Raw genomic sequence first — 60,948 nt, 5'->3', positions numbered from 1 at the left:
AACGTGCAGGGCCGTTTCATTCAGGCGGCTATCTCTGCTCACAGTCCAGGTGGGCAGCCCTGCCCCCGGCGCTGCCAAGCCCCGGGCTTCCCTCACGCGCCACCTGCGTAACAGGAATCTCCATCGGCGTGTCAGTGCGCTCCCACGCCCGGGTCTTCCAAACTGCAGCGCTGCCCTGAGCAGCCGTGGGGGAGAGCTGACTGTTCCAGTCAAAGCTGCGGAATTGTCATTCCCCATCTGCAAGAGAAATTTAGAACTACAAAATACAAACCAAGTGAATACCTTTTTCTGACAATATTTATTGGAATACGAAGCAAATTTTCAGGTAACTCCGATCAGCCGTCTTCAGTGGTCACTCTGCAGATACTCGAGTACTTGAATTTCACAAGTTTTTTAATATTTACAGAAAGTGACTTTGGAGCTTGACAAATATTCACTGAATGCATCTGGGTATTGAACCGCCGTTATTAGTTACCTCCGTTATTAGTTACAGGTGCCCCCTAAGTAGAGCGAGACCAGCTACAATGGGATTTAGTTTTCATGGGCATTCCCAGCATAACCTTTCCAATCAATTTGAAGACCAAACTTTTATCACAAGAAAAAATCTTCCCATCACCTTTAGTCCCTAGGACATTTGCACATTTCCCAGTCCGCTCCCAGACGCACTGCTGACAGAATAAACCAGATGAAATGCAGTGAATACATAATTCCTTGCGCGCTGCTGATCCAGTACTATTTGGATGTCAACTCTTGCAGAGTCGCTGTGCGAGTTTCCACCCTCACCAAAGCAAGAGCAGCGCGCCTGCTCACTGCTGAGACGAGTTCACGAAGGCTCTTTATGGTTGGATGTGGCTTCTCTCTTTTGTAAAAGGAATTTCATATGCTAAGACTCTTTGTACATATTTATAATGACTTTATTAAAAAAAAGAAAAACAACTGTTCAATGGTGAAAAAACGCTCCAGTTTTTATTTCCTCTCCAAAATTTGAGAGAATAATTTCTTTCCACAACCCTAACTGTTTCCCATGGAAATCAACAGAAGCTTCTCATCAGTTGTCATTAGAACTGAAGTTTCCCCTGTGTGTTTTCTGGCCCAAATGCTGTGTTCTAGGAGAGGGGAGAATCGTCCTGCCTCACAAAACCATCACTGTAACGTACCTGAGGAGGGAGGGTTTGACAGACTGCTAACAGCACAGAGCTGTTCCTTCCACAGTGCCCAGGCCAAAAGAATGCAGGCTAAAGGATGTTGTTTTAATTCCACAACTATATAATAGCGGTCTGTAGTAAATTCTTTACCTTGCAGGAATTAATCATAGAATCATTAAGGATGGAAAAGACCTCTCGGCTCATCACGTCCAACCGCCAACCCAACACCCCCAGGCCTCCCAAACCACGTCCCCAGGTGCCACGTGTGCGCGTTTTTTGGGGACACGTGACGGTGACTCCCCCACCTCTCCGGGCAGCCTGTGCGTGACCACTCTTGCAGTAAAGTCATTGTTCCCAATATCCAACCTAAACCTCCCCAGATGCAGCTTGAGGCCATTCCCTCTCGTCCCATCGCTGGTGACTTGGGAGCAGAGACCAGCCCCCCCCCTCACTCCAGCCCCTCTCAGGCAGCTGCAGAGAGCGAGAAGGGCTCCCCTCAGCCTCCCCTTCTCCAGGCTAAACCCCCCCAGCTCCCCCAGCCGCCCCCCAGCACACTTGTGCTCCAGACCCTGCCCCAGCCCCGCTGCCCTTCTCTGGACACGCTTCAGCCCCTCCAGGCCCTTCTTGTCCCGAGGGGCCCAAACCTGAGCCCAGCATTCGAGGTGGGGCCTCACCGGGGCCGAGCACAGGGGCCCCATCCCTGCCCGGCTCCTGCTGGCCACACCAGGGCTGACACAAGCCCGGGGGCTGGTGGCCTCCTTGGCCACCCGGGCACTGCTGGCTCATGCCCAGCCGGCTGTCAGCCAGCACCCCCAGGGCCTTCTCTACCAGGCAGCTTTCCATTAAGCTGATCTTTGTAATGCTTCCAGTAGAACAAATATCAACAGCATAAAATTTCACTTTCTATTTAGCACTAATTAATTTTAACAGAGAGGTGGAGCACTGGATGGCCCACCAAGTCTGAGGCACCCATGTCCCCTCAGATACAGGCTCCTCCCGTAACGAAGGTGTCACACACACACATCGCAGCGCTGCATTTTGTCACTGAGGTATCTGAATAGCAACAGAAGCCTTCTGGCTCAAAGGTTACCCAAACAACAACTTTCCTGGGTTTCTGTTAAGCCAAAGGAGAATTGCCATGGGTTACCTGCACGCAGGTGTTGGATACCGCTGAGGCGCATCACCAGGAGCCAGACTGCTGTACCAGAATGCTGCCTTGCAAGAGTGAGGGAAAGCAAAGATCCAGAAGGGAGCAGTGACATGAAGCAAAAGAAAAATGAATCATTAGAAGTTCTTTCTAAAATGACGGTGCTGGTGCAGGGGTTCATACGTGGGCACCAAACCATCCGCGGTCTGTGGCAATTCTTGCACTGTGTGCTGGTTTGAAGTCCTACTCTGTGATCTTTCAGTCCTTGGGCTGTAGCAAAGTGTTTCAAGTATATGATGATGATAGTCCCCTCTTTCTTACACTGACAACTGGGAAAGGTCATTCAATAATGAAAAAAGAAAGTAAAGAAAATAAAGGACTATTAGAATGGCAGAAAACACTCCCCGTACTTTCCCTCTTCCTTTCTTATCACCAAAGGAAAAATAGTCATTCCGAAGCAGTGTATCGGATGCTCCCTGTAGTGCTAGGCTCGTATTGCCCTTGCCATACACTTGTCCAAATACATTTTCCAGGAGCATTTAGAAAAAAAAAATCAGAATTAGAAGTGGCTTTTCAAACATTTTGAAAGCAGATGCCACCAACCCTTTAATTAATTGGCATTGCACTGAAAACTGGCACCGAAGCCTTTCCTGAACTGCCTGCCCGCAGAACCAGTAACGTTCCCTTTTCTGGGTCTTACCAGACTATCGAGCATAACGATGTTTTTATGCCCACTGAGAACCTTGCTTCCTTCCTTCCCAGACTCTCTTCCCCCATCCCCAAAAGGCTATTCCCATTGGAGACAGCCACTGGATTCCGTGGCTTAGTTCTCTGATTTCATGGATCCATTTGACAAGAATCAAATCACTTTGTTTTGGAAAGTAAGGCTTTTCCTCCTCTACTTCCCTGTACCTCTCACGCCGGATTTGGACTGTCTTCCCTGCTCAGGCTCTGGCTCTGACCATTTCTCCTCTAGCCATACTGAACTACTATTTCCAAAGAAGTGTTGAGCCGTAATCCTGTTACCATTAGCTCCCGTTTGCTTTAATTCTTCTCCCTGTGGAGTTTCCCAGCAGGAGGAAGGCGCAGTCAGTACTACACCTAGGCTCATTTCCCCCAGGTACAGTTCTTCCTGATTACCCGCTCAAGTGGGATTGTAACCTTACGGCCATTTCCATAGCAATGAGCGAGGAAGATGCCACAGCTGCCTGATGAGGCACTTCCTCTGGGCATGCAGCAAAAAGCAGAGGTTGTTTAGTGGAAGAGAAAGCTCCAGCGAACAAACAGCAACTCCATTTGCGTGCAAGAGCCACCGCAGCGCCCGCAGCAGAGATGGAAATTGCACCAATATGAAGTGTTTAATTCTCCCGTTAATGACACAAGGTATCTCCTCGAAGAGCTTTTCCTGGAGCGGAGGTGTTAAAATCAAGTCTCCACCATCACAGGTGGATTATCCAGCTTGTGTAAATCAGGCCGGCTCCTGAAGCCATGCAGCTGCTTCTGTTAATTCTGCCCTCCAGCTAGTGAGTCTCAGTAAATCCAGCCTCTCCAGGGGACCCTGTATCCTGATGCCCCAACACTTCTTCTGCTGTCAACAGTGTTGCATGAGCACGTTTTTTCTGGTTTTGGACCCAGGCAGGTTCTGGATGCTGAGTGGCGCTGGCTTTTAAAGCCAGTAAGCCTTGCCTCAGGTGGCTGCGCTGAGGAGCGTATTGCAGAGATACGTTAATTTGTGAGATGCTCTTGGTTAGGACCTTAACTTTTCACGTAGACAAATCAAACTTGACTTTAATCTCTCTCCGCCTCCCACCGTTCTCTTCCCACCGTTCTCATTCCCACTGTATGCTAGGAAATCAGAAAGCCTGACTATGAAAATTAAAGAGAAAAAACATTCCCAAGAAAAGCAAGCGTCATTTCCAGCTTCACTAGGATGCTCCTTCCCAAGTTCCTTGACATTTCATTAAGACGGCTTCACGTGCAATTTGTGGAATTGATTGCAAAAACCAGCTGCTGGGAAATGACGTTTCTCCAACCCCAAATCAACTTCGCGCACGTGGTTCTGAAGCACTGTTTTGGAAGCGTTCTCAAAAGTAGTATAACAGCAACAGTGTAATTCTATGAAGTTACAGATTCAGGGAAGCCAGGGCCATTTACTGTGAAAAATCTCACCTGTGGTCTGAGCCAGAGGAGAACAGCTCTTTGCCAGTATACCGGGTTACACACATGCAAGTCACAGTACGTTTCCTTTATACACGCAATATTTATCTATACTAAAAGGACAGAAAAAAGGAAACATACCAGGTAGTTTATAACCATGTAATTTCAAGAAAAAAATCTTGCCTGTAGCTTAGCCATGGAGTTTGCCATAACATAAAACACATCTTTCTTGCCTTTGAGGATGAAGTTTCTGGCGAGTAACAATTGTTGTTCTGTTTGCTCCCGCAGAAACAGAGCTGGAAGAAAGACTAACACAACAAATCCACAGGAAACTAAATTGGGGCTGGGATCTCCAGATTTTCCAGCCTTTTCTTCTCTCCACACCTGTTATTCCATGTGTCAGTATGTACTGGTGTTAATACACCTGGAAATGAGCAGAGGTGGTGCCATCCTTCCAGCAACGCAGGGTTTCTACTGTGACAGAACGACAAAGAGGACAGGTCTTCTCCCTGTCAAACCAGAGGCAGAGGCATTCTTCACAGAACACGTGCTGTGGAGACAAAAGGGCATCATCTCAGTGAGGGCAGGAGGTGCAACCTTGTCACTAAGCGTGCAGGCTCAGTAGGACGGCCACGGGAGCAAGTCGCGGTTCGAGTTCAGGTGGACCCTGCAGCTGATCAGCAGTACTCACACGATATGAAAAATAAATCCCAGCATTACTAGTACGCCAGTCTGCCAAAGTTAATGATGTATTACACTGTTTCTTAATATAGCAATAGAAAGACACATTAAAAAGGCCTACGACATTGGGCTAACAACGTAGTTGAGAGGGTTTTCTCTACCATGTTTCCATCCTCAATTTCCTGTGTTATTTTACAAATCTTTACTTAGCTCAGACTTCTTCTTTCCCCTTCTTCTTTCCCCTACCCCTTGTTGCATTTCTTTTCTTCTGCTCGCATCACCCAGTTCTGGTCAGTAGCTTCGCAGTCCGTTTCCCTGTGGCGGTTTAGCCGGCAACTCAGCCCCACACAGCCGCTAGCCCACGTGGCAGAGCACGGGAAGCTGGAAAGGTCCCTGACTACTACAGGCACTACCGTGAAGAGAATTAACTCTGGCCCAGCCAAAACCAGCACATTCCCCTTCTCTATAAATGTCAGTTTTCACCCTTTGTGTTCTCTCATTCCTACACTGAGCCACAACAGGATTCTCCCTCCAGCCTGCCTTGGGTACAAAGAGGGATCAGGAGGGATGGCTGTCCAGCACACACTACCATCTAGCCCCAGACTGGAAGAGCAGGAATAGGGCAAGAATGGAGTTTTAGGAGCTGTAAGAAGCTGAGGCCTCCTCAACACATGTGGAGTCAGCAAAAGTGTTGCTCTTCAAAGTCTCAACTCTGATAAGCACATACAAAGATTGCTTCTCTGGGGCTTTCAGCTTGATAACCTCTGCACAGATGTTGATGGGAATAGTAGGAAGCACTTCTGACGCACAGGTGAGCTACTTGCTTTCATTTGATAACCCTGTTACAAAGCTCTGCAGCAAAAGGCTGTTGAACTTCATTTGGATATCACAAGAGAGCGTATATCCCACCAACTCCATCCCCAGAAATGGCTGAATCATTCTGCCTACGGTTTTCCTGCATGCACCCACGCATCAGCCAGAGACAGCCTCCAGGATGCCGATTTTCAACCCCAACAGACAAAGCTTGATTGAGTCACAAGCAACTGAAGAGAAAATCCTAGGGAAGCATCAGCAGTCTTGCCACGGCTGGCCTCTGATACGTTAACAGAGCCCGTGGCAGTGTGGTGTGTTCAAAGGGTTAGGACTACTGCATTACTCAGAGCGTGCCACTCGTAAGCTCTAGGTTTTGCCAGTGTTTACCAAACGAGAAACAGGACAATTCCCACATACTGGCAGCAGTGCCCAACTTCTATAGGCAGAACTGCTTTTATTCCTGGCCAGGTGTTCAGGGGCCAGACCACGATTACATGGTGCTGCACCAGTCTTCATGCACCCTATCAGGCTCTTTCTGGATCTACGCCTCTCTTATAGCACTTGCTTGTCATTTGGTTGGCCTGTTGACTAGCCAGTCTCCCCAAGGGTCAGATAAAAAACGTCTTGCATTCCAACTCCAAGGTGTGGACTGCCAACTGGCAGTCCCAGACTACAAGGCTGGTCTTTTCCATCTCAATAGCGATGATCAGCCCCCAATGAGTGGCTCAGCTATCACAAATCACTGACTATCTGGAAGAGGGCAAGAAGTATCCACTAGGACCTAGATCAAGACCTAGCAAATGATTTTAGAAGGCTAGCTGTGCCTCTCCCCAGCTGCAGAACTTAACCAAATGAATGTAAACAGGGGAGCCTGACATGGGAAGCTTGGAGGCTTACCTGGCACATAAGGATCAAAGGTTCCCTGAATTCTGCTTGGCAAATGGCACAGATGTCACCTGCCTCACTGCACTGCTGGCTGGTAGCACGAACTCCATAGGTCTGTTAGGGAGAGGTGGAAAAAAATCCCAGTGTCAAAGGGTTTGAAGACAATCTGGTTTGTGGCTAAGCATATTTATAGACACTGGTTCTCACATCCAGATTCCCTGTGTGACCTGGGAAGGACACCGGTGTTACGTCGCTGTGTATGGGGAAGGGAGATTTGGGCACCAGCACACACAACACAGGGAGGCTGGAGCTCTGTGTTGTTTTCCCCTCGAGCTGACTCCACCTTTTAGTGCCTCCACTTGTGGAGAATGATAATGAAATTTAATGAGCTCAACAGGGAACTGAAGGGATTAATTCAGCATCATTTGCAGAGGTGCTTAGATAGTGGGAGGTATTATTATTAGCAAGTCAGACAATAGAAGAAAGAATAACAGCAGCAGTACCCACTGGCTTCCCACTTTTCTTTTTAAACATGTGGAAAGTAAATGTTGCTTCTCCTATTGTAACAGTAATAGGTGAAATGGAAACATGCTGAGGAAAAATGACCAGCCCAAGCCCACAGAATAAGCAGGGCGAGCTCTAACAAACTTCTGTGACGTTACGTTCCTTTTCCCCACAGTCTTTGATTTCACCATTTTAAAATATAAGCCACAATATTTCACTGCAACAGATCTAAACATCAGTAGTGTATAACGCTATGCCTGGGATGACTCCTGTGTACTGTAGGATCTCTTTTAATGCCACTGCACAGCACTACCTACCCCTGTCTAAAGCCTTTCTCACACTCTCCACTACAACCTTTTGTCAGCTTCTTGCAGTTTTGGCCTCAGTGGATTAATCCATATTAGACAGTGCTTCCAATCAGGCAAAACAGGCCAGACCAGCAACAGTCTCTTACCATAGCTGGGACGGCAGACGTGAGAAAAGGTTCCTAACTTCTCTGACAACAGAGACCAGCTTATCCAGCCATGAGAAAACAATTCATTTTACTCTATGATCCTGATACACTGAGCAATTTTCAACTCCATCATTCAACAGTAACAAGGTTCCACCTATGAAACTGGTCTAATACATAAGACTACTTACCTGTGGGGTGCAAAGGACCTTCAGTGCCTTCCGGACACTTCCCACACGACCACAGATGTCAAAAGACTGCAATGAAGACATTCCATTTTAGATACTTTTCACAAAATGCGTGTGTATGTGTGCGCACGCGCGCACACGTGTACGTACAGTCCACAAACACAGGAAACGTAGCACAGCTTCTTCAAATGAATACTTGGAGGGAACAAAAATCCAAGTAACAATGGTGCCAAAAAAGGTTTCATAGTGATCATGAAATAGATAATAAATGTGAATTGGCAGTGCAGGAGCATAGCCAAAAAAGCTCTGGTAACAATGGACTGCAAATCAGGGACTTTACAAGGCAGAAAGAGGAGGAGACATCAGGCAGTTGTGGTAGGGTAAACTGCCCAGCCCCACTAAGTAGGAAAGGGCTAAAACGAGCCCATTCCCACACTGAGAATTGAGTACCTGAGAAACCCAGAAGTGAGGTTCGAAAGCACCGTGGCTAGCTTGAGAGAGAGGGAAGGAAGGGCAGCCTGTTCACACAGAAGAGGCAGTAAACTGCTTTCCTCAGCCTCTGGGGAGAAGGGTGATTTCCAGGGTTGTGTGGCTCTGCCACACATCTTGACACTTCAAGGCCCAGATGATGTTATGAAAGAAGGAGTGGGAATTGCCTGTCCTGCTGCAGAGAGTGATTTAGTGGTGTGCAGTGATTAAATGCTACCAAGAGAAGAATGGCCTGAGGAATGAGAAGCAGGACTGAGGCTGAGTTGCTCCCATCCACCTAAAGAGCAAGAAACTTCAAATGCCAGGAAGGGAGTGAGTTTCCAGCACCTTGGTACTTTGCAGAGGCCCAGAGATGACCAACAGCAGGGGCAACACCAGGTCCTTTTCTTCCCCCCTCCCTCCATTGCCCAGCAAACATGATGTAACTGCATCTGGAGAGCAGCGCTCATTCCGGGCTCCTCATTAAAGACTAAAAGCAGTTCAGAGAAGGGCAGAAAATGAGCCTGCAGAAAATGATTTCTGAAAAGAGACTAAAAGACATAAATATTTACAGCTTGACTGAGCAGTACAAAGGTGGGGGGAAAGATGATAAACTGCCTACAGATATCAAGGGGCTGAGCAAGGGAGGAGACACTCAGCATTCTTAAAGCAAGACACGGTACTACTAATAAAAGGGAAAACAGCTTGAAAACCTAATCCGGTATGCCAGGTTCATCTTCCCTATCTGGTGGCAGAACACAGGGAAAAAGACACTATGAACTAGACCATATATAAATAAATGATTGTGTAAAGACCAGCCCTACATTAGTTGGGAGAAGGGCCAGATGACATAACAGGACCTTTCCATTTCTAACCTGTCTGAGTGAGGAGTGCCTAGGAGGGCAGGGGACGACGGGGTGCAGAATACGCAGAGCTGTAGTGGACCAGCAATGCAAAGGCACCAGAGTGCCTGGAGTTGGCTTTTTATGCTTTTTTTTTTGGTTAGCATGATTAAGTGGGCTCACTGCAGGGAATGCCAATGAGATCATCATGCAATAGATGTGGAATCAAATGAAGGCACCAATAATGCTTCCAGTCAGCACGTAAAAAGGCTCCCAGGGTCCTTCCAGTAATGCTTCCAGTCAGCAGCTAGCACTTGGGGCTGCCGACTACTACAGACTTTGTATCTTCTAACAAGGATAGGGAACAGCTCTTTCCCACAGCCCAGTTCACAGCTTTTTCTGGTTGTCTTGCTTATAGTGTGACTTCTACTGTCTTTGCTCTGGCTCTGATGTCTCCTTCTCTGCCAGTCCATTTCCCCCTTTCCATTTTTTTCCCTCCGGAGTTTCCTGTACCCCCAAAAGATGCATGTTTCAGTGCTCTCTTTAACATCCATTTATCATCCCGTGCTCTGAAGTCTATGTTGCATCAGTCATCTTTCTAGCAATAGGATTGCAACAACTGGGTTCACAGATGGCGAAAGCTTCAATTCAGGAGAGGGAAAAAATAAGACCTGGGTGCTCTTACTGATGAACATCTGGGATTTCTTCACTGAAATCAGAGGTTCATGTTTACACAGTCCAGACAGTCACCAAGACAGCTCCCATCAGCTGCACTATATACAACCTTCTGAAAATCGAGCCTGCTCTTTGTGTAGGGAAAGGGGATGCAGCCCTAGCTGAATCCTGGATTTTTGCCAGGAGCACAGAAGGTCTGAGTGCCAAATTGGCTTCTGTGGTTTTTCTAATGTGGTTTGTGGCTTTGCTAATGTGGACTCCTTTGGGTATATTTTCAGTGTCTCAGGCAAGGAATTAGACCTGCAACTCTCGTGATTGTAAATGGGATATACGCACCTAGTATTTCATGATCTGCATTGGTAGAGTGTGCTCCCACTTTTCTCTCACTTTCAAGCAAAGTCTCTAACATGCAGAGGCCTAGGCCTAACCTGGACACATCTGTGGTAATAACTAGCTGTCACACAATGACCTAGGACACATTCCTGGACCTATCACCCTTCAACTGGCCTATCCACCCATGTACACCTCTGACAAACTAGATGAATTAAAGAAAGAAACATTAATGTTAAAGGCGTAGGCTGCAGCCAACACACGTTCACACAAGCGTGCCCCACAGTCCTGGTTCTAAGTTGTACTCAAGGCCAGTAGATAACTGTCCCTCTCTCCTTGTGGAGCTTCTAAATAACAGATCAACAGGACTTTTCAAAGTGAGGTTGCTTTTTCAATCTAGATTATCACAGCACTACCTATAATGGCTTCATAGTAGCGAAACATCAAGCTAGCCCATAAAGAACTGCTTGCACCTGTGTGTCAGGGCCCTGAGTGCATTAATAGGCCTTCATGTCCCTACTGAGCCCGGCCTGGGGTCTCCACCACAATCCCTGCCCAGGGGCCCTATTTACACTCAGCCCTGAAGGCCTCAGGTTATGCCTGAGCTGCACTGTGCACGTGCTAGTTTCCAGCTCAGCCATAGCCATGCCTGTGCTACACATCCCACTGATTTGGAGACCCCATCACATGGGGTGTCTTCTCACCTTGAGCCTGCCTCGTTGCTATAACTAAGCCCGGCAATTGCTGGTCTGTGTCTTGACACTGGCTGTCTCCACCAGACCTGATCCTGACCTGTAGCCTGATGTTCTGGCTTTATCTTGGACCTGCCTCACCACCTGAGGATCTTGACTTTGAACCTGGCTATCACCTCCAGGCCTGCCCTGCTTGCCTTGATTGGGTGCTGTGGGGCTGGGCCCTGTCTGGTGAGGCCCTTGCTCTGCCAGCTGGGCTATTGTGCTTGGTTCCTCTTCCTCCAAGGCGCAGAAAGCCCTCATTGCTTCTTCACACTATGATGACTTCTCCAGATGTAGGCAATGGCACGAGGAACTGCAGGTAAGCAGCCCTTCTCCAGGTGCTGAGTAACTTGCAAGAAGGGACACCAGAAAGATCACTTGAAACCTGTCCTTGTAATTGTGATCTGTTTGCCTGACCTCACAAGCCAGAAGGGCGTGGAAAGGTTGGTTGCTGTTGTGTAGAGGGGATCCAGACAATGACATCTCTGAGAGACAGCAATCCTCTCCCACAGCACAGAGTAAAGAGCAGGAAACATACAGCTGAGAGAAGGGATGGGTGTGCAGGGAACTACACTGGTCTCATGTATCTTCTTGCCTGGCATGTTTGATCACAGACCTGCTGTGATCAAGTCACTTCACTTCCCATGACCTTTGCTATCTTGCCTACAAAAAACTACAAACTGCTTGACAGCAGGGGTTGTGTTGCCCCATTCCTGTACAACATACAGCTGCAACTGCAGCCACACCTCACATAAGAGTTATAGCAATCCATTAGCCCCTTCGAGCTATTATCAGCTCAGATATATCCTCTCTTCTCTGTTCTTCAGTCTGCTTCTGCAAAGCCATAGCCCCTTTCTCCTAGGCAGAGACAAACATCAGGGCTGCAGCAAACTTGACCCTTGGCCTTTCTCAGAGGAATAGATAACACAGGTATGTCACAGTTTGCTTCAGCTCCTGCTCTGCCCTTAGGCAGGGTTCAATATGCCCAATTAGAGATGCATCTATTTCTAGACCTCAGGCTTGGGACTCTTCTAAATAAGTCACAGCTATTCATTTACAATTGTACAGGCAGGCTTTGTGCTCTTAACATTCGTTCTTGTTTTTGAAGAAACATTGCTCTTCTCCATCACTGAGATTCTGGACTTGTATTTGCCAGACTAGGACTTGGAATGGGGCCAGAACTACCTGTTTTATCTAGGCAGGACTTGGATGATCCCTTTTTTCCCTGCTGCATTCAGTACTGTGAGTGACAGAGTACCTACCCTGCCTTGAAAGACGGAGGATGGCTTAGAGAGAAACATTTAACTTACTTTCAGTGTTAAAGAGTTAAACCTAAGGTTAAACTTAAACCTTCCTTTCAGTGTTGCATCTAGAAGTCCGGAGACAGCTAACCTCTCTTCCAGTCCTGGTTCCCCAAGACTCCACTCCCATTCTCCTCTAGCCTTGCAGAAAGGTATTAGAAAGCAGCAATGACTTCATCAGCCTGATGCAACACTACAATGAGCAGTCGCAGATCTTCCTCTAGCTCACCACTGCCTACATACTGGTGAAGCAAAATGCTTTTGGCAACTAAAGCACATGCTGTCCCCAGCTGCTGCAGCTTCCCTTCCTGGCTAGTGATAGCAACAATCAGAAGGTATATTTGTTTCCCTCAGCTGTGCTTCCTGCTACAGCTCCCATAGAGTTTATTAATGAGGTGGTACTTGCCTTGCAGAGGCTATACAGGATGATCAGGATCCCACCTAGGAAGTAGCTGCTGGATGGATCGTCTCCCATGATGTATTTATACCATAGCTGGATGGGAACAAGGGAGCGGAACAGCTGGCTCAGCTCCTCAATAACCAGATAAAACTTTCCCTGTAAAACAAACAAACAGTGATACGTGATTCCTCTCAGAAAGTCAAAAGAAGAGCACTTAACAGGTGCAGGGCTTGAAGGTTATAGCACTTTTGTTCACTGTCCACCTACACACTGTTAAATGGTGCAAAGACTGGTATTCCTGAGACACAGCTTTCTCTGCTGCCATTTAACTCCGTGCCTAGAGAGAATAACCATCACTTTGTTGTTTCTTAATGTTCCTTTTGCTCTGTCACTTATCCAGCTGTTGTACACTTCTGAATCTTAAAATTTTAGAGCACGTTATGGATATACACCTTATTGCATATCTATACAGTGCCACAGAATGCCAGCAGCAGAGGTTAAGACTTAGAGGGGTGAATACGATGTAAATTGTAGATGCTATTAATAATGGGAAAATGAATACAAGGTAATTCTCTTTGATCCTATACCCCCTTCTGAAGGTACAGAGATTTAAATGTAAGATGACATTGGTCTTCCTGACAACTTTCTAGATCATCCCAAAGAATCAAATTAATTACCTATTTGCTAGCATCCTTCCCCTTCCACTCAGGTGTGTGTTGGATCTTGTACAGTACACAGATATAAAGACTGGCTCTGAAGAAAAACCCTCAAGACATTTTAAACTCAGAGATACCAAATCTTCCGGAGGACCTTAAGGAAGAAAAGGGGGGAGCAGGGAATCATGCTGGTCGAAACACTTCTCTCTCAAAACAGCCTTAAAGGATGGGCAACATCCTTGGTAAACCTTCACCAAAGCTGCCCTTGCCATTCTGGTGTTTACTCCAGTTAGGAAGCTCTCCTTCCTTGAAGGACACCTGCAAGATAACATAAACTCCCTCCTGGCTTACTACAACCATGAGGTGCAACAACTGAAATGTTTGGGGTTTTTTTCTTACCATGTAATTTTTTTTTTAAAGCAGTTAAGACTAGGGCTAAGAAGCTGGCTAAATAAGGCTATCTAATTTAGGGCCCCCCAGTCTTAATGAGGACCTGTTTATGTCCTGTCCACACTGTTTAAAAGGGAGAGCTAGGGGACTAGGTCAGGGCAAGCTGTGAGCCCAGAACGATGCTTGATCTGCAATGACATTATCTGGACTGAGGTTTGGGGTTTTTTTAACATGTCAAGATTCTTTTATTTGATAAGATCATGGAGAAGGGGAAAATCCCCTGGAACTTTGCTGTGTTGTCCCAGTTAGCTTTGTCATCAGTGATGTCATCGCGGGTCAATCGTTAATTGGTGAGATTTGGAGTGGGGATTAAGTCCGCCACAGTCCACGAGGCTAGCAGCAGCTAGCGCCCTTCCCTAGGGTCTCGGAGATGAGATCACTCGGCAGGCCATCCTGCTGTACCGAACAAATCGAATCCTTCAGAGAGCTCTGGCATTCTATGATCTCATATCCCCCCTGGGACAAGGAGTGAGGTCACACCAGCGGTTGCTAACGGACCTGAGCTGCTTTCTTCCTCTCCCCCCATACCCTCCTCCTTGTTAATCCCAGGTGGCATCACATAGCAAAAATGTAACAGCAACAATCTGGGGTCCTAAATGCAAGCAATTTATTAAATTAGCACAGAGGTCTCTATCCAGCCTCATGCTTCAATACAATCATCGTTTATTTCGGGAGCCCCTGTGACAGAGGGTCGCAGTCTGCTAATGACTCCACTGTCGCTTCCTTCCCTTCACACAGGCAGTTCTCCGCCTCCCCCTCCTCAGCCAGCTCTGATGAAAGCTACCAGCAAGCTAAAGGCAGCAAACTGCTTTCTCTGACTTGTTCCTCCCACCAGGCTCACACTCATCTTCTTTTATTTAGCCCTGTTTCCCTAGCATGCTGGGCTGGGAGAGGTCACTGCTTACTTTCTCATTGCATCAGACAGAACTTCTGGATTCAGCACTTGGGGCATCACAGCTGAAATTCTTCTACAACAGAAGCTTCTGAGGCACTAAAAACACTAGAGCCCACAGCAAGACACAAGGAAAGATAGGTCATAGGCAGCCCTAGAGGGCCTGACAGGCTGCGGAATTGGAAGCGGCAGAGCGTGGCTCTAAAATGAACATGCAGCACATGAAATATTCCTATTTTCTAACCACAAAATCTGCACCCGTTACAAAGCTTTCATAATTCCTTTATCTAATGCAGCTCTTCAGGTTTCAATGGTAACTGCAGGGTATCTTAGCAGCTAGATACTTGTTAACACCCTCACAAGAGTGCAGTTAAGTTTTAAATGAATGCATCTCTCCATCCAGCCCATGAACACCACCCACTTGACCATTTGAGAGGCTTGTTGATAAGCTTAAAGTGATTACTGCTAGGAGGAGGGAGGCAATACGAGGCAGCTGGGCATCATTTAGAAGAGAACTAGTGCTACAGTAAACGCTTACAGAAATATGTCTTGTCAGGCACCTCAGTGCAACACACCAGCCCTTTTTTAAACCAGGAAAAGCACCTAGGCAATCAGAAGTCATTCTACAATGGGCTGCAGTAGAACGGAGTCTTCCTTCTGAACCAGAAGCTTAGAAAACAAGGGTCATTCCCTCTAATTTCAGCAGCAAAAATTAGCCTTCTGATAGCAGTAACTTACTGCAGGCAGCACCCATCACTTGTAAGCACGCTCAGTATACCTTTCTGTCTTCTGCTTTTCAGCTTTGTTATATCTTGGCTATCTCAGCTGAAGTTTTCAAAGCCAAATCTTTGTCTCAAGCTGGATTTTTTTTCTGAAAACATCAGCTAAAGCATTCCAGCTATTTCTCATCAAGATTAGGAAGAACTGTGTATTATATTAAGCACAAATACACTTATTTCTGCTGTGCATCTGCATTGGAACAACAGCCTGAAATAAGGCAAGGCCTGCTTCTGTTAGGTGACTTTTCCCATTTCATGAAAATCCATGTTAAATTTGGGAATATTCTCCTGAACAGCTCTATGAGCTTAATTAGTAATTTTTGGTGAGCCTGTGAGCCAGCCCCAATGCATGACTGGACTGTGCAGATGCCAGCCTTCCGGAGCACATGTATCGCCTTGCTGGGCTGCAGAGATTAGGCAGGATATTACCTGGAATCACAGCTCCTGGTTAGGGAAGAGTCAGATACCTGAAAAGAGTCTCTGCTTTCATCAAGCCCTTGCAACAAGTTGGAGTTAAGCCTGACTAAAATGTCAGTACAGTGCTTACCCTGCTTCCTCCACAGGGTCACTTACTGTAAAAGCTGCTACTGTTATCAAACACTTCATTAGCACAAGTGGCAGAGGACTGTGCTGTGGATCTAATTACAGCAACTCTGCTGATGAGCCTTGTGATACCATGTGGTGCAATTTTGTTTTCTTTTTCCCCAGATGCTTTGTTAAAAACTAAGTCAATGACTCCACTACAACCCTCCGTTTTCCTCTACCTCCTTCACCACACAGAAAGACCATTTTTGTACTGTAAATCAAGCACTTATTTTGGAAGAGCAGAATTCAGGATTTTCACTCAATTGCAATTTTCCTTCTGCACATGCAATATTACACAGTGCGTAATGATGTGAACACATGCTATTTTTTCACAGAGGGTGAGTGGTAATTATTAAGCATGTGACTTTTAGTATTTTGTTCTACCCTCATTACTTGATGGCAGATCTGCATCCTGACACCTCGTGCTATTCGAGTTCTGCTCAGAGTAGAAAATTACTAAAACTTCTGCAGTCTTTCTATGACATCACCACTATAGTAAAAGATTTTAAAAAACCCAAAACAACTTTATTTTCACATTGCTGGCTGATGTAAGGGACAGCTATTCTCTGCATTTTCTAAATGAAAATTTGAGACACGGAAAGACTTGAGGTTAAGGTAAGGTTGTCTTGGGGTCCAAGCTGAGATGTCTGGGATTAGACTTTTTATAAAGCACTTAATTTTACAGATCACATTATCATTAAAAGCTACACCACTGACTTCAGTTTGCAGCTGTACACAGCCCTTCTGGAGTCACATAGGAATTATTTGGGAAAGAAAAGGATGGAATTTAATTCTCCGGGGTAGCATACAACTTCAACGTGTAGAACATTCTTCTTCCAATGGTGTCTCTGTTCGCTATTCACTTTCCAGTTTCTATAACAGCTTCTTTCAGTACCTCACCTTGCTTCATCTGTGGGGAACAGTATACACTGGCGATGGATGGAAGAAGTCTTACAGAAAAATAACACAGAATTACCTAATTAAAAATGTAATCATAATATATACTCACCAAAAGGGGCAAATTACAGCTGCAGAAGCAATGCTAGTACTCATACCTAACCCAGCATTGGCTTTGCAGTCTCTTTTGACAGAAGGCTTTGCATAAGCGTGCATGTGTTTCTCCACAGAAGGAAACAGAAAGGCACACTAAGATTTTACACAGTGGAATTAAAATGGGATGTAAGAGAAGTGAGAGAAGTTGCAATGAGGCAACTGTAAGTTGTGATTAGCACTCAAGGGAAGTTCCAAGTCTCACTTGTTCTGTTGCCAGCAGCATTAAGACATGTTCTGAAACAGGAAGATGCTAGAAAAAACTTTTGAGACCTGCTGGCAATTTGGATCAGAGGAGAGCAGGCTCTGCTGAGATTTCAGGTCACGTTGCCAATTTAACCAAGTGTTGGGTAGGAGCAGTAAACAGGATTATGGCACAGAGGATGCTGGTGAAAATCCATGCAAGACTAATGAGGAGTAATTCCAAGGTGGGACTAGAGGGGAAAACGAGATCTTTGGTTAGTGCACAGCACTTCTGAAAGTCACATCTTGGGTATCTTAACCTGGAAAGTTAAACTTGGACGGCACCTAAGAGCAACAATGCCTTTAAAAAGTTTAGAAGTGGTGACTTTCAAAGTGTGTTAAGGAGAGGGACAGAAGAGAGTCCCAGTTCATCAGTACCTAGTCTTATGCTTTAGTGAGTCTCCTTCTTTCATAAGTAATAAATCCCACACTTCTGGCTCTGGGAGACTACATCTGTCCCAGGCTGCAATAGGGAAAAGTCTTTGTAGAACCATCATGTAGCTCCTGTGGCTCCAGGGGATCAAAGCTCAGATTGTTGTACAAGAAGAGTGAATCTATTTCTGAGTGGGTTCCCCCAAATAGCATCCAAGATCATCAAGGAGAAGGTAAAAGATAGGCTGTCACCTATCTGGAAACACAACTTTAGCCACACAATTATAGAAGACTAGGATTAACTTGCATATTGCACAGTACAAGAGAGCACAGACAAGGAACAGGAAGATCTTTACCTGGATATTTTTTGTACATGCCTGCTCCCAGTGCTTGTTTTAACGTTCTGTATTCTTTTCATCAGCATCTAGAAGACTCAAATGCTCCAAGAGACCCTGTTTTTCTCAGGACGAAAAAAGTGTACACAAACTTCATGTATATGATTGAGAAATATCTGGTTCTGTGATGGAAAAGAGGCTGCAGGGACATTAGAAGGCCTGCTGCCATCACCATCACAATTAACACAATTTCCCTCTGGCACTTTCTCTCCTAATGGGAGCCGTCTGGAAGAGGCTGTGGCCTAGAGAAAGTGCTTTAGCAGCAGCAAAGTGCTCCAGCTTGCCACCTTTCCCCGATGCAGAAGGATGGACTTTGTTCTATGCCATGGGCTGTTCTACATGAACGCGTAGTGCAAGGAGAGCTTGTTGCTCAAGGAGCACAAAACTTTTGTACAGCAAGTCATTTGTGCAACTAGTCAGGTCATGGTGGAAGGGTCAGCCTGCCCAGTCAGAAAGGCTGGGCACCAGGGTTTTGGACCATGGTATCCCACGGAGCGGAGCTCTGATACAAGCTGGAGGCAGGTTGCAGAACAATTCTAATCATTGTAAGGTAAGTGCTCCTTTTCCTTATAACAACTGTTTAATTATACATGGCTGTGCACAGAGACAGAACCAGGTGGTGACATGATAACCAAGGCAACAGTACACATGCTTGTGCTTCATTAGAACATGGAAGAGCACTGGGCCTGCTCAAAATCAAGACTTAATAGCTTCAGACTCACAGAATACAGAGTTATCACAGATCACCTGACACCGTAATACATTGCCTTAAGATAGTTTGCTTCAGCTGAATGATCCAAATCATACTACTTCATGCAAAAGACATTCTGATATATCTTTCATGTCCAAGGTGCAGCTAGAGAAGGCATATGGAATGCTTAATGTGCCAGTTCACATGGCGGAGCTGTAACCATCTATGCTAGGAAACATGGTATGCACCTGAAAAAGGTATCTGGTCCAAACCCCAAGTGCAAAACTGTGTAAATGGCTGCCATGTACAGGCCGAGTTTCCTCTACCCAGATTGGATGAGATGGTACTTTTAAGGAAAAAAAAAAAAAAAGCACCAACAAACCCAACCAACCAACAAAAAAGCCCAGGCAAGTATTTCCAAAGATGCAGTGAGGAGTCCGCAGTGCTAGTGTGGACTAGTATTTGTACACTCACCCCTGACACCATTTGAACAGCATGAAGAAAAAACTTCACGAGTAACGCCAGTCTTGCCACAGAAAAACTCATTTGCAATGCCTAGATCCAGCTTTCAAACAAAATTGACAAGTATTTATTCAATAGTAACTTCAATCTATGTTTTCAGTAAAGAAATGTTAGTGTTTTCCTTTCAAATTTTCAATCTTCTGGAAATGCTGCCCCTTGTAACTTGGCTGCACATCTGTATTGAGCACGCAAAGAAAATTCTTACTTAGGGCATTTCTTATATACCAGCCATTAAGACCACTGGAAAAAAGTCTGTCCTTGGTATCTTTCTCCCCTATAGAGATAGTGGGATATATATATAGAGAGAGAGATATATGAAATAAGCTGGGATACCAGTGTCTTACAGTTCTTTTGGTTTGCTTTTCTTTCTCCCCTCTCCCCCCACATGCTTCACTGTTCTCCAGGTTATCAGCTTAGATTGCTGACAACAGCATGAGGAGGGGATGGGAGACTTGCAGGCACCTGGGATTTCCTAAACGAAATCTTTGGCAACTGTGTCTTTTTATTATTTATTTCCTTATTTTTAATTCCACCCCCCTCAAGCTGTCATTCCTTAGCAGTGAAAATGAAAAGCTGCCATTTATGTGTGTACAACAATGGAGGCCTCTGCAGGCCACATGGCTCCTGCAGTTTAATTTAGTTTAATTCATTTTATATTGAACCAAATGATCTTATTTGCCTTTTTTAATGGAGAGCCTTCAGCACGCAGGGTGGGAGCCAAGCCCCCCTTCCAAAGAAATTACCAGCTCAGCTGCTATTAAAACTTGTGCTCAGCTTGATGTGCCCACCACAGCTCATGGGGGAGGAAGAGACATCTTTAGCCACAGGTATGCACCTTCTCCCACAAACTCCCACTGACGCAGAGGTGTAAGATTGGAGTCTCATGTCCGGGTTATCTTCCGTTTTCTGCTTTCCCTCCCTATTCGCAAGCTCTTCTTTCCCTGCCTTCCAGCCTGACTGTAGTCTCACAGTCTCTCTTGGCACTTCTGTTTTCCAGGTTGGTTTGGAACCTGGGAAAGCCTGAGATTATTTTGTCAGATTTTCAATCTTCCCTCATTCTTTGTAGGGGTTGCTTGAAGAGATATTCCAGTCCTGAGGTATTCAAGCTTGGAGAACTCTGGCTAGTTGTATCCCTATAATAAAGCAGTTTTCATGCTTCACACTTCAAGCACTCGTCCTGTTTACTGTTCTCTATATTCAGATTGCAAAGACAAACCTCTTTTTCTGCCTTTCAATTTCATGGCCTTTCCTCAGTTAGTAAAGCATGAACTGATTCTATAGATCCAAAATGGTTCTTGATGTCATCTTAAGCCAAATGCTGCCCTTCCCGTGATGGGGACATACTAGGAATACATGACCCAGGTACCTTAGACTGAGAGAACTGAGTGCTCTAGCCCAAGTTTTTCATGTGTTCGCCGTCAAAATGAAAAGATGCATCTGAGGAAAGTAGAGTTTAGTACCAATCACTATTTTAGTTAGCGATCTTGATGGAACAAAGCAGGCTTATCAAAGGTGCATCTGATGCTAAACTGGGAAAGGCTGTAAACGCCCTGGAAAGGAGGATTATAATCCAAACTCACCTTGACAGGCTGCAGAAATGGTCTGCAAAGCAAGAGGGACTGAAAACAGTCCAGACAAGAATAAGAAAATCTGGAATGAATGATCTCTAAGAAAAGACTCAAAAAATTGGTGTTGTTCAGTCTACAGAGAAGATTGAGGGGAGTTATGAAGACTGATGTGTAAAGGAAAAAGAAAAGCATCTTATCTTGCTCTGATCACAATGGATATGGAGACATAAGAGACTTAAAAGGACATTCAGAGGAGATGCCTCATACTAGAAAGGTTATGCAAGCATCAGTGAAAGCACACCACACAGTATTCAGAGAAGACTAGAATCTCAAGGAGCAGCATGAAAAGCCAGACTAGCTTTGGAAGTGCCTTTGAACTACCAAAATGAGGAATATCTGAAGGGCCTGCTCAGAGGTTGAGTGCAGAATGATTGAAGTCCTTGATATGCCATCAATGGGCAAGATTTATCATCTATTACCGACTGCCAGCAAGAAGGTACTACAAGGAAGCTCAAGATTAAATACTTCTTATCCCATTCACAGCTGTGCAGAACTCTATCCCTGACAGTGCAGCAGTCTCCACTTCAGGCCCTGTATTATGGGGAGCTAGAGGCTGCTCTTCTGACTTGTTGCCTCAGCAGAAAAAATCTCAGTATATATATCTTGAAAAAATGTTCTAGCTCTACTCTGTGAATTCAATTTCTGTTTCTCCAGAAGCTTGCTTGCTGCTATCATTAAGTTACCGCCATCCAGAAGCTCATAAACTACAAGCTAGTCTTCAAACAAGAACAATACTACAAGCATATGGGGAGAAAGAGAATAACTTTGTTTCTGTCAAGAATTAAGATAGCAAATAACTTGTTAAGAATTTGGTCAAAGTTGATGTCCCTGAAGCGCAATAGAACTGTTCTAACTCAGAAAAAGCTTACATTTAAAAAACTTCACCTGAAAAATAAGATGTGTAGCACTGATCTGGCCTGTAGAAGTAGGCTGGGTCACAAGGCTCAGGGAAAGAGCTCAGCTATGTGGTTACCAATTACAATTTCTGTGGCATCCTGGGGTTCTCTTGGAGCTCTCCCATACCAGTTTGATCTTGCTTAATTTGTTACACCAAATCTCATCCCTGGTTGGCTTAATGGATGCAGTGTAGAGAGGGGGATAAAAATAAATCCAGATCCATAGTGGTAGGTAACAGCAGTCTCAGATGTCAAGGGACAGTAAGACCATCAACAACATCCTAAGACAAAAAGGGACTTAAAAAAAGTGAGAAATATTGCTATCCAGAAAAAGGTATTAAAAATGAAGCATCTGTGCTCTGAGTCATTATAGGCCCTTGACAGATGTGATCTTACCAGCCTCCCACTGTAGCTGCAAATAAAGACCCCTTCTCTTTCTTCTCTCGCGACAAGGATTAATGAGTACTTGGGATAGCTCTCAGACAAGCAAGCAAAGGCTGTGAACCTTTTCCAACACTGCAATTTATCTTGGGAAGACTATTCACATCGTTTTTCCCTCCCTCCCCAGGCTGGATTATGCTCTGACCTAGCACATTAATCTCCCAAAATAAAATAATAATAATAGAAGAAGAAGGGGAAAAAAAAAGAGCTGGACAATTGCCAGAAATAAATTAATAACCATCTCGAATAGCCCTGCTGTGCAGGAACAAACTGCTCAACTCCCCTGCCACCCATGTCATTTGTAAGCAAACTATTCCCAGTTTAGATATCCTCTTAAGTGCCCTGCCTGAAACTTCCAGCGATTAATGATAATATCTTGCATCTATCTAGTGCCTTTCATCCCAACAGCTGTCAGAAAGTTTCTTTAGCAAATGCAAATAATACACATAGCTACATTTGCCACTAAATCCAGACACTGCTAAGTGGAGGAAGGGGCAGCGTGACAGATACGTAAGAGTGAAAAAAAGCATGAAAAGCTATCTCAAGAGAGAGAATGCAGTGAGGAAGTTTCAAAAGTTAGGGCTAGTCTACATATGATTTTATAAACATTTAAGTATGTTAACCATTTAGTGAAAATATTTCTTCACCCATAGTTAGAACTGGCATTGTCCTTTGTGGCATCAGTACCTTCATTTTAATACTGTCACTTTGACCCAAGTGGAAAGCCAAAGAGACAAGTACGTACAATTTCTTTCCATTAAGTGAAGAGATTTGTGCTTCAGAAATATCCACCTGCAGAGATTACTCAGAAAACAAGACTCAGAACAGAGTCAACCAGAAAAGCAGTCATCTCACTGCTAGAACTTATTCCTTCTCAAGCAACGCTTAGCTCTATCTCTCTGTGGTCTTTAATTACTTGCTGGCATTACTAAACCATTCCTCGCGCCTGCAATGGCTCAAACCCAAAAACTCACTATCCAGGTGACTTTCTGCTAAAGTTTTATTAGAGATTTTATTATTTTTATTATTCAACGCATATTTCATGCTGCAAACGTTGCAAAGCTATCAGATAATCAAAGACAAACATCTGCATATCAAGAAGAAAAGAGACTCTTACCTTGGACTTGACAGCTAGGATGATCTTAGGCAGGGCAACAATTAGGCATTTCAACGCGATGGTGAGGTACTTCAGTACAAAGTCTGCGATCCCCACAATCCACATCAGGTCAAAGAAGTCCAGCCTCTCAAGGTTGGGTTTCAGAAATATGAGGCTAAAAGGCATGACAAGAAGGCTCAAATACCAATGAGGAGAACCTCGCTTAAGCTTCTTGATACCAGCTGTATCCACTGAATTTCAGTGAAGTTCTCAAGGGCAATAGGAATAAGACATGCAAATCAGTCCCGTGGTTCCTCTGGGCCTCTTGGCTTTGCCTTTTCTTGCCCATTTCTACTGAGGTCAGCAGGTTTGCCCACTATCAGAAAACAGGACCCAAACATGTAAAAGATCTGTTTTGGAAGACTGCAATCCCCATAACCCACAATCCCCACTGTGAAAGAGCCTTTGGTCTAATGACAGTGCCTTTAGTCCACTGGCTTGTTCGTTCAGATCTGATTGTAAAAGCTTATCCTTTGAAAGCCAAGTCATCAGTAGTTATGATTCCTTGGGGAAGTCATGGCCAAGTCAAGACCACCATGCCTTGCTCCTCTGAGGCTGGCTTGCCACAGGCAGAACTACTGCAGAGGCAGCAGGCTCTAAAGCTACTCTCTAAACACACTAGTGACAAAGGAAGCACTGTGTTAGATGAGGCAGAAAGGTCAGAACTTCAGGTGTGTCATGCTCTGAGGGTGGCTTGCCACTGTCTGAAGCAGCCCAGGAGCTGGGCTGTGTTAATGAGCAACTCTTACCTGAACCAAAGATCCAAAAAGGTAGTGCCCCTTAGGTAATGCTATTGAGTGGGCTGAACATTTGTTCTTTAAAGAAGGGGAGTCCAGGACAGCAGAACTTTATGTAGCAATGGGCAGGGGCTACTGACCTGAGCAGCAATGAGGACTGGACCCTACTCACACTGAAAAAAACAGGTTTCCTCTTCAGGACATTTCCCTACTAAAGTCTCACAATAGAAAGCCAAAACTTAGAACAAAAAAAAAAAAAAGGCAAAAGTAAAATAACCAACCCAGAATGAAAAGCCTGAACATGAATTTAAAATACTCACAACACTGGCACAGCACAACAGGTAAAATTACACCCTAAAAACAGAAACAGAATCAGAGACTTTACTACTATTCATGCACTAGAAACAAGCAAAAAGTAAATAAATCAGGAAATGAAAAATAAGCTAGAAAGAAAGAAAACCAAAGCAGCTATTTCTAATTTCACAGGCCTGTCTCATGAATAGTCACAGGTCCCCAGACAGCAAGCAACAGGTACACTAGCCCAAGCACGACACAGCGGGCACTGCTGCAACACTCGCAGGAATAGAGCTTTTCAGTGAAGCCATTGCCCAGTCTGTTTGCTCTAAATAAACCATGCCCTGCACAGCGCATAGGATGTCCCAAATCTGCTGAAACCCTTTTATTTTAGATGGTCTATCCTTTATTTTAAACTAGCCCCATTCATGTTTTTAACTTTAACCTGTTTCTCTGTGGTACAAACAAATCTCTTCTTAATGCTTTCACACCCTTCTACCACACCTGTTTCGCCTCTTCCATTCCCTCCCACAAGCCCTATACAGAGCACCCCATGGCTTACCATCTCTCATTTGGACCCACTCACACAAGCTCTCTCTTCCCCCTTTCTAGAAGCATTTAAATACCCAGTTTTCCACCAAATACACTAGGGGGAATTCCAAAGGATAGAGGGTTGTGGGCAGACCTTGAGTCTTCCACTGCATAGACAGTATTGGTGGGAAGAAGCACGGAAGCAATGAAATAAATGACAGAAAAAACACACCCAAGAGCCATCTAGCCATAACCCAACTGATGCATGTTACACATATTGTATTTTCAGTATGAAGTTCTAAGTCCCCTTCAGTGGGACAAATAAAACTTTCATTGGGAAGATAATCCAGATGGTTTTAGCTACTAATATCAAAACTGCTGTCTCAAGTAACTAGGTCTGGTATTGCTCTGTTTCTTCCGATTTACTCTGCTAACATCCCCTCGCTTAAGACCCAAGTCTGCTTCCTAGCTGTCACTTAATCCCTCCTTTATAACAAGCAGGGACAGTACAGAACCAAATCCATGGGTACTAGCTTTTCTGTATTTGAGAACCACTTTATTCAGAATTTGAAAGTGGTGGCTATCTTAATTACCCCAGATCCAAATGCCTCCAAGCCCTGAAGGACACTGAAGTAAAATACTACTACTTCATCTCCAGTTTATCTCCTGTAACAGACTCAAAGCTTGATAGACTGAAGAGAAAAGAAAACATTACAGGAAGAGGAAAATCAGGGGTCAGTTTCTTATCTGCTTCCAACACCTGCTTCAGTCACAGGGGTCAAAGTGGAAATCCAGAAGTCCCACCATAAAAAAAGATCCACCCTGCTTCATTCCGTAAGGAAATTCCAAGTGTACACGTTTCAAGCAGCAACACTGTAGTATATCATCACACCTTCGTCCATTTAGACCCTGGTTATGTCGCTTATTGATCGGAGCACAGTCCATTGGTAGAAGCAACGCACACATTCTTTTCCTCCATTGAAAGGTATTACAAAGAGGTAACGAGGAGAGCAGATACCTTAAGTATGCACACTTCCTCCCAAAGCGTGGGGAAAAGTGGGCTTTCCTCTTTTCCTCCCTGGCAATTATCACCTGCTTCCATCATGTACAATGTAAATTTTTCCCACCTGTTGTACAGCTGCTGAGAGCTGAATGTGTAAAGCAAGTACAAGGTGTTTCCAGTGAGAAAGGCCAGGATCCAGAAGACAATCAACACTGATCTCTTCTCCTGAGCAAGGAAAAGAAGCAGACAAGATAAATTCAAAGTCTCAAGGGTTGTGCCGAGCCTTTGACTGCTGAAAAATGCAAGACTAACCCAGGGGACACAAATATGCAACTAAGTAATTAATTTATTTACATAGGAGTAAGAGTCAGAATAGGCTGCTAGGTAAAGACATATATAAACACAAGCAGAACTGGCTCTCATTCATCTAACCTTTTCAAATAAAGCAACTTCAGAGAAATTAATGGAAATATACTGGAGAAAATTACATTCTTACTTGCAAAAAAACAATTTTCAAAGTTGGGATCTTTCTTGGGACATCTAAATTCTCCTGATATTTAAAACGCAGTTTGACAAACACGTTAAAAAACAGTGAGTTCCATATTTGGTACTATAATTCTGAGCTGCTACCTGTCTGGAATTGCACCTCATGAAAGGGGTGTTTCACAAATAGATCCAAAGTCACTTACAAGAAGGCTTAGCTAAACCAAATATAACATAACCCATCACTACATGCAGCAGATATCAATGTTATCTGAATGCACTGAGGTTCTAGAACATGCATTTTTGACTGAAGAAATAATTAAAGGTCAAAAGAAGTACAAATTTTGCATGTCAAAAGAAGTACAAATTTTGCATGTCAAAAGAAGTACTAATTTTGCATGTCAAAAGAAGTACTAATTTTGCATGTCGAAAGACAAGGAACATTACAGACAGAAGCTGGACAGCAGAAGACCTTGTCCTAGGTCTTGGCCCAATGTGATTTTGGTGAGTAAATTTTACTCCTGGGAGAAAAAAAAAAACCAGCATTTTTCTTGTGAGCTGATTTATTAAGGAAATAGCTCTCTGCGGCTATTCAACAGCCAGGGATGTTAGGTTGAGATTTAAAGCAGGTGGATTAATGGGCACACTGCTGGAAAGACAGAGGTACAAAGTGCAAGGCAACAGCAATCTATTACATGATTGTGCAATTCTTCTGTTCATTCAGCATCATATCACATTTATTCCACTGCTGCTGGTAGGTATAAGTATACACTTGTGCCACCCATTTCATTTTTACAAGATGGCAATTCTAGTCTTGTGCTTTTAGTGCTGTTGAAGTATTCTGCTGACACTGGAGATCATAAGACCTGAAAGATCTGCTGGTTTCTTTATATTCCAAGCATATTCTCAACAGAGCATTATAAAGATACTAACAAGTAATACATCTACAAAGTCCTTCAGCTGAACATCTCAAAACATTATCTAAATGCTAATAAAATTAAATTCATCATTAAATAGTGAAATAGGTTTCAGCACCCCTGCTGTACATGATGGGGAAAGCCGCGGAGAAGTGCTTGAAGATGCACTGGCAGTCAATGGCAGAACCAGAAGCAGATTACAATATCCCTGACTTTTCCTCTCTTCGTATTACTATGCCAAAGTTTCAGAAAAGAGCAGGATGGAAACTGGGAGAACATCAATGGGGAGAAATACGAAGTGAGGATTACAGCACGGTGCTCTTATTCCACCAGATCTGTACCCATATAATGGCATTCATCCCTACGTTGCAAAAGAAGGTTCAACATAGACATTGCTTTGTATACAAAGAACAACGTTGCTTGGGAGCGTAAGAGTAAGATGCTGCACTCACCTTCAGAGCAACCTGTTCTCGGAGTGTGGAGTTGGCATATGCGAATGTGCTGGCCATACCAATGCACACAGCAATCCCTGCAGTGAAACACACGGACAAAGTATATAAGGCTGGGCGGGAGGATCTTCAGTCCTAAGCCATTTGATACCAGCATCTCAAGCTTAGAAAATAATTTGCTGGGTGATATTCTGGATGCATTGGGAATTAAAATATATAGGTGACTAAAATGGGGCAGCCTGGACTCACATAAAGTTTAAATTCAAGCTAAATGAAAATAAAGCTACCGCAGTGAGCACTTGCCACCTGGCCCAGTACAAACACTCTGTCCTAATGTCAGGTTCTGTGCTGAAGGAGAAGTGCTGCAAGTTGTGGCTACATTGTGCCAACAGAACTCAGCTAGATGGTGTTACCCCAGCAGTTCAGCAGCTCACGGAGGACAGGGCATGCTCTCAGAACCGTACAGGGTACCAGGTCCAAGGAGCAAGATGAATCAATACCTGGTTTGGAGAATACTGGCAGAGCTGTAAGTGGACTAAACTCAAGCATTACTGGCTTCCCTGGGATAATAATCTCAGCACACTACCCCCAGTATGAGTAAGGGTCCTCAGACATGTCACACACAGAATTTTTTAGTAAGAGGAGGATTCAATGAGTAATTTTGCATGACCACTGGGGGGCTGAAAAAACTCACATACCATTAAAGAAACCTGGATAGACATATTTTTTAGGGAACTCTGAAGATCAGGACTGCAATGTGTAACTGCTGATGCTGTCTGGCTTGATTTCACAACTACCGTCCTTCTAGCTATACCAGCGTCTCATCCCTCTGAGCCCTTCTGTGCTCCACAGAGGCCTTTGCTAATCACTAATGTAAGCTCTCCCCACATCTCCTAGAGAGAGGTCTGAGGGAGAAGCCTTGGTAACATCCTCACCCCCCACAGGAATGTGAAGGAGAGATTAGGAAAAGGTACAGAACTGATCTCCCACAGGTCAGGACAGGAAACAGATGGGACTGATACAGATGAGAACAGCTTGGACTGAAAGTAGGATGAATTTATCAAATGCATTATCCCATGCATATGAATATGTCCCCTTCATGCTAGACTACCTCTAGACACTGTCATGTGGATAAATGTATCAGTCGCCACAACACGACAAAGCTTCCTAACCACCCTCTAACACACTTACAATCTGAAAAGGATAGATGCTTACCAAGCTTATGCTGGAAACAAACTTTAGCCAGGAGGATCAGGATGAAGGGAAGTCCCTTCTGTAGCCATCCAATCACAGCTTTTAACTCTGAAAGAGCTGGGGCTGGAGTTCCAGCTTGCTCATCACTGCCCTCCTCAGCATGCCCATGGCGGTCCCCTCCTGCCATGTGCAGTAGAGATGAACCCCGGTGATGGCCATGGTGGAAATGGTGGGACGACTGCCGGTGGTGAAATGGGGCTCCTTCTGTACGACTGGTCCCTTCCTCCCTTGGGGCTGGCATCTGAATGAATACTTCCCCACCTCCTGCTGAAGAGCCCAGAACCAAACCTGACTGGAATGGCGTGGCTGTGATGGTGCCTGATGGGATGCCTGCCAGGCCTGAGAACAGCTGCTGTGGTGAGGAAGCTTCAGCCTTCAGACTTTCAAAAACTCCGCTTTCATCTACGCTGGTTTCAGAACTGACTGTTTGGCTCCGGTTTCTGCAATGGAAGGAGAGCGGAGAAAAGTGATTAAACAAAAATGAGTGCCACAGGACTTCTCAGTCCTTCAGCCCACTCCTGACTGAAGTTGTTTAAGATTTCCCCACACACTATCAGAATATGTGGGTCTCCAGATGATACGTTTTTTACTCTATTTGCTGTTGGAAAGTCACAGTTGCAGAACTAGAGGCCAGTAATCAGACTCCTAAGATAAGATCAGAGTAATTCTCAAGAACTGATCAAAATGGACCAGTCCCTTCATCTAAGGAACAGAGTTCCCAAGCACCCCCTTTACTTTTGTAGAAGCTAAAGAAATAACTATCTGGTACCAAATTCAACATCTTCTCTAATGACTTTAATATTTAAAGAAAAACATACAAAAACCCACGTAACTTTACACAGTGCAACCAAGACAGGTCACATTATATACAACCAAATTAATCCACCTAACTCAAAGAAATGACCTACCCCCAAAGCCTTCCATCTTTATTTAGGGATGATCGCTACTTGCCTACTGATGAATAACACACCCAAGAGACAGAGTCAGCTGGGGAAGAGAAGCCTTGAGAGCTGCTTGTATGTGCTTGACCCAACAAATATTGTAAGTGAAGGATGTGCTCATGGGTCAAAAGAAATTGTTTTATTTTTATATTCTTGGCAAACTGGACATGGATGTACCCAAATTGCTGGGCACTAGACAGAATTAGATCTGGCACCGATTCTTTCCTGAGCTTGTTGGATTATAGCCAGATTCCAAAAAGAAAGTCTTACATATCTTCATCCTAATACCAAAAGAAAATATGCTTTCTTTACCTGAACTCACTACTGTGGTACTGAAATGAATACGTGTAAAGTTTAGATGACAGGGAACAATACAGGTAACAAGTAGAACAATCATTAGCAGTAAATGCTTGGCAGACAGCAAATACCTCTCTAACTTGCAAAAGGAGAGTGAAGAAAGAATAAAGCTCAGCCACAGGCAAAGCCCACAAATAAGGCATGTTGCAGAGCTTCAGCCTCTCTTAATTTTAATCCTTGGAGATCTCCAACTTTAGAAATAGTGGTCACAAGATGAGACAGCACATGCAGGCACATACAGGGCCCTTAACCCTCTCTCCCCCATGGGTTCTAAAGCCTCCCCAGGTGTCTAAATGGCACAGAGCACTGCCTTTCACCTCACTCTGGAGATAGCTTCAAACCTCTCAGGGCATACCTTCCCACTAAGTAAATTCCTAATAAGGCTTTTTATAGCTACACCCCATTCCCAATGTCTCTCCACAGGCCCCAGCAGGGAATCAAGGTAACAGGATACTGCACACCTCTTCTTGGTTCAAAATACTCATCAACCAGGTCTCGGATTTTACACCTAACATTAAAATTCAGGGATGTATACACAAGACAGGGATATAATGTGACAGAACATATGTCTGGGAACATAACAAATTGGGAGGACCCCAGTGTTCCTGATACCGTACTGTTTGGAACAATACTACCAAGATACACGACTATGCTTTCAGCAGGAGGGCGTTAATCATGGACGTATTGAAAAACAATGAGCAAGGATGGAATTGTGAGTCTGCTGAAGTTAACAGAAGTGAAGAGCACTGGCAACAGCATTTCAGTCTACAGTTAGAAAACCTTCAGCCTGTTACTGGCAACATGTATTTACCCTATCAAGAAACAGAAGCATTTGTAAAAACTGTTTGACATTACTTGGCTTATCTTTTGCACTCAATAATAGACACCTATCCTGAATATATTTTAACCACTCAAACCAATCCCAAAGTGCCTTACAAGTCAGTACAGACTCACGAGAACTCTACACTGCACTACCCATACAACACCTTATGTGCCTCTCAAGCCCCAGGCTTGCCTGCTGATAAAAAACCCACAGACCACCCTGAGGCTTGTGCAGCATCATGCAGAAAAAGTTGAAGATGGCTTTCTTTGTCCCTGAAACTAAGAATAGTACCATGCTAGAAGTAGTCATGACATCAAGCTTCGTCTCTATCTGCAAAACCACTACGAAATACTTAGTGACTGCTTGTGATTACGATCTTTCACTTACAATCTCAGCTCAGCCAAAGCAATGAGAATCGTTAGCTCCATCTTTGTCTTAGAGTAATTAGATTAGTTTCTTCTTTAGAAAAAAAGAGTCAAGCTCTAACCCTGGGAAAGCACAAGGGAATATTTCATACCAGAACAACAACAGTGGCAAGGCTCCCTTGCTGATGTTATAATTACAGAAGTGAATTAGAGGTATTCTACTTCTAAATATTCACATACATGAAGCTAGATACAGATGTAAAGGATCACCCAAAACCTTTATAAAGCACTAAGCCATAGAAGTTGGGAGCTTCAGACCAGCAGACTTTTAAAACATTTTAATAACAGAAGGACAAATAACCTCTGTTCATACAGATTGATCCTTTCAGATTGATAGCAGTCAGGATCCCCACAGGACTGTGCCATGAATCGCTCTTCTGGAGCTCCAAACCATCCTGCCTATGCTAAGCCAACTGTCATATGTGCCATACGAGATCAGGAAATGTGAACCACTGTAGCTGGTAGCTGTCAATAACTGACATGAAGGAGAAAAGTAAGCCTGACTCTAAACTCTCTAAACTCGAGCAGAAAGCCTGGCCACACTACATGCATGCCTTTCTCACTTTTGAGCTTTCATCTTCTAAAACATGCCATACACTTAAATCAGAACATTCCCCTCTGGAGAGGAAAATGGAGGAAAAAAAAGGAAAAAGATCTACCTTTCAGGAGGAACGCTGTCAGTGTTGCTGCTATGCCGTCTCTGCATTTTCCTTAAAACCTTAAAACACAACACGCTCAACATTAACGTTGTAGGTCAACAATTCCCAGTGTGACTACTAACAAAGGCCCACAGAGTCAGAGGGTCGTGAAACCCATTCAGCTAGCAACATGGCTGGCATAAATCATTTGCTTCTCTGAAAGAACACCTCGAGCTTGCCTTTGTTTCTTCGTACGCTTGTGAAAAAACAACTTCCAACTGGCAAATGGAAGCACACGTACGCAGGTCTCCAAGCAGGGCCGGAACTAGTCAGATCCCCTCTTCCAGTATGTGGCAGTCACAAGGAGCGTCCAGCTGTGTGATGTATAAAGAACATATATGTTCTCATAAAGAACTTGAGGACAACTAATAGAGTAGTTCTCGATGTGACACGTGAATCAACATACGCTCTCTGGAAATGAAATCTCTTCTTCCCCTCCTGAAGAAACTCACTTTGTAAAGCAAAACTGAGAAGGAGGAAAAAAAGAAAATGTATAAACATTTTTAATGAAAAAATACAATCAAGACATGACAACATTCTTTTAAAGAAGCAACCCATTTCTTTTAAACCACAAAAAATGCCATTAGCAAATTCTGCACAATGGTCATAAATAATATGCACATATGCAAAAGGTGACATGTTCCTGCTCCACCCATTCTGGAATTGTCAGCACAAATAAAGTAAGGTCTGGAGTGGGAAATGAAAAGGCATTGAAATTGTATTAACTTCTGAAACTTTTTCTAGAACAAGGAGAGTAGTTCTTTGTTTAGGTATTTAAATCTCTGCTTTCAAGGGTCTAATTTTAAGGAACAACCTCAGACACATTACAACTTCTAAAAATAAAGTTAATTAAAAAAGGAAAGAACACAGCAGCAGCAGCAAGGCACAGCAGAGTACCTGGCAAATAGTCCTACACTGCTTAATATTATATTAGTTATATAAAAGCTGAGGAACGGGCTATTTTTCCAAGTGATTTGTCCAGGTTCCCACAGGCATTTCATAGAAGATTTAGAAAGACATCCTTTAAATACTGAAGTCTGATCCTACTCAGCCCTGGGCTACAATAGCTACTGAATAAAATGTAAAAGGCTCTAAACACATTTGAATACCAAAAGTTATAACATTATTTATAACATTTCATACTGCATGAATATATGTAAATGAATGTGCAGCCCTATATCTGCAGTCTGTAAAGGCACAATGGCTCTGAGAACATCTCCTAGCTGTCTGTAAGGAGAAATATGGAAGCTGAGAAGTAGAAAATATGGAATGTTTATTTTTTCCCCTACATTTTCACCTTTTAATTAATATTCTTTACTTTCAGTGATCCACTAGCCCATGCAAAATTGCATTAAATACAAATTTTATCCCTTAATAAAGCCCGTATCATGCAGTTCACAGTGCATGAACAGTTGTGTTTATCACATACACCTGCAGTGAAAATACATGTAGTTTGCCCAGCCCTGAAGATAAGTTACCAAACAGTGAAAGAAGAAAGGGCATTTCAGTTAAATCACAGAGGTAACCGTATGGAATTTGTAACAAGACCAGGAAAAAAAAGTCAGTGTTTACAAAAAAGATGGAAGACTTTTGGTTTGTAACACCGAGTCTTGAAGAACCCCATCACGTTGGCTGAGACAACACTGGATTTGAGTCATCATTGACAGCGAACATGGAGGTTTTAATCTGAGATGCCAACTTTGGACATCCCCTTGACAGTTAATAGAAATACTCACCTATCTATGGAAATAAAATTTAGCATAACCATATATGGCAGGAAAACATAGCTTTTAACCGTTTTATTGAGAATATGCAGGAAGCCATAAGGAGTACCAGAAATCTAATTCTAACCAAAGTTTTCTGATACCCTAAGTTACCAACACTCTTAACTACAAGTTTTGATCTTGTAACTGTCAGTGGTTTTTTAATCTCTAGCTATACATTTTAATTTGTGTTGCGTTTTCAGGGCCAAAATTTGTTTTATAAGGATCTGTAAGTTTTTTACAGTAAAAAAATATATATTAAATTTTTTTTAGATTTTTTAAAGCTGCATTTGTAGTAACAACACTTAGTACTCCTTTAGTACAGAAATCTTAGTACTTACTTAGTACAGGAATTTTTTATGCTTTCCCTGCAGTCAATGTTATTTAATCCTAACCTGACAGTATCTCTGTCGACTTAATATATGATTTCATCCTCTTTTTAACTGAAACAGTAATTAAGATATGATGAAAAGGCCAAGACAGGCTGACCCATGCAGGCAGAGCTGTCCTACCTGTGAACAGCTTTGGGCCCACTGCTTAAAAAGAAACCTGTTCATCTTCCCAGGGTACAAGCTGAAAGCTAGAGTCAGTGTGGAGACCACTCTGAAACTTGGAAAACCCTTCATTCTCTTCTAGACCATTAGAAGTCTACTGGATTCTAACGTGGGGTGAAATCACAATCCAAAATGACATGCAGCTCTATGGGGAATCAGTTTTTCTTTTGGCGTCAGCCACAAAGGGGACAGTGGCATGAATGGTAAGTACTGAGGTGCAGGACTTTGTGAGATGTAATCATCTATTCCGCCCAGAGTCCTACGGATTTAAGATCAGACAGATTTTAAATGGACTTTGTTCCAAAAGGCACTCAGCTTCACTACTGATTGACCCTGCCTTTTCCAGATTAGGGGTTTTCATCTTGCAACACTTGGACATTTTTTAACAGTACCTGAAGAACAGGTTTAACCAGAGGTGCAAGGTGCCACGGTGGGAGAGAGGGAAGCTCGAGAGGGTGCAGACATGTCATACGTGGAGCCCTTCAGATAATCCAAGATGATCCAAATTTCAAACTCTCACAGGTCCTTCAAGCTGGTGCATTGTAAGGCACCTGGATCACCGTGCTCAAACAGGCATCTGTAAGAAGTACATACACAGAGTCATTTCCACCATAGCACCGTGAGTTTCCCCTCTCCATCTCCCTGAGAAAGAGAGCGAGGAGCGGGAACCCTCGCTGCTCGAAGCCCCGCACGCGTGCAGACCCAGCGCGGCCGCTCGCCTCCGGCCGCGGCACCTGCAGCCCTGCTCAGTGGAGAGGCGCCCCCGGGCGCCCGCCGCACGCCGCCGCACGCCTGTGCAAGCGAGATACACGCAGAGATGTGCTTGTATCTACACGCAGATATGCACAGACACGCACCTACAAACACCGTTACGTACACACACGCACTTATCTGCACCCACACAGAGAGACCGAGGCCAGGCCGTTTTCCTCCAGCCGGTCGGGGGCGGGGATTCCCGGCGCAGCCGGCGGCTGGATGCCCCAGCGGGGCGGGGGCGGGGGCGGGCCGGCGCTGGGGAGCTGCGAGCCCGGCCGGGCCGGACCCGCCGGCGGCGGCCCCCGGTACCTCGCGGCGCGGCGGCGGGCAGCGCGCGGGCCCGGCGCGGCCGCACCCCCTGCGCGCACGCACATCCGCGCCGCCCGCCGCCTCCGCCCCGCGCCGGCGGAAGCGCTTGGGCCGCGCTCCCCGGGAGGGCGGCCGGGCCCGGTGGCAGCGCCGGGGCTCTCCGCCGGGCGCGGCCCTCCCTCCCTCCGCCGGCGCCGGCGATGCCGGTCCCGCACCAGCGCGGCCTCCGCCGTTCCTCTCCCTCCGCGCGGCGGGCGAGCGCGGCGGCGGCGGGGGGCTGAGGGCCCAGCCCGCCGCGCCGGGGCCGGGCCGCCATGGTGCCCTGGGGAGCCGTGCTGTGGCGGCGGCTGCTGAGGAAGCGCTGGGTCCTCGGCGTCGTCTTCGGGGTCTCCCTCGTCTACTTCCTCACCAGCACCTTCAAGCAGGTCAGTGCCCGCCCCGCAGCCCCCGTCCCGCCGCGGGACCTGCCGTCCCGCTCCCGGCGCGCAGCGGGGCGGGTTAAAGAGGTCCCTCGTCCCGGGGTCACTCTTGCTCTTCAAGTGCTGCCCCTGAACTCCTGGGGTATGTTGCCGTAAGAATTACGTAATAATTATTAAATAAAGAAAAGAGTTCAGTAAAGTCATGCCTGCTGCTGTGTTTGGCAGCGCTGGTGTTTTGGACCAAAACTGGGGGGAAAAAAAAAAAATCTCGAAGGGACTTGATTATTCTATTGTAGTATCTCTTGTGAACTCTAAGTCCACTAGCAAAGAACTTACAGAGGAGAAATTTGCGCGCCTGTGGTTATTTAATACAATACATGCTACTTTCTGTGGTTGTAGTCGCCGAGTTCGGCTGTGCTAGCCGATCCTGTGGTGAACTTGCGCACCCCCGTTTTACTGGATTATGTCGCTTCCGTGCTGTGTACAGCAAGAAGTAAGCTACTGCAAGTAATGTGTTGCTTAGTCCACCAACACTTGAATTTACAACTACTAGATGTTTTTAATTGTGGGACAGACACGTGGATTGGGGTGGCAGAAGGAACTTGTATGCTTGGTTGCATCGCTGTCTTTCCTTGCAGGAAGAAAGGATGGTGAGAGATCGGACTCTCCTCCAGGTGCAGGAGCATGAGCAGCCGATCATGTGGAAGGTGAAGTTCAGTTCGGGGAACAGCAGTCAGCTGAGTAACCAGTGCAGGAATTCTGTGCAGGGGAAGCTCCTCATTACAGATGAACTGGGTATACCTTGATACTAAGAATTTATTCTGCCTTTTGCAGTCTAGAACACTGCTTTGCCTGTCTGGTTGTTGATGGTGCTTCCAAGTAACAGCTGCTCTTTAGTGAGGCATTCTTACCGCAGAACCTGAGCTGTTGGCCTTTCATCCTCAGACTGGATTAATTTTGCTGCAGCTGCAGACACTGCTGATGTGGCTCTGTGCGCAACCGGCTTGTGTCCCGCTCGGCTCCGCTCAGGCACGGTACCTTACGAGTGCGGCTGTACTGTTTCCAAGACCACCTTATATTCAAAGAACTCCAGTCACCTTTGCACAGAACTCAGACGTTGAGTCCTGCTCAATTTAGTGTGGTTGCTTGCAGAGCTATCTGTCTCTCCCTGCAGTGTATTCCTACTGCCAGGTATGTTAGGGAGAGGAATGGGGGAAAACTGGCCTTGTACGGAGGCAGCTCAGGACTGGTATAATTAGTGCTCAGTCACAGTTAACGAGCTCACCTGACCCCTGTAAACCCAAGGATGTCGCTTGCAGGTTCTCAGATTAACCACTTGGTTTAAGTGTATGGAGCCTTTCCTACCATGCGCACGTGCTTCCCCAGTGTGGTTGTTGCTCAGGTGCTGGACCCTTCTTGACCAGAAATCAAGGCTGTAGAATAACTGTCACATCTTCTGTGATTTGTGTCGACACCAAATGTAGCACTGCCTGAATTATGCTTACTGGTGATTCGCCAAGGTCTCTAAAATCACTGATACCTTTCACAGTCTAACACTGTGATAGCACAGTTTCCATAGGGACACGCACTGTGGTTCTGTACTATTAGGGATTCCTCTCAATGAATATTACAACTATCCTGCATGGATAAATCTAAGCCTCCTCATATTGAATTGCAGAGAGAGCTATCCAGATGTAGACTGGTTAAAAGAACGTATGTCAGGGTTTTCTCCAGTACCATCGTTGCCAGTTATCTTTTCCTTTCCAATCACAACAATGAATTACGCCAAAAAGAGATCAGAACTTGAATATCCTGCATTTAATGACTCATACTGTATATACAGCATATTAGATTAGGTATATAATAGTTGTACTACAACACCAGATTGTAGTAAAACTCAGCTTTATGTCCAAGCGTTATTTCAAAGAATTGCTAATTAGGACTTTAGCCACCTTGAGGGGGATCATAATCTACTAAATGATAAATAAACCTGTTCTTAAGTGATGTGATTCTTACTATAGCATTTCTATAGACCGTACAAAGGAGTATGTCTCGCCAGTTATTACTACTGTTTTTGTGTTTCAGGCCACATCTGTGAGAGGAAGGACCTACTGGTAAATGGCTGCTGTAATGTCAACGTGCCCAGTACGAAGCTGTACAGTTGCGACAGCTGCCTTCCCAACGGCTGCTGTAGCGTGTACGAGTACTGTGTTTCCTGTTGCCTGCAGCCCAACAAGGTGCGTGGTCTTTCTTCTGCTTTTCAGGTGTTCTCAGGTTCCTCTGTGGCTTAAAGTGGGTGTTTGTGAGGAGCTTTTCCCTTAGAGGGCACAGTTCCTTTTCTTGGCAGGATGAGGAAAGCCTGCAAGAACCATATGGCAGGCTATAAATAAACCCTGAAACAAATCTATCCTTCCCACCTTTGAGAGGAAATACTGGGAGTCTAGCAAGGTGTTTCAACTTCAGGGGAATTGCATTTGCTGAAGGGAAATGGTTGCAGAAAAGCTATTCCAGCCAGTATCAGTTTTGCAATTGGCACTTTGCTGCATTCCATTAGCTTCTCTAGAGTCTCTTCCTGCTGCCGGGGTTCCGTGATGTGTTAACCTTTCTGTGCTTGCTAGAAATTTGTAATGGAGTTGCTTACTATTCCTCTAATACTTGAGCCGTGTAGGTTAAGGTGAACTTTGATTACTCGTTTTTGACCTACAGTGTTTGTGGGTTTTCTGTTTTGTCGTATTTTTTGCTAACCACTTCAGCAACATCTTCTGGAACGTTTCTTGAACCGGGCAGCCATTGCTTTCCAAAACCTCTTCATGGCAGTGGAAGATCGCTTTGAGTTGTGTCTGGCGAAATGTAGGACTTCATCACAGGTAAAACACAAGTACATGTCCAGGGCTCAAAAATGGAAGCAATACCCAAAAAGTGCCCTTGGAAAATGGGGCTTGGTCCTATGAATGGCTGGTCTGTTGTGCTTGCATGCACATGGGCATTTTCATAAATGCTGAGAGCAAATGTGGAGACAGTCCTCTGATTTGTAAGGTGAAATAGTAACATCAGCAGTAAATGAAGGGCAAAGTGCACATTTAGAGCAGGATAAGTTGTAGCCTCTCTTTAGAAAAGAGGTACTTAACTAAAAAGAGACTAGCTGAGTTCAGTGACTGGTGAGGATCTCGGGTGAGTTCCGGGGAAGATCTCGTAAGGATGAGAACAGTGAGAGTTGTTCCCAGTAGCTTCAGAATGCTATTTACAGTACATTTTTAGACTTATATGCTGACAATCATCTGCATAGGAGCTCAAAAAGTATGTTGAGTTTTTTTGCTTTTTAAGAACAGAGGTAAACTTCTGTTACCCATGTGATTTTATTAGAAGTTTTTGTCTAAGCAAGCATCAGGCCTCTGAGAAAGTGCTGTCAAGAGATGTCATGCAGCTTGAGTATTAAATATAGCAGTAGGGATGGACTGCCAACAAAGGACGTAGTTCCAAATGTCTCCAAAGTTGTGGGTTTCTTACCCATGGTACCTGAGCTCTAGCTTTATCAAGAAACCTGCACGCATCTCAAGTAGCAACTTTATTATGCCTTGCTTGATGTTTTGACATTTGATGTTTAGGACGTCTGACGATACTGCCAAAGCATATATAACACATTTTTTTTTGAACACTGAATCTATTCCCACCTACTTGGGTAGTCTCCTGAAAAGTAGGTTCTGGGTATGGCTCAACGTTGAAGTGGTATAATATAGCGACTGTCTTCTGTATGTTGGGAGTGCAGTGTTGATTGACACTGGATGATATTCTAATGAGTCGAAGAGTTTGGAAAACTTTTTGCATACGTGTAAATGCTCTGGGTTTTGGCCCTCAGTGAAGAGATGTGTTTTTTCAATACGTGTGTATCATTAAAGCTTCTCCTTTTCCTGACAGAGCGTGCAGCATGAAAATACCTATAGAGACCCAATTGCAAAATACTGCTATGGTGAATATCCCCCAGAGCTTCTGCCTGTCTGAAAGCTGTGTGACCTAAGCAACAGAGGGACGGAACTGGAGACTGGAATCCAAAAGAGCAAGACGTCAGCTGCTGCTTTACAGGAGCCTCAGTGTAAATGGCTTACGTTGTTTCTGGGGACAAGCCCCAAGGTGTACAGTGTAAGCGAGAGACTTAGGTTCTCCGGGACTGAATCTTGCTGTCTTCAGTTAGTTATGCACCTGCTTTAGAGTACTAGTACATTCTTTGAATATTCCTCTAAATTATAGGATGCACAGAGTCAATCTAGGCTATAAAACATCATAGGAAAATGACTAATGTAGCTTTGCAGCTGTACATGGAGATTCAGTTGTGTCTCTGCACTTCAGAGACTTTCCAGAGTGACAGCAATAATTTGAGAACTTTGCTTTAAGAGGGTAAAGCATCCCTGTTGTGCTTCTCTCTCTGGAGCACTTCTTGACATACATGGTGTATACTACATATGTAATTATGAATTATTTATTCATTTTATATGGATTACTACCTGAAAGTACAGATGCTTTCACAGGTAGTTGTTGATGTCTTTCAGTCCCTGTTTTGTTATGTGAGGTAGAAAGGATATTTTAGATCCTGACTAAAATTGGATGGTGATTTTCCTCCTTAGTCTAAAGGAATTGTACTGGGATTCGTCACTATAGTGCTTATGTTCCTCTTAGTTAATTTAAAGCATTCAGAACTCCAATGGAGTTGTTAGGCTGTCGAAGTCCCATAGCACGAGAGAAGAGCAGGGAGCTGCCTAGGGTGGGATGTTTGTTGCCTGTAAACACTTTCCTTGTTACTCTGCAACGGTTTCCTCAAAGAGGAGTCTTAGTCTTGTAAAGAGCGCTCTGCTAGTCCGCTTTGTGGCAGGGAGTACTGCAGATTCGCTCACTTGAACTTGTTCAGGCTTTGGTAATTCAAATGTACTTCACTCCTGGTTGTGTAGGAGGCCAAAGGGTGGAGTTGTTCTAGGATTTCAGTTTAATGATGGTCTTGAGCATGCAGTAATTAGAATGTCAGGACGTGGCACTAGCCCTCCTCTGAGGACAACTGTGGCGCATGAGTTCAGCTAAACAGTCATGATGGTTTTGATTTGCTGTTTGACATACTTGCTACTCTGGAATGCCAGTCTGATCAGAATGGCGCTAGAACAGGGTTGGTTCTCCCACAAATTTTCCCAGCTTTCTTAAGTTGCAATTTAAACTGTCTCCCTCGTAAGGCCACTCAACACAGAAAAGATGGATAGAGAACCTGTAAAATGCTGACTCAATTTGTGCTCCCCTTCTGCAAGTCACTGGGCAAAGTCCAAGCACTAGGCAAAATTGGGCTGTTCTTTTCTGTATGCAAAGCCTCATTTCTCTTGTTTTTAGCCCATCCATCTCCTCTGTGATTTTGACTTTGTGTATGCTTATTTAAACTGATAATTCCTATTCCTTGACTGAAATAAAACAATCTACAGAGGCTTTAACAAAAACAAAACAAAAAAAACCCCAAAAGCCAGCCAAGCAGAGTGGCAGAGTATCCTGGTGCAAAACGCCTGTAGAATGCTATTGCAATTACATACGATATAAACATTCTAGAAGTAGTGTTACCAGCCATCTGATAAAATCCACTTGCATTGTTTTCATTGTTCTTTCCCAGAAGTCATCAAGTGAGATAATGGTTCTGTCAGCAGATTCTCTTGAAAATCTTGTTTCTCCCAAAGCTTAAAAGCTTTAGTGTTAGCAGTTTATCCAGCTGAAAAATCTGTTTCCCCTTTGCTGCCATCCTATGGCAACTTGCTGCAGCAGACATGATAGTGTGAAGATGCAGTGTGAAATGCTGTCTTCAGAGGGTAGCAGAGGTTACTTCTCTTTTCAGTGTTAAACAGATTCTTCACCCCTGTTCCAGCACTTTGTAACTGTTTTCTTCAGGGAAGGCCATCAGGTTGGACCATCATATCATTCCCGCTGAGATGTGTTCCAGCATTTCATGATTTGTACCACGACTGCTGAGATCAAGATACTGATAGCTTTCTTTTTCAACTTGGTATTAATTCTTTAGCAGGTGATACCGCTGCTTGAAGCAGAAATTGTAAGAAATCCTAAGAACCAACCTAATTTAGACAATATTAGTGGGAATCCCTGGCCCCTTCTCTCCTAGAAAAACAGGATGTGATCAGAAGTGCATTGTGACCATTGTCCATTCAATGGGACAGATATAGCATCCTCCCTCCCTCCCTTGTGGTTGAGCTGTTCAACTAGTGTCTATACTATATGTGAAATCATTAAAAATTTATCTGTGTTCTAAAATACTGCCTGTTCTCATGTCTTTCATTGAACTCTAAGGCAACACTACCAAAATGTAAGTTTGAAGAATGCAGTGGAGGAGAGAGGGACAGTAACTTGAATATAAGAAAAGAGCAAGCTTCTCTCAATGGTGCGCAGAAAGATCTGTCTGTTTTCTAAAGCGGATTGAGCAGGGAAAGGTATGCAAATGATTGCTTCACGTTGTGAAGATACAGTGAGATGTCAAATGTGCTTCCTGGTAATACTTCTGTGTGATTTAAGTGATGTCCATCCCTCTTGCAAAAAAGCTTGGTGACTGGTTGTCACTGGCCGTCTGACATCTTCTTTCTATTTGTCAGCTAAGAGGCTCAGGTTGTTGACTTGTATTTGGCAGCAGATCTAGTGAGAGCATTTGATGGAGTGACTGGCTCTGCTTATCTGCACTGAGGTCAATGCTGGGGATAATTGAATGGGTTGTGTACTCCTTGATTTCTGTAGTTTACAAGAATATTAATGCTAGTGAAAAATGGTAGCAGCTGACATCTAATGAGGAACAGGTATAGTATTTTGCTGTACCAATTTGGAAAGAGTAATCTATGGCAGAAGGGCAAAGCAGTAACTGCCATCCTAGCTGAATTTAAACTTGAGCCATTAGCCTTGAAAGAACCTGCTGTACTGCTCCATTGGGATGGTGCAGGGAGAGCCGGTTAAAAATTCTTATTGTGATGTGCTGGAGTTCTGAAAAGGCAAAAGCCAACGCCTGGTTTGAGGCCAACACTAAATGGTTGATGAACTGGGAACATGGTTTCTGCATCTCAGAATCTCACTCACTGCAGTGGCAATTCTTTGTCTTCTGTAAGTGTTCAGGTTTAATCACTTGGAGGACTTTCTAATGAACTATGTTAGTCAGTTTCAGAATATAAAGCACTAAGCACAGCAAATCCTAAACATGAGTCTTTGTTCTGATGTGCTTTTAAAAAGCAAAACTTTTTTTGACTTCCCTTGTCATTTAGCTGCACAGGCTTGAACTTTAGGATTTGTTATGTCTTGCGCTAGTCACTTAAACTGCAAACACACTAGTTCCTTTAACCTAGCACCATAATGTGATATTTGTTCTTCAGTTATTCTAGTCAAGGAGAGGTGGGGGAGGAGGTGAAAAGGAATTCTCCTACTCAGCAAGTTCCACAGAAGACGGAGTTCAGCAAATTATTGGTGCTTTAATACGAGTCCTCTGTATTTCTTTACAACTCAAGGCAAACAACTAAATATATGCAGAGGGGGAAAAATGCCAACTTCAAAACCTGCAGGGAATGATGGGAAAGTACTTAGTTCTTCATTTTTGATCCGCGTCCAATTAAACAGGCATTTATATCTAAAATTTTTGGTCAAATAAGGTCTGACTTGTAGTAACATGCATACTGTCTACGTGATGTTTTCCATTTTTGAGGCAGTCATATGGCCACAGATTTTTCTTAGAAATCATTGTTCTTAGTAGATTAGAAGTATAGGTCTTAAGCAAGAATTCTCAGGGTGCTTTCAGATTGAAGCGTGCTTGTTGCTGTGGTCTGCTGTTTTGCCTATGGTAAAATAACACAAAGTTGCAGAGTAGAGAAAATTAAGAAATTAATTCTGGCTGAAAATCTTGCCTTGTAGAAGCTTTTCTAGTGTGTATTTAAATTAAGGGGATAGAAGACCACAAGCTATAGTTGCAAATGGAACGGGAGGCAGATGTTAGTTCACCTGTGAGATTAATTGCAATCTGTTTCTGCTATTAATGGTTGAAATGAGGATCAGCATCTGATTTCTTGCTAGTGTAATGGAAGCTTCCAATAAAATCCAGTATGTTTTCTGTCTCTCTGCATACACCTACAGAGTAAGGCACACTAGTAGGACTCAAGGTGGCTGGGAATCATATGTCAATTCTCTACATTCTGTTCCTGTCCTGCACAAAATTTGTTTAGATTTTAAACTCCTCAGAGCAAGACGACAACTCTACATTTATGGTTCCTAGGACTTCTGACCATGGCATCACCTCCAGCTTTTAATGTACCTATTCGTATGAATAATACCTATCTAACTCAGTGAGTGTTTTCTTGTATGTGTATGTATTTGAAGAAGTTGGTTGAATGTAAGTCACAGGTGCCCAGCCACTCCAGCATCCTATACTACTGACGTTGTCATATGCATAGAAATGCATCTATCGGCTATGTAAGGTAACACAGGGTAGTCTGTCTCCACGTCTTCAAACTGAAAAATGTAGATTATTTGCAAACTACAGTTAGAGCTGCTTAGTAATAAAACTTGTGCTATCTGAGGAAATAAATATGTTTATACAGGGATGAACAGGGTCCTAATTTATCTAAATTGCTGAAGCCTTAAAAATACACATTAAATTAAAAAATCCCAATGCTCTATAATAGCAAATGCATATAAAAGTGTGAGTAAATAAATGTAATTTACCCCTTCTGATATCTTTTTGTCTGCTCAGCTTCTTGTGTCAGCCTACAAACTTACTTCTAGTAGTGTATCTCAACTGGTGTAACAGCGAGGATCAGCCACCAGAGGTTACCACAGCATTTGGATAAAAGCTGTCTCTTCCTGGTGGAGCCAGGCTGGCAGTTGGCCCTTAGAGCTGGATTTCAGTGGGCAAAAGGCAGGCAAACCTACAAGTACAGAACACAAGTCATTACGTTGCTCCAGGAAAATGTGTGGAGCGTCTGTATGTATATTCCTACATCTTTGGCCTGGCTATGCACACCTACAATATAAATTTACCTGTAAGGGATTCCTGGGTTTTCAACTTTTTGGGCAGTCATGGGTACTAATGTGGGGAAATAGCCACAGTACTGGGGCAACCTGATTGACAACTGTTGTACTAAAATAATAATAATAACCCCCCCGACCCTCATGGTAGGGGGAGAAACTGGAGAGATTTGCCCAACTGCTACTGTGTGTTGCTCTGTCATGGCAGCTCTCTGGGGAATGAGAGGCTGGGGAGCAGCTCCCCAGAGAGGGACCTGGGGGTTCTGGTCAATGGCAAGTTGAACATGAGCCACCAGCGTGCCCTGGCAGCCAAGGGGGCCAGCCGTGCCCTGGGGGGCACCGAGCCCTGCATCGCAGCTGGGCGAGGGGGGGGATTGTCACGCTCTGCCCCGCGCTGGGGCGGCCTCACCTCCAGTCCTGGGTGCAGTGTTGGGCGCCGCAGGACATTAAAGATATAAAGCTACTGGAGAGGGTCCAGAGGAGGGCCACGAAGCTGGTGAAAGATTTAGAGGGGGAACCGTATGAGGAGCAGCTAAAGTCACTTGGTTTGTTCAACCTGGAGCAGAGAAGGCCGAGGGCAGCCCTCATGGCGCTCTGCAGCTCCCTCCCGAGGGCAGGAGGAGGGGCAGGGCTGGTCTCTGCTCGCTGGTGACCAACGCCAGGCCCCGAGGGGATGGCAGGGAGATGTGCCAGGGGAGGGTTAGCCTGGGCATTAGGGAAAGGTCCTTCCCCCAGAGGGTGGTGGAGCCCTGGCACAGGCTCCCCAGGGAGGCATCACGGCACCAGCCTGGCAATATTCAAGCAGCACTTGGACAAGGCCCTCAGAGACACGGTGTGAATTTGGGGTGTCCCATGCAGGGGCAGGAGCTGGGCTCGATGGTCCTTGTGGGTCCCTCCCAGCTCAGGGCATTCTGTGATTCACGCCTCAGAGGCGCTGGGCTCTGACAACGCAGTGAAAGAGGCTCCTCCCTGCGAGCCAGGCCCCGGAGGTGTGAAGGGAGGGCTCTGCGGTCGAGGCCCGGGCTCCTGCGGGGCTGAGGCTCGCTGAGGTCTGGCGGCAGGGCACAGGGTGAGCTCCCGCCGCCGCTTCCCCGTTCGGCCACGTTTCCCACCTTTTTCTCCTCACGCTGTGTCCGTGTGTCGTTCTCCCCCCGCCCCATTAGCTGCCCGGCCCGGGGCGAGGGGAACCCTGAGCTGGGGCGGCCGCTGCGGTAACGAACCGGACCCCGGGACGAGGCTCGCACCGGGCTCCCGCCTTTCCCGGAGCGCCACAGCCGTGCCCAGACCGCGGCCCCCGGCGGGAGCGCCCTCTCCCGCGCTGCGCTGCGCGGCGGCCCGCTGCCTCCCCGGTGGTGGCTCTGACACGGCAAACCGAGGTAAGGCCGCGCCGCGGCGGTCGAGGTCTCGGGGCGAGAAGGGTCGGCGCTGCTCTAACGCCTGTCGGCGCCGAGGTGCTGCTTTGTTTCAGCAGTAGTTTTGTTTACACTCGCTTAGAAGCTTCTCCTGACAGGCTACAGCTGAACGAGCCTGCTGAGGGTTTTTTTTGGTGGTGGTGGTTTTGGTTAAAACACGCGTAAGGCTGTGTTTTAACTCGCAATTAAGCCTTGACCTCACCGCTGCCCTGCCGTGCTGCCGGTGCTCGCCGGCGGCGGCCGCCCGCTGCGTGGGGCGGGGGTCACGGCCGCCCCCGCGGGGCAGCGGAGCGGCTCGGCCCCTCGGAGCCCGCTTCTCCTCCCCCCTCTTCCCAGCCTCTCACCACAGCCCCTTGTGGCTCTGCTTCGTAACCTGCCGCCGCCCCTGAACCTGCTTCCATGTTTCTTCTCTCAGCTCACTGGCTGCTCCGGTTTCTCTCCCCACCCTTTCCTTTCCCCAGGCCCCCGTATCTTTTCTCCCTTCCCCTGCTTTGCCTTGGATCTGTCTCAGCTTTAGTAACTGAAGGTTGAAACGGGGTAGCAGTAATTCTCCCTCCTAAAGGAAATGTTGCTTTTTCGAAGTAGGGAGAGGTAGTGTAGCACTCCCCTTGCCTTTGAGATGAGAGGGCTTCTCTCTCTTCTATCTTAATTTCTTTAATCCAGTGCTAGCTGTAGCTTGCCAGTGTCTCCGTCCACCTTTGCTTTGCGTATTTAGGCAAAATTTCATACTATCATGGTTGCAGTATGTGTTAAAAGGCATACCCATCCAAAGTTTCTGGAGAGAAAAGTAGTGTTTCTTGGCACCTGTGCTGTCCGCTGGGTGAGGAAGCAGAGTGTGAATTTTCCCATTTATGTTGCATTTGTCCCTAAGAACTTGGATCTTGAACCTGGATCCCATTAGGCAAATGCACCTCAAATATGTGGGTTTTGCTTTGATAAGCATACATTTACTTTTTCAGCAACAAGAGTTCTAAATCTATTTGAAAATTATTGAAAACCTCTAGGTTGCTGAAGAAAGTATTTGTCCTTATTATGATATCCTAGCTTGCTGCCAACAGAGATGAGGCTTGCTTGCAGGAGAAATATGACTTAGGAAAAGAAAAAGGTGTGCATGCTATCTGATCTCAGTCTTCCATTGTGAAAAGTTTATATTTAGAATTTGTTATAATGCCAAAATAGCACCAGCATCAGTTAAACTTTTTTTTTTTTTTTTGAGTAGTTACATCAAACTATGTTATTGTCTCAAAATGAGCCCAGATGAGTTGTGCTCATGAACCTTTATCTCACTGCATGGAAGCCCAGCTCTGTGCTGAAAAGTAATCCTGAAAAAAACCCAATAAAGAATAATCTCCTCCTTTGCTTAGTGACACCTGGGAAGGCTTGTTCTCAGTGTTCAGCATGCTTTTTTCCTGTCCTGCTAGTTCGTAAATTCAAGCTGGGTTCTATCTGTATCATGCATATACCTATTTATAAAAGCTTTGCAGTTGGAAGTGAGATGATATACTGGTGACACATGAACCCAAACGGTGTTGAATGCTGGGAGTTCTGACTCTAAGTGTTTAGCAATCACAAGCCAGGTCCACTCCTAACACTACAATAAATTTAAAAATAAGTGAGAACGGTGTCATCTGAAGATGGACTAATGAAGTTTCAAAGCTCTGAGTTCCTCTCTACAACTTTAGACGTTTCATTTTTCTTTCTTGTGTAAAAACTGAGGTTTCTATGTAGCCACCTTAATCCAGCAGCTGCAACTGGAAAAAAAGCAACAAATATTGTGAAACCCATGAAAACATTGTGAGAGCTGGTGACTGACAGCCCTGTTATTTCTGCAGACAAGTGAAATAAAAATCAAACTTCACCCTATAAGGACTTAGTTGCTTCTGTATATAAAATGGAAATTCGTTCAGGGTTTTTTTTTCTGGTACACAAGCAGTACTCAGCTATAGAAGATCTGTTAAGGAGCTGTAATTTTTATAACAGTGATTTTTCTGACCTGGAGTCCTACGACAACAACAAAAAAAAAGTGGTGGGGGTGGAATTCCTTTGGAATTTATTAAGTGCTGTGAGTTGGGTAAAGACTAAGAGCTTTGGACCTCATCAGGATTCTTCCTGGCTTCCTGCCAGCCGGCTTTCAGGTAGGTTCTCTATGAAGAGCTGATATATTCTGTCCTCAACACCAGAGTTTGCAGTGGAAAAGCTGCAAGGGACCAGGCTATTAAAACGAATTAAGCTATCTATTTGTGAGCGTCAGTGAAACTTTTTGTGATGTTACACTATATGCACTTGTCACAGTCCTGCCACATCAAGGTTAGAGTGAGAAGGTGACTAGCTGGCAGTCACTTAATCAAAGGGGGATGTTGATTTCTCAGGTAACCCAGGCAGGGTGAGGCTTGCATGCTCCGTTGCTTTTAACAGCCAGATAATGAATATGCTTTCCAGAATCTGTGTTTCTCATAGTGGAAGCAGCAGCTGCATGTGATCTGTGTCGCTGTCAGAGGAAAGTGAGATGTAGTTAATTCAGGTCTACACAACAAAGACATATTGATCAGGGCTTTTCTTGCTATGGTTGGATATCTGCAATAACAATGACTAGGACAATGCAGCAAGACAGGATGGCAAAACCAAATATGCTTTGTCTTCATGCAAAAAGTGAGAGGGCTTACCACCTAGCTTCACTGCTGAGCATCAGCAATTTCAGAGCAATTCTGCTCCAGTCTTCAAAGGGTCAGTAAGATACTGAAATAAATGAAAAGGGCACATCTTGTTCATGTCATTAGAAATACACTTCATTTGTAGCTATAAGGTTAAAATCATGGCTTCAGTACAAACCGCTTGCAATGCATCAGTTCCACATGATTCTAAAATAACCCCTATGTTTATGGGATCTGGATGAAGTTATACTGAGCTGCTTACGCAGGTACTGAATGTTGAAAGAATTATATGGAGTGGATGTATACATTATGTTCTTTCTCTACTAGTAGTACTTGCATGTAGATTATTATGTGCTATATATTTAGTAGAGTATTGCAGTGTATTTTTTTTTTAGTGCAAAGCTAAAATTCCTCGTATACTGGTTTTATAACAAAAAATATAATTTTAATTTTTATTTCTGCAGAAGTACCCAACTCGTCGTCTGTCATCCCACTTTTCCTTCCTGTCGGTTTCCCTTAATAGCTGTGTCTGCATTTCTTTTGTTCATGTGTTGTGCAGAAGAAAAATGGGCACTAACAGATTTGCTAATTACTCTAAAATACTTCCCAGCCTTGTTCTGTTCAGATCATTCTATTAGCTAAAGTAATGGAGTGCAATGGCATGAGGGCGCTCACACTTTTCATTATATAAGGCCTTTCTGGTGCAGTATATTACTGGGATTGTCTTCTGGGGCTGTCACCAATAGCCTTTGATTTTCTACACCTGCTGTTTTCTTTTATCTCAACATTCCTTTTTTGCTACTACATTGATCCTCCTTATCTTTCCTAAATGACTGTTAAGGGCACAGGACTGGTAGCCCCTGCTTCCTCGGTTTTTGCTAGGAACTAGCCGAGCTGGCTCCTGGCATGCTCAGAATCGTGCCAGACAGTCCTCCGACCAGTGTCAGGGCATTCACATCAGTGCCACAGTTCCTGTCAATTTTAAGTTTTACTACTATACCTAAAGGCAAGGTCTTGACCCTCACTGCATCATTTTGCTGCTGACACCTATTTTTCCTTACCTATCAGTATTGTCAATGTCATCTTCTTCAGCAGTATTTACAGCAGCAGACTTCTGTCTCATCACTCTGATTATATTAGCTCCAGTGATTGTACTTTCACCTCATTACCGAAATAAAGTTAACATTAATGAGAGTCATGCAGCTAAACCTCTGCTCACCTCTCTGGAAATTTATTCTAATGATGAAAAGGAGATGCATGTGGCTCTATTTAAAAGCAAGCTAGTTTTTTCCCCGACCCCCACCTAGTTACCTACCAAATTCAGTGTTAAATTAAGTCTCTTGTTATTAAGAGCTGATGATGCAAAAGAATCCAAATACGTTGTACAACATGAACAAGGACAAATGATACTGGTTAAATACTGATGTATGTACTGGTCTGCTACAGAGTTCCGTTACAACCCAAATTTCCATGTTGCTGCCGCTTCTGTAAAGGGTTTCTCCTATCTGACTCTCACAATACATTAGCCATAAAGCACTTGGAGGTCCTAGGGAGTATGCTAGGAAAGTTCAAGATATTATCAAGTGTAACAGTAATCACACCTATAAATAAGTTGAAGCATTGAGAGTGAGGTGGAAATTGTTTATAGAAGACACAGCAAAGCTTTGAGCTGAAAGAAGAAATATAATTTAGATAAGCCAAATTAGTGAGATAAATGTACATGATGCATGTGCCAAGCAAAGAAGCTCACGAGATCTTTCACTGATTGGAATTTGGATTTAAAATAAGAGCAGTCATTTTGCTGCTGGTCACTGCTGGGGAAGCTGTATCAGTAGAGGTGGTTTGTTCATGGGGCTTTTTAGGTTTGCTTGTTAGTGAAAGGTTAGAGAATTAAAAAATCTCTTTTTACTAAATCTTTACACAAGCAGCTGCCATGACATGGCCTCAGTCCTGTCTGAGGCCACTGTCTGCTGTAGCAACACAGGTTACTTAGAAAGATAGTACTATTGACTAAAAGAAATACCTCCTCTGAACCAACCCTTTTTTTTTTATGGTTTCCTTAAATGTTACCTCTTCATGTATGAAACTAGACTGAGCATGGTGTAGTTTAAGGGGTCTGAAATGCTTCTTGCTAAAAATTTGCATATATTTTACAGAGCTTTTCTTAAAAAATATACAAAAATAAAAAAATGTTCACCCCACACAATGCTGTGAGCAAAAAAACCTCCATTGTCTTCAAAAATATAAAGGTATGGCTTATTAAAAAATACCACTGGCCTGTACAGTAAGTGGAATGTTTTAGACCCTAAGTGTTCTAAAATGATTGCTTTAGGCTTTAAAAGAAAAAAGTAATCCATGAATTACCAAAGCATGGTTGACTCAGAAGAAGGCGTGAAATATTACTGTAATGATAATCATGCTTTGGCCTGTTTCAGATTCCAGGGTGTAGAAGTATTTTCTCCCTTGTGCAGGTTTGCGATTTTGACCGCAGAGTTCACAAGGAAGAATAGGTAGACTTGTCACCGAAAGAGAAGCTTTCTAATAGGGAGACTGTTTTAAGTTAGCCTTTTCAAATGTCAGAATCCGAGACAAAATAGTGAAAGTTGGATAAAGGTAACCCTTTACAAAGGTTGGTGAAATAACATTATCGCCCTTTGGCAGAGGGAGAAACTGAAACACGGCGTTTAGTAGACATCGGTCTTGTCAGATGATGCAGCGGGAGCGGGCTGGGGCATAGCATCTAAAACTGGCCCCTGGATCGCTGTCCTGCTCTGCCATCTGGAGATTTCGACCTTCTCTTTCCGAGGTTGCTGCTGTTGTGCCTGAAGATAGCACTGACTCATGTCTCTAGTCACAAACTGAGTGTGTCAGGTTGAAATGTGCCTTATGAAATAATTCATATTATGTTTAATTTGGGAGATTTTTACAAGACTCTATCCTAAAGCACCTTTTCTTATAGATGCAGACAAATGAAATATTCTCTGTATGAGTATTGTGAATGAAATAATTTTCAGCTCATCTTTCATGGTCATTCCTACCGCTCCTGCAAGCGGTTTCAAAAACAGTCTCTATCAGCTGCAGGTATTTACTTCACACTTTGTTCTTTTTCCTTTATATGCACATCCCCCTCTTCCCCCACCTGCTTCCCAGCTTGGCTTTTCCTCATCTTGGTGCCCAGGAAATGCCAGTGTCTAGTTGAATGAGCTCTGCTATAAATCAAAGTGTCATCACTTAGCTGGTAGAAGTGATTTAATTAATGCGCTGTGCCATCCCCAGAGCCTCTCCCCACCTGACTGCTAATCAACCTTCATCAGCAGGAGGAAAACATAGCTCTTCTTAGAACTGTGCAGGAGAGACTGAAGGAAAGACAGTTAATTGCAGCTGCAGAGATCAGCCTTGTCACTTGTCTCTAATATGTTGTCTGCTTCTTGAAATACTGCTGTCCTGGTCTCTTACAAGCCATGCTTAACTCTGTTCGTACAGAAATTATCTAGTATCATATCAGCAACCACTTTCTGTCAGAAAATATGTTTGGCAGGTGACACGTTTAAAAGCACCCTATTGTGCATAGGAGTATTGTGGCAACTTTTACAGCCTGCGTACTGCTTTAGCTGGAGTGAGAGGTTTATACGTAAACATTTTCGTGCACTGTTGATGCACTTCATAGGTGGTGCTGTGCAGTTAATGCTGCAGATCACTGAGCCAAAAATGGTCGTGCTAGTATGGAATTACAGGGCAGATGATGTTAGGAAGTGGTATCCTTTGTCAGCTGCTGAATAAATAGTTGATGACTTTTATCTCAGGTATATGTGTGTCAGAGTGCTATTCTCTGTGCAAGCCAGAGCACTATGTCTGTTTCAGTTCAGTGGCTTCCACTGCTTAGGCAGGATCTGTGGTAGCGGGAGTCTCAGCCTCCACCTATTGGATAACACGAGCATAAGAAGACTTTAGGGAGTGTTATGTTTGCGACTGGTTGTAGTTATATAGGCAATTAAGATAAATATGGAAAATAGCACTTGTGGGAAGCAGTGTCTTTTCTGATAGCTAGAACTGAAAGCTGAGAGTCAGGATTCCAGCTTTCTAGGTTTGACTACTCCCAAGTTGCCAGATGACCTTGAGAAAGACAGTCATCTAGTTTTTATCTATGTTTGCCCCAACTGTAATGCTAGCTAGAGAAGGCCACACTGCTCTCTTCATATAACCAGTTCTGCAGCAGATGGGCCTGCACTGCCTTCCATGGAGATCAGTGAGACTCATGAGTAAGATGAACAGCAGTGCACCCAGAGTTGCTGTAAGGGCCGTAGGCCATTTGGATGACAGAACTGCATGCGATAATGATAACTTCAGCCTTAAAACTGCAGGTATTAGGGAGTACCTCTCTGCTTTTGGAGCCTAAGATGGTGTCTCAATATGGCTTTTGGGTGAGCTTCAGAGGGCCACGGGAGAAGAACTTGGCCCCCACTAACCCTCAGTGTGGGCTCAAAACTGCCACAAGCTGTAGGATGTGTGAGCTGGGCCACAATGGGTCACTTCTGATATCCCACACCACCTTATGATGGTGCCACGCGGCCTCTCTCAAGCACACTCTTGGCCTTCAGTCCTTCCTGGGAGGGCCTGCCACAGAGTCAGCGAAACACTTTGTCCTGTTCCTCAACCTGTCTTGTGACAAACAATACAGATGAGTCAGCTACAAGCTCTGTGCAATGACACTAATTCAGTCCCATCTCTGTGTCATCACGTGTTGCACGAGCCGGGTGCCTGAGCCACAGCCTCAAGGTTGGGTGCTCTGCAATCTGACCAGGGTAATTACCATTACGGTTAAGCAGCTGTTTCCTTTGTAAGTCCATAATTTTGAAGGTTCATTACATGGACATAAAAGTCCTCTCCAGGCAGAGATTTGGCAGACAAAGCCCAGCCAGGGAGCTGTTTAATCATTTGTTAGTTTGTTTATTTTTGCATCTGTTGGGCAATTCTTTTGGTATTTTGTATACCGGGCAGCAAAAGATACAACTGCAGTCATTTTCAGTCGCTTACCATTAAGGTCTTCATTGATCTTTATTTTGGTATTGGTCACATGATTTATTTGAACAAATGTATATTACTGTATTAAAAGTGTTTACTATGCAGTATTGAATTAGCAGCTTTTTCTGACACTTCACTGATTTCGTTGTTTAATCCGTGTGCTTTGTTTTACTTAATTCCCACAAACTCTGCTCTGAGATTGCTTATTGCTGGTTCTGTTGTTTTGTACTAGGGTACTCAGTAGAGTAGTAGACAAAGACAGTGTTCACTGCATAGCTTTCCTGCTATTTTTATTCTTTCCCCAGCTTTTTTGACAGAACTGAAAATCTGGAACCAAGCTGCATAAACCTCTATCTTTTTGGTGATTTAAATTGAGAAGAACTTTTAAGGTAGTGGAATTACTGTAATTTTAGCCCAATGCAACTAGTAACAGTTTGTGCCTACTGAGGAATTTTTTTTTTTAGGTAATGTTGTTGAATATAATGTCTGTAAATTTGATCTCCAAAGGGAAACGTGTCCTCAGGCTTTCTAAAATTTCACAACATCCCTTATTTTTACTGTTTAAATCACACCCGAACTAATTTAAAAGCACGATCCACTGATACCCATAGCAACCGATGCCAAATGAAGCTGTCTTCCTGTGTAGGATTTTGCTTAGGGCACAAGACTGAATAGCTGACCTTATTGTAAGGATTTTGCTGCAGGTGAGTGAATGGAGCCAGCCTTTAGCAGATAGTTGGATACCAGTGAATCTTGGTGCTGGGGAGATGCTGAGCTTGTAAGTGCTACACCTGGGTTTTTTTTCCTCCTAAGAAGCCTTGACAGCATCTGATGACTTAAATCTGAGTTGTCATCTGGCCATCTTTCATCTTGCATTGAAAAATATTTTAACGAGCTCCTTTGCAGAGGGGAAGGAAGCTGTGAGTATGCTTTTGTCTCACACTTCTAGTGCATTTTAGTGCTCTAACAGTCCTGTCTGTGCACTGAGCAGGTCACATAATCAGCAGATATATACTGTGCCGCCCTCTAACTAGGAATGTCATCTTCTCTGTGCCTGGACGATGTCCTAAGGAACGTTTGTACTTTCTGTCCAAGTGCTAGGCACTGAGAAGAGGAAAAGTTAGTAATTCTTGTACACCGTTACCCTCACTGCCTTTAGATGGGACGAATGTGCCCAGACTTGTGTGACCAGGAGATAGTGCACGAAGGAGCGCAGAGCTGTGGGTGTGCGTCCCTCAGCCTTCTGCGTGCCGTCAGACCGCTTCAGCTGTGTCTGGTCCTCCTCTGCTAACACCTCGTGAAAATTGGCTGTTACATGGGAGAGCAAAGCTTGTGTTTTTAAAACAGACAGACCAAGATGCTGTTATTGCTGTCATGACAAATACAGTGTTAACCAGGAAGTTCATAAGGACTTACTAATTCGTTTTATGTAAAATACCTTATCAAAAGCTTTCTATCCTTTTTTTTTTTTTCCAAAGAAAATTGCTTTCTGATGAAATGAAAATGCTAAAAGAAAAAGTCAACTTTAGTTTAAGAACATTAATTTCGGGGCAGGGGGGAAAGAATGTTAGCTAGACGCTTCCATTTTGGTTTAATTACAAACCTAAACCTTTACAATATTTGGGATTTTTTTCTGAAAATTTTTGTGATATACTTTTTTTTAACTTACTCTGAATAAAAAACAAACATAGAAGAATAAGTACTTTTCAATGAAAAAATCCGCATGACTCGACAATGTGCAGATGACAGAGGATTGGTTTGGGAACCTGGTGAGAAAGCTAACTTTTTTGTGGGGAATGGAGGAGAAGAGGGCTGTCATTTCTGAAGGTATCAGAAATGCAGGGTCTTTATTCTCTTCTGTGTTCTGCCTCTCATTCTCATTTTTGTGTGTGTATTAAGTGGCTCTTGCTGAGCTCTGCATTGAGATGTGTCATTGTGATAAATCACTTTTACTGGAGATTATATTTTTCCTCCAAATGAAGCTGCCAGCAAGACAGGTTTTAACAGTTGCAAGTGACTGCAACATTTTCTGTCACCTTTTCTCTCTCTGTCTCTTCTCAAAATATTATTCAATAAATTCTGACTAAATTCTGTTGAGGACCATGTTTTCTAATGGGAGGGGAAGAAAAACCAGAGGTGGCAATTAACAACTGTCAGCACTAGTCAAGGGTCTTTATACATGTAAGTAAATCTGTGTTTCTCCCACCTTGCTTGTACCTGAGGAGCTCTAGCCTGCTCATAGTATTATCCAATGAAGCTCTTCAAGATCCTGGTGAAACGGGGCCATTCAAAAGTTAAGTGAGATGCCCAGGACCAAATATCAGACCCATGGCATGGCTGTGAAGAAGAATCATCAGGCATATGCTCTGTCTATGGGAACCCACATCATCGAGTTCAGGCACTTGATGTCAAGGTCATACATTGCCTTCAGTAAATTTACTAACTTCTTTTAACAAACAGTTGTGCAATTTTGTCATCACTCCAGACTGGAAAGCTGTTAGAAAACCTCGTCTGTCTGATGGTTAGGGAACCTTTTCCTAACTTCTCTCTAAATCTGTTCCTGGCTGGTTTCTACTTATTTGTTGTTATGCTGATGCTGTCACTGTTCTTAACCCCTAAAAAAAGAATCAAAGTGAATATAGGAAATATATCATTTTTGTAGCAAGGAAGGAGTAAAATAACTTAAATACAATAAAAACCAATTCTAGATCTTTGTTATTTTTAAAGTGCTGGCAACCTGGAGACAGGATATGTGGAAAATGTTGACCATAATATTTTATTGAAAAGTCTTATTGGGGTCATCAAAAGCATTACTAAATTTGGTGGGTTTTGGCAATTTTTTTGGACATTTTTGCTAAAATAATGTTGATGAACTTCAGAGGTACCAATTTAAATGCAGTCTGAGTCACAAATCATAGGTTTTACACTCTGATAGCTTTTTGATGTGCTTCCAGATGTAGCCGATTACTCAAGTACAAGGTGAAGTCGCTCGGTTGGTGGAAGGAATGGTGTTACTGCTCAGGCTGCACAAGCAGTATGGACAAATGGGACAAGTTTTCCAGTCTTCCCAGCTGGTTTCTCCCTCTCAGGACTTCTCTGCTTATTGACCTGCTTTTATTTCGTTGTTCTAAAATTTCTGAACTCGCTCCCATTTTTGTTTTCTCTCCAATTTTTCCTTTCAGGTTAATTCCACATCGTTTTGCCCTTGAATTCCATTTATAGAAAGTGGTTGTGAGTGGAAAATCTGTAATGTGATGTATTCCTATGTGGAAGTCAAACAGTTTTGGAGTTTATTTAGCACTTTGTTCTATTCTCCCTTCCTTTTAAGCTTTACATTGCTGGTGAATACTCAGAAGCCATCTTGATTTATGATTTTCTATGGGTTTTTGTCCTTTTTCTTGAAAGAGACCTGAGAAAACACCACTATTTCAATAAGTCCCACAGAAACTTCTTTTCTGCATATGACCTGGACAGGCATGCCCTTCTATTTTTCTAGCTAAAGCTCTCACTTTTCAAAAATTCATTTATTTGGAAAAGGAGGTAGAAGTAGGCTGGATTTTTCAAAGCTAATTTCCAGATGCTAAACGCCAAATCGCAAATGCCAGACCCCTTATTTAGTCAACATCCTAGGAAAGTCAGTCATATCCTAGAAAAATACTGACTGTAAGCCAGTGTCCTGGAATAACTACTAAGACAACTGTAGCAAAGATAACAGATAGGCGTGTTATATAGTCCCACAATGATGAAGAGTGCAGCTTGGCCACGGAGGAGATCCCTGTTCCTCTGTGGTTACTTGATAAACACTTTTAATTATCAGCACTGTCATTTGCATAATGGAATTGTGCAGCTGGGCACATGCAGCGAGCGGAGTCGCCACATGCTCTGTCGGTACTTGTGCACAGGAAGGACTGGTGGGAGAATGCTAGCTCTGTGCAGGGGAAAGTAAATAATTGCACGTCACAGATGTAGGGACTGCCTGCGTAGGCAGAAGGGGTTAACTGTGCTTGATTACAGGTCTCCTCAGCAGCTTGAGCAGAACTCAGAAAGGCAGCAGTTTGCTGGCCTGTATCAAGAACCACCTTCTATTTGTTGTGGGAAGCTACGTTAGGGTAAACTTTTTTTTTTTTTTTTTTTTTTGTCGTCATGGTTCAAAGCTGTAAGGCTAGGGAATGGCTTTTTGACAGAGATCCAAGCATGCTAATGTAATGGTCAGCTGCATTTTGATATCCTGTGGTTTTGGCTTTGGCTTCTGCTTGACTGTAGCATAGATGAGTAGACACTGCATTTCATATTCTCATGTACCAGCACACACTGAAATAAGAGCAGACTGTGAGAAAAGATGGATGAGCGCTTTACCTTGAAGGCTACAAACACAGCTGCGTAGATCAGCAGATGGCAGACTACTGCTAGCAATGGGCCACAAACAATATGAACTGTTCCTCTTCTCCTTACTGTTCCAGATGGGAGGCCTCTAAAGGGAAAATGGAATATGCTTGTTTTGCAGTGGTGTCTGCAATTCTGCCCTCGGTACGCTTGGTTTGTGCTTCCCTTCTGGGGGACGCTTTTTCCCCAGTGACGCATGATTTAAGATGAGCACAGCCTGCCTCGGTGATTGTGTATACTGTTTTATGACTCTCTTTGACCTTGTAACAGATATAACCCTACTCTTTAAGCTATCACCAATCTCAAATGTGGAACGAGATTTAATAAATACCATAATTTCTGCCACTTGATAGAGTTACAAGTGAAGCTTTTGGACCGCAGAGCCATGATCGGTGCATGACATTCAGAGAGGAGGAATGCATCAAAATTAATCTGCTCCATCTGGGGCCGTTGGAGCTTGGCTGCCAGTGCAGTAAGACCAAACAGGATTGCTTCTTTCAGGATGACGTAGTATTTGGTGTAAGCTTTAATTTTGTCCCATTGCTGAGGTAGCTAACTCTGTCCATCAGGAAAAACTGTTCCTTAAAAGCTGCTTTTCTGTGTGAGTGGGCAGTTGTAGAGTACTTGTGCATGGGGCAGCATTGGCAACTGAGGATGATGGAGTATAAGAGAAATAAATTAATTTTCTAGTTATAAAAATTGACAGTTTACTTGTGTCTTTATGGCATCAGGTATCAAGAGTTTCCTGGTGGGAATCTCTTTCTTAGTGATGTGAAGAAAGAGAAATGGAGTATTGTCTGTCAGCATGTGCAAACCTCTGCCATCAACAGACCTAGAGTGCTCGGTGAAACACCTTGGTAATGTCATGTTAGTGGTGTGCTAGTAAAGTAATGAGTTGTCTGAATGCCTTCGGTATCTGACTGAGGGCTCACAGGTAGGAATCATGAACTCTGAGAGGATTTGGGAAGTCAGTCATCTCAACAACAAATCCCTTTCCCAAAGAGCTGCTGTTATTTTCCAGATATAACATTTTTATAGGACTATCAGAGCATTCTACGAAAAAATTTTCCTCTCTTGCACATGAAATATTGGGAATTGGTTTTGGTTTACATTTTTTCTCTGCTTCCAAAGTGCTTAGTAAATGAAACAAGCAGCAGAGGATGAATATTCTCATCAATCATCTTCTGTTTGTATATGCTAGTCAAGACCTAAAAATCTTCTTGGAGGGAAAGGGAAAAAGCTCTGGAGGCTTTCCTTTGTGCTACTTCAAAAGTAAATGCTTCCAGTTAAAGCCCAAAGCCCCATGAAGTAACTTTGTCAACTGGCTGCATAGTGGCATAAAACCAAGAGAGACTGCCAGTCTGGAAGGTTGTCTCTTCCATGGCCAACTAGGTCCATAATTCTGCCTTCACAGCATGGGCTGACCCCAGCAGACATTCAGTTCAGGGCTCCTTTACAAATTTCGGAGGGAATGCTGAGCAGCCACCGACAGTTGTTCAGAGTTTTCATGTCACATAAGCAACTGCAAAGATGCTATTCCTAACCGTAGCCATGAAGGTGCTCTGATATAAGAATGCTACAGCACTCAGTATGTTATTTTCCATAGAAAATTCCCTGTTAATCCTCCCTTGTTAGATAAGCCCTAGTATTTCAGGGTTTTCTTTTTCTTGAATGATTTCCAAGTTTAACCAACAGTGGGTTGGTTTTTTTTTTGTGAACACGTCTTCAGATGACCCCTTGGAGCCAGAACCTCAACAAATACTGAGGAGGACTCTGTTACTTGAATTTACATGTTGTCTGCAATCTTCACTGTTTTGACACAAAGATAACACCTGTATGATAACCCTTTGAACAGGAGGTTAAATGTGTGGTTTCAACACAAAATGCAGTATTAAGTAAAATAGTTGCTGGGAATGACTACATCTTGCAGTGAAACAAAAATAATAATTGAGCATTCTAGGGTTTGCTGTTGAGATTATAATCTTAAATTTATTAATGACCTGGAAAAAAAGGACCATTATCTTTCAAAATTTGTGGATAAAAGCTATGGAGCTTGTAACGTCCATGCAAAGATAAGTAAATTATTGCGGCAATCATTATGGCAGTAGATGAAATTTCATTTGGCTACATGTCAAGTACTACATGCAGGCAAAAATAATCTAGGCATTTTCTACGTAGTGTGCTGAGGGACTTCAAGCTTCCCATATCCTCTAAGGACATAGTGAGCAGTGCATGTAAATATTTAATTAAAAAAAATATACCTACC

At 44.0% G+C, this 60,948-nt stretch overlaps 2 protein-coding genes and 1 long non-coding RNA gene across 11 annotated transcripts; 1 reads left to right on the top strand and 2 right to left on the bottom strand.

Annotated features, from left to right (window-relative positions):
* Positions 1-283: 283 nt before the first annotated feature.
* RNFT2 (ring finger protein, transmembrane 2) lies at positions 284-35,908 on the bottom strand. 9 transcript variants are annotated; one of them, XR_012663224.1, is made up of 12 exons: positions 35,588-35,908; positions 35,099-35,283; positions 32,351-32,855; positions 29,107-29,585; positions 27,895-27,971; positions 26,167-26,267; positions 23,439-23,592; positions 12,728-12,877; positions 7,975-8,040; positions 6,841-6,942; positions 4,462-4,999; positions 284-2,621 (listed from the first exon to the last, which is right to left on the bottom strand). XR_012663224.1 is itself a non-coding variant. In XM_075110381.1 (12 exons), exons 4-12 carry the CDS (start codon positions 32,395-32,397, stop codon positions 4,865-4,867), a joined length of 1,311 nt encoding a protein of 436 aa, XP_074966482.1. In that variant the 5' UTR covers positions 32,398-32,409; positions 32,558-32,855; positions 35,099-35,283; positions 35,588-35,908; the 3' UTR covers positions 284-4,864. The 9 variants fall into 9 exon arrangements, 8 of the variants coding, with proteins under 8 accessions (XP_074966482.1, XP_074966483.1, XP_074966480.1 ...); XM_075110381.1 differs by having other exon boundaries at positions 284-4,999; positions 32,351-32,409; positions 32,558-32,855; XM_075110382.1 differs by having other exon boundaries at positions 284-4,999; positions 32,351-32,409; positions 32,631-32,855.
* On the top strand, positions 35,857-42,477 carry SPRING1 (SREBF pathway regulator in golgi 1). The gene is made up of 5 exons (XM_075110383.1): positions 35,857-36,196; positions 36,829-36,985; positions 38,276-38,427; positions 38,944-39,057; positions 40,106-42,477. Exons 1-5 carry the CDS (start codon positions 36,086-36,088, stop codon positions 40,187-40,189), a joined length of 618 nt encoding a protein of 205 aa, XP_074966484.1. The 5' UTR covers positions 35,857-36,085; the 3' UTR covers positions 40,190-42,477.
* A 1,023-nt stretch (positions 42,478-43,500) lies between these two features.
* On the bottom strand, positions 43,501-47,054 carry LOC142064877 (uncharacterized). The gene is made up of 3 exons (XR_012663226.1): positions 46,971-47,054; positions 44,966-45,114; positions 43,501-44,028 (listed from the first exon to the last, which is right to left on the bottom strand). It is a non-coding gene; the product is annotated as an uncharacterized LOC142064877 (long non-coding RNA).
* Positions 47,055-60,948: the final 13,894 nt, after the last annotated feature.

This window comes from Phalacrocorax aristotelis, chromosome 15 (assembly GCF_949628215.1).
Source record: "Phalacrocorax aristotelis chromosome 15, bGulAri2.1, whole genome shotgun sequence".
In the NCBI taxonomy this organism is placed as follows: domain Eukaryota; kingdom Metazoa; phylum Chordata; class Aves; order Suliformes; family Phalacrocoracidae; genus Phalacrocorax; species Phalacrocorax aristotelis.
This window is presented reverse-complemented; position numbering and strand designations above follow the sequence as displayed.

What these genes read in the sequence shown, in the direction of transcription:
- SPRING1 (XM_075110383.1), top strand. Translation starts at nt 36,086, where the DNA reads ATGGTGCCCTGGGGAGCCGTGCTGTGGCGGCGGCTGCTGAGGAAGCGC. An exon ending in CCTCATTACAGATGAACTGG is followed by an intron (nt 36,986 to 38,275) that starts GTATACCTTGAT and finishes TTTGTGTTTCAG; the next exon opens with GCCACATCTGTGAGAGGAAG. An exon ending in GTTGCCTGCAGCCCAACAAG is followed by an intron (nt 38,428 to 38,943) that starts GTGCGTGGTCTT and finishes TAACCACTTCAG; the next exon opens with CAACATCTTCTGGAACGTTT.
- RNFT2 (XM_075110375.1), bottom strand. Translation starts at nt 32,433, where the DNA reads ATGTTGAGCGTGTTGTGTTTTAAGGTTTTAAGGAAAATGCAGAGACGG. An exon ending in GACAGCGTTCCTCCTGAAAG is followed by an intron (nt 29,586 to 32,350) that starts GTAGATCTTTTT and finishes CTTCCATTGCAG; the next exon opens with AAACCGGAGCCAAACAGTCA. An exon ending in CTTTGATCCTTATGTGCCAG is followed by an intron (nt 5,000 to 6,840) that starts GTAAGCCTCCAA and finishes TTGTCTCCACAG; the next exon opens with CACGTGTTCTGTGAAGAATG.